Genomic DNA, 72,089 nt, shown 5'->3' with positions numbered 1-72,089 from the left:
CTTCATGTCCATGTGCCGGTTCATGCATGAAGTACTCAAACTATGTATTTTTTGGCCTCTACTTAGCTTTTGCTGACAAATGTTACAGATAACACGAGTTGGGTCATCTTTATCGATCTGAAAAAATGCCCAGGCTATGCAAGGCTTAGCACCCATGCGACCTGAAGAGCCACCACGACTTGTGGTGAGAGGCAGAGTTGTGTTTGAGGATGCAGTTGTTGACGTGCTTCCAGTACTACGTCTCTGTCCAGGAAGGCGCAACCTGACCTCGTCGTCACTAGCATCTTCCTCCACCTCCTCTGCTGACCTCATCTCTTGGCTGACTGTGGGTTGACAGTAAGTGGGATCTCCAACCTCATCATCATCACCCTGTGTGTTATCACACCCGTCGTCCTCAGAGCCAACCTGTTCCTGCCCTGACAAAAAACTAAAGTTGTCGCTCCAATCAGGTATTTGAGTCTTATCATCGTCTTCCTCATTGTCTCCACCAACAGGAGTTACAGTTTGGGAATGAGGGTCTACATTATGGTCAGAACCTTCTGCGTCTGGTCCTGGATCCGACTCATAAAGATTCTGGGCATCAGTGCAGATCATTTCCTCGTCTGGATTCACAGAAGCGCTGGAGTCGACCTCTGATTCCCAGGCTATAGTATGAGTAAACAGCTCTGCAGACTCAACCATCTGTTCTACCTCATACTCAGACGGGCAGCTGGAGATTTGGGAGCTGTGAGGAAGCAAGTGCGATTTGGGTGACACCTTTGAGGACTGGAGTATTTGTGATGTTGAAGTTGATGTGGAGGAGAGCCCACTTAAAGGAGCACTTGATATCCGTTGAAGCACCTGCTGTTTTTGTGCCTCATCTGGAATTTGTAGCGATTGGCGTGGCCGTAAGAAAGGGATCTTATCACATTGTCCGCTGAAATAAGTAGACATTTTAGTTTGGCTGGAAGATGGTCTTTCTTCTGCAGATGTTACTGTTGCTTTAACACCTACCCCACGGACACAACCTTTTTTCCCCTTCCCAACACGCCTATTCCCCTTTCCACCAGCAGCAGGCCTTTTTCCACTCATTTTGGTGGTTAACTAATTCACAACTCTGGAGTTGTTTGCACAAAAAAACAATGGATGGTAACCGAGCAGAGCTGAGTGGCCAAACTGTGGTATTAGGCCAAAACTATTGGCTGGGTTAGATGCAGAAAAAAATATATTCAGTTTGCAACCTGATGGAGGTCAGTATAGATGGACTAATAGAGAAAGTCCGACACACTGCTACAAGGCCAAATATTTTTTCAGAGGTAGATGCAGAAAAAAATTATATTCAGTTTGCAACCTGATGGAGGTCTGTATAGATGGATTAATAGAACAAGACCCACACACAGCTAGAAGCCCAATATTTTTTCAGAGGTAGATGCAGAAAAAAATATATTCAGTTTGCAACCTGATGGAGGTCAGTATAGATGGACTAATACAACAAGTCCCACACACAGCTAGAAGCCCAAATATTTTTTCAGAGGTACTGTAGATGCAGAAAAAAATTATTTTTAATTTGCAACCTGATGGAGGTTAGTATAGATGGACTAATACAACAAGTCCCACACACAGCTAGAAGCCCAAATATTTTTTCAGAGGTAGATGCAGAAAAAAATATATTCAGTTTACAACCTGATGGAGGTCAGTATAGATGGACTAATACAACAAGTCCCACACACAGCTAGAAGCCCAAATATTTTTTCAGAGGTACTGTAGATGCAGATACAAATTATTTTTAATTTGCAACCTGATGGAGGTCAGTATAGATGGACTAATACAACAAGTCCCACACACAGCTAGAAGCCCAAATATTTTTTCAGAGGTACTGTAGATGCAGATACAAATTATTTTTAATTTGCAACCTGATGGAGGTCAGTATAGATGGACTAATACAACAAGTCCCACGCACAGCTAGAAGCCCAAATATTTTTTCAGAGGTAGATGCAGAAAAAAATATATTCAGTTTGCAACCTGATGGAGGTCAGTATAGATGGACTAATACAACAAGTCCCACACACAGCTAGAAGCCCAAATATTTTTTCAGAGGTACTGTAGATGCAGATAGAAATTATTTTTAATTTGCAACCTGATGGAGGTCAGTATAGATGGACTAATACAACAAGTCCCACACACAGCTAGAAGCCCAAATATTTTTTCAGAGGTACTGTAGATGCAGATACAAATTATTTTTAATTTGCAACCTGATGGAGGTCAGTATAGATGGACTAATAGAGAAAGTCCGACACACTGCTAGAAGGCCAAATATTTTTTCAGAGCTAGATGCAGAAAAAAATTATATTCAGTTTGCAACCTGATGGAGGTCAGTATAGATGGATTAATAGAACAAGACCCACACACAGCTAGAAGCCCAAATATTTTTTCAGAGGTAGATGCAGAAAAAAATATATTCAGTTTGCAACCTGATGGAGGTCAGTATAGATGGACTAATACAACAAGTCCCACACACAGCTAGAAGCCCAAATATTTTTTCAGAGGTACTGTAGATGCAGATAAAAATTATTTTTTATTTGCAACCTGATGGAGGTCAGTATAGATGGACTAATACAACAAGTCCCACACACAGCTAGAAGCCCAAATATTTTTTCAGAGGTACTGTAGATGCAGATACAAATTATTTTTAATTTGCAACCTGATGGCGGTCAGTATAGATGGACTAATACAACAAGTCCCACACACAGCTAGAAGCCCAAATATTTTTTCAGAGGTAGATGCAGAAAAAAATATTTTCAGTTTGCAACTTGATGGAGGTCAGTATAGATGGACTAATACAACAAGTCCCACACACAGCTAGAAGCCAAAATATTTTTTCAGAGGTACTGTAGATGCAGATAAAAATTATTTTTAATTTGCAACCTGATGGAGGTCAGTATAGATGGACTAATACAACAAGTCCCACACACAGCTAGAAGCCCAATATTTTTTCAGAGGTAGATGCAGAAAAAAATATATTCAGTTTGAAACCTGATGGAGGTCAGTATAGATGGACTAATACAACCAGTCCCACACACAGCTAGAAGCCCAAATATTTTTTCAGAGGTACTGTAGATGCAGATAAAAATTATTTTTAATTTGCAACCTGATGGAGGTCAGTATAGATGGACTAATACAACAAGTCCCACACACAGCTAGAAGCCCAAATATTTTTTCAGAGGTACTGTAGATGCAGATACAAATTATTTTTAATTTGCAACCTGATGGAGGTCAGTATAGATGGACTAATACAACAAGTCCCACACACAGCTAGAAGCCCAAATATTTTTTCAGAGGTAGATGCAGAAAAAAATATATTCAGTTTGCAACCTGATGGAGGTCAGTATAGATGGACTAATACAACAAGTCCCACACACAGCTAGAAGCCCAAATATTTTTTCAGAGGTACTGTAGATGCAGATACAAATTATTTTTAATTTGCAACCTGATGGAGGTCAGTATAGATGGACTAATAGAGAAAGTCCGACACACTGCTAGAAGGCCAAATATTTTTTCAGAGCTAGATGCAGAAAAAAATTATATTCAGTTTGCAACCTGATGGAGGTCAGTATAGATGGATTAATAGAACAAGACCCACACACAGCTAGAAGCCCAAATATTTTTTCAGAGGTAGATGCAGAAAAAAATATATTCAGTTTGCAACCTGATGGAGGTCAGTATAGATGGACTAATACAACAAGTCCCACACACAGCTAGAAGCCCAAATATTTTTTCAGAGGTACTGTAGATGCAGATACAAATTATTTTTAATTTGCAACCTGATGGAGGTCAGTATAGATGGACTAATAGAGAAAGTCCGACACACTGCTAGAAGGCCAAATATTTTTTCAGAGCTAGATGCAGAAAAAAATTATATTCAATTTGCAACCTGATGGAGGTCAGTATAGATGGATTAATAGAACAAGACCCACACACAGCTAGAAGCCCAAATATTTTTTCAGAGGTAGATGCAGAAAAAAATATATTCAGTTTGCAACCTGATGGAGGTCAGTATAGATGGACTAATACAACAAGTCCCACACACAGCTAGAAGCCCAAATATTTTTTCAGAGGTACTGTAGATGCAGATAAAAATTATTTTTTATTTGCAACCTGATGGAGGTCAGTATAGATGGACTAATACAACAAGTCCCACACACAGCTAGAAGCCCAAATATTTTTTCAGAGGTACTGTAGATGCAGATACAAATTATTTTTAATTTGCAACCTGATGGAGGTCAGTATAGATGGACTAATACAACAAGTCCCACACACAGCTAGAAGCCCAAATATTTTTTCAGAGGTAGATGCAGAAAAAAATATTTTCAGTTTGCAACCTGATGGAGGTCAGTATAGATGGACTAATACAACAAGTCCCACACACAGCTAGAAGCCCAAATATTTTTTCAGAGGTACTGTAGATGCAGATAAAAATTATTTTTAATTTGCAACCTGATGGAAGTCAGTATAGATGGACTAATACAACAAGTCCCACACACAGCTAGAAGCCCAATATTTTTTCAGAGGTAGATGCAGAAAAAAATATATTCAGTTTGCAACCTGATGGAGGTCAGTATAGATGGACTAATACAACAAGTCCCACACACAGCTAGAAGCCCAAATATTCTTTCAGAGGTACTGTAGATGCAGATAAAAATTATTTTTAATTTGCAACCTGATGGAGGTCAGTATAGATGGACTAATACAACAAGTCCCACACACAGCTAGAAGCCCAAATATTTTTTCAGAGGTACTGTAGATGCAGATACAAATTATTTTTAATTTGCAACCTGATGGAGGTCAGTATAGATGGACTAATACAACAAGTCCCACACACAGCTAGAAGCCCAAATATTTTTTCAGAGGTAGATGCAGAAAAAAATATATTCAGTTTGCAACCTGATGGAGGTCAGTATAGATGGACTAATACAACAAGTCCCACACACAGCTAGAAGCCCAAATATTTTTTCAGAGGTACTGTAGATGCAGATACAAATTATTTTTAATTTGCAACCTGATGGAGGTCAGTATAGATGGACTAATACAACAAGTCCCACACACAGCTAGAAGCCCAAATATTTTTTCAGAGGTAGATGCAGAAAAAAATATATTCAGTTTGCAACCTGATGGAGGTCAGTATAGATGGACTAATACAACAAGTCCCACACACAGCTAGAAGCCCAAATATTTTTTCAGAGGTACTGTAGATGCAGATACAAATTATTTTTAATTTGCAACCTGATGGAGGTCAGTATAGATGGACTAATAGAGAAAGTCCGACACACTGCTAGAAGGCCAAATATTTTTTCAGAGCTAGATGCAGAAAAAAATTATATTCAGTTTGCATCCTGATGGAGGTCAGTATAGATGGATTAATAGAACAAGACCCACACACAGCTAGAAGCCCAAATATTTTTTCAGAGGTAGATGCAGAAAAAAATATATTCAGTTTGCAACCTGATGGAGGTCAGTATAGATGGACTAATACAACAAGTCCCACACACAGCTAGAAGCCCAAATATTTTTTCAGAGGTACTGTAGATGCAGATACAAATTATTTTTAATTTGCAACCTGATGGAGGTCAGTATAGATGGACTAATAGAGAAAGTCCGACACACTGCTAGAAGGCCAAATATTTTTTCAGAGCTAGATGCAGAAAAAAATTATATTCAGTTTGCAACCTGATGGAGGTCAGTATAGATGGATTAATAGAACAAGACCCACACACAGCTAGAAGCCCAAATATTTTTTCAGAGGTAGATGCAGAAAAAAATATATTCAGTTTGCAACCTGATGGAGGTCAGTATAGATGGACTAATACAACAAGTCCCACACACAGCTAGAAGCCCAAATATTTTTTCAGAGGTACTGTAGATGCAGATACAAATTATTTTTAATTTGCAACCTGATGGAGGTCAGTATAGATGGACTAATAGAGAAAGTCCGACACACTGCTAGAAGGCCAAATATTTTTTCAGAGCTAGATGCAGAAAAAAATTATATTCAATTTGCAACCTGATGGAGGTCAGTATAGATGGATTAATAGAACAAGACCCACACACAGCTAGAAGCCCAAATATTTTTTCAGAGGTAGATGCAGAAAAAAATATATTCAGTTTGCAACCTGATGGAGGTCAGTATAGATGGACTAATACAACAAGTCCCACACACAGCTAGAAGCCCAAATATTTTTTCAGAGGTACTGTAGATGCAGATAAAAATTATTTTTTATTTGCAACCTGATGGAGGTCAGTATAGATGGACTAATACAACAAGTCCCACACACAGCTAGAAGCCCAAATATTTTTTCAGAGGTACTGTAGATGCAGATACAAATTATTTTTAATTTGCAACCTGATGGAGGTCAGTATAGATGGACTAATACAACAAGTCCCACACACAGCTAGAAGCCCAAATATTTTTTCAGAGGTAGATGCAGAAAAAAATATTTTCAGTTTGCAACCTGATGGAGGTCAGTATAGATGGACTAATACAACAAGTCCCACACACAGCTAGAAGCCCAAATATTTTTTCAGAGGTACTGTAGATGCAGATAAAAATTATTTTTAATTTGCAACCTGATGGAAGTCAGTATAGATGGACTAATACAACAAGTCCCACACACAGCTAGAAGCCCAATATTTTTTCAGAGGTAGATGCAGAAAAAAATATATTCAGTTTGCAACCTGATGGAGGTCAGTATAGATGGACTAATACAACAAGTCCCACACACAGCTAGAAGCCCAAATATTCTTTCAGAGGTACTGTAGATGCAGATAAAAATTATTTTTAATTTGCAACCTGATGGAGGTCAGTATAGATGGACTAATACAACAAGTCCCACACACAGCTAGAAGCCCAAATATTTTTTCAGAGGTACTGTAGATGCAGATACAAATTATTTTTAATTTGCAACCTGATGGAGGTCAGTATAGATGGACTAATACAACAAGTCCCACACACAGCTAGAAGCCCAAATATTTTTTCAGAGGTAGATGCAGAAAAAAATATATTCAGTTTGCAACCTGATGGAGGTCAGTATAGATGGACTAATACAACAAGTCCCACACACAGCTAGAAGCCCAAATATTTTTTCAGAGGTACTGTAGATGCAGATACAAATTATTTTTAATTTGCAACCTGATGGAGGTCAGTATAGATGGACTAATACAACAAGTCCCACACACAGCTAGAAGCCCAAATATTTTTTCAGAGGTAGATGCAGAAAAAAATATATTCAGTTTGCAACCTGATGGAGGTCAGTATAGATGGACTAATACAACAAGTCCCACACACAGCTAGAAGCCCAAATATTTTTTCAGAGGTACTGTAGATGCAGATACAAATTATTTTTAATTTGCAACCTGATGGAGGTCAGTATAGATGGACTAATAGAGAAAGTCCGACACACTGCTAGAAGGCCAAATATTTTTTCAGAGCTAGATGCAGAAAAAAATTATATTCAGTTTGCATCCTGATGGAGGTCAGTATAGATGGATTAATAGAACAAGACCCACACACAGCTAGAAGCCCAAATATTTTTTCAGAGGTAGATGCAGAAAAAAATATATTCAGTTTGCAACCTGATGGAGGTCAGTATAGATGGACTAATACAACAAGTCCCACACACAGCTAGAAGCCCAAATATTTTTTCAGAGGTACTGTAGATGCAGATACAAATTATTTTTAATTTGCAACCTGATGGAGGTCAGTATAGATGGACTAATAGAGAAAGTCCGACACACTGCTAGAAGGCCAAATATTTTTTCAGAGCTAGATGCAGAAAAAAATTATATTCAGTTTGCAACCTGATGGAGGTCAGTATAGATGGATTAATAGAACAAGACCCACACACAGCTAGAAGCCCAAATATTTTTTCAGAGGTAGATGCAGAAAAAAATATATTCAGTTTGCAACCTGATGGAGGTCAGTATAGATGGACTAATACAACAAGTCCCACACACAGCTAGAAGCCCAAATATTTTTTCAGAGGTACTGTAGATGCAGAAAAAAATTATTTTTAATTTGCAACCTGATGGAGGTCAGTATAGATGGACTAATACAACAAGTCCCACACACAGCTAGAAGCCCAAATATTTTTTCAGAGGTACTGTAGATGCAGATACAAATTATTTTTAATTTGCAACCTGATGGAGGTCAGTATAGATGGACTAATGCAACAAGTCCCACACACAGCTAGAAGCCCAAATATTTTTTCAGAGGTAGATGCAGAAAAAAATATATTCAGTTTGCAACCTGATGGAGGTCAGTATAGATGGACTAATACAACAAGTCCCACACACAGCTAGAAGCCCAAATATTTTTTCAGAGGTTCTGTAGATGCAGATACAAATTATTTTTAATTTGCAACCTGATGGAGGTCAGTATAGATGGACTAATAGAGAAAGTCCGACACACTGCTAGAAGGCCAAATATTTTTTCAGAGCTAGATGCAGAAAAAATTATATTCAGTTTGCAACCTGATGGAGGTCAGTATAGATGGATTAATAGAACAAGACCCACACACAGCTAGAAGCCCAAATATTTTTTCAGAGGTAGATGCAGAAAAAAATATATTCAGTTTGCAACCTGATGGAGGTCAGTATAGATGGACTAATACAACAAGTCCCACACACAACTAGAAGCCCAAATATTTTTTCAGAGGTACTGTAGATGCAGATAAAAATTAGTTTTAATTTGCAACCTGATGGAGGTCAGTATAGATGGACTAATAGAATGATGCTATGCCCAAAAGATTTTACTTCACTAGGTGCAGTAAAAAAATTGGTATTCTATACACAGGTGGTATATCTTGCAGCACAGATAGGCTACTCCACTGACTAACACACTCTGCAATAGGCCAAAAAGGATTATCATAGAATCATAGAATGGTAGAGTTGGAAGGGACCTCCTGGGTCATCTGGTCCAACCCCCTGCTCAAAGCAGGATTCACTAGATCATCTCAGACAGATGTCTGTCCAGCCTCTGTTTGAAGACGTCCATTGAAGGGGAACTCACCACCTCTCGTGGCAGCCTGTTCCACTCATTAATCACCCTAACTGTCAAAAAGTTTTTTCTAATATCTAATCTGTGTCTTCTCCCATTTAGTTTCATCCCATTGCTTCTAGTCTTTCCTTGTGCAAATGAGAATAAAGATGATCCTTCTACAATGTGACAGCCCTTGACATATTTGTAGACAGCTATTAAGTCTCCTCTCAGTCTTCTTTTTTGCAAGCTAAACATTCCCAAATCCTGCAACCGTTCCTCATAGGACATGGTTTGCAGACCAGTCACCATTCTGGTCGCTCTTCTCTGAACTTGCTCCAGTTTGTCTATGTCTTTTTTAAAATGTGGTGCCCAAAACTGTACACAGTATTCCAGATGAGGTCTGACCAAAGAGGAGTAAAGACCGATAATGACTTCACGTGATCTAGACTGTATGCTTCTGTTAATACATCCCAGAATTGTATTTGTCTTTTTTGCTGCTGCATCACACTGTTGACTCATGTTCAGTCTATGATCTATTAGTATACCTAAGTCTTTTTCACATGTACTGTTGCTTAGCTCTATTCCTCCCATTCTGTATATGCTTTTTTCATTTTTATTGCCCAGATGTAGTACTTTGCATTTTTCCCTGTTAAAAACCATTCTGTTGGTTGCTGCCCACTGCTCCAGTTTATTTAGGTCTTTTTGAATCCTCTCTCTCTCTTCTCTAGTATTAGCTATCCCTCCTAGCTTTGTGTCATCAGCAAATTTAATCAGTTTACCCTCAATTCCTTCATCTAAATCATTGATAAAGATGTTGAACAATACAGGTCCCAGGACGGAGCCCTGTGGTACCCCACTTGAGACATTCATCCAGCTGGATGTGAAGCCATTTACAACCACCCTTTGAGTCCGATCACTAAGCCAGTTATGAATCCACCTAACAGTTGCCTGGTCCATTGCATACTTGGTCATTTTTTCAATAAGGATGGTGTGAGATACTTTGTCAAATGCTTTGCTGAAGTCAAGATATACTATATCTACAGCATTTCCCTGATCCACCCAGTCAGTGATTCTGTCATAGAAGGAAATTAAGTTAGTCTGACATGACTTGTTAGTTACAAACCCATGCTGACTCTGGTTAATCACTTCATTCTTATCCATGTACTTACATACATGTTGTTTAATAATTTGTTCAAAGATCTTTCCTGGTATAGAAGTCAGACTCACCGGCCTATAGTTCCCTGGGTCCACCTTCTTCCCCTTTTTGAAGATAGGAACAACATTTGCTCTTCTCCAGTCTTCTGGGACTTCTCCTGTTCTCCAAGAATTTTCAAAGATTATGGAGAGTGGTTCTAAAATTTCTTCTACGATCTCCTTCAGTACTCTGGGGTGTAATTCATCTGGACCTGGAGACTTGAACTCATTTATGTTAGCTAAATATTCCCTCACAATCTTTCTGTTTACAGATAACTTGGATTCCTCTATTCCTTTAAAAGGACAGTGAAGATCAGTTGATGTTACATTTTCTTTCTGAGAGAAAACAGATGCAAAATAGGAATTAAAAAGCTTTGCTAGATTCAGCCAAATGCTGTGAAAAAAACTTGCACAGCACTGGCACAGACCTGCCTGGCAAAAACTGATAGGAACTGATGTAACCTAGTCCTGAAAAGGACTCCAATTACAATTAGTCTTTACTCCCACAACCTATCTATTTAAGAGCACAGACCTCCCTGATAAAAGTCGTAGGAAATGCTGTAACCTAGTCCTTAAAAGGACTGCAATCACAACTATTCCCTACTCCCAAGCTATCTGTATATTTGTGCGAAAATTGGCTTGAAATTAACAAGGTATAGCGCACACAGCAACAGCGGTGCCGTCTAACACGCAGCTGCAGCAGTGAGAAAATGGTGGCGACGGGGAAAATGGCTTGGTCTTATAGGGCAAGGACATGTGACATACACTGCCAATGACACATGCCCTTGCTTGTGTGAAAAAAAGCACTTCGCTCCGTGTGTGCGCTGCTGATAGGCTGACAGATTGCACCTCCACACTGCAAATGCGGGAAAGAGAAAAAAAAATGGAGATCTTCATTGTTCCTGCAGAGATCCATCCCCTGCCCCTCCCCCCACCCCGCTGTACACTCAAACTGCGTATTAACATTAATTTTCATCATTACTGAGAAAAAATCCAGTTATGATTTTGGTGCACGAACAGTTATCGAACATAACCTCGAACAGCCGAATTTTTATCAATTTGTTCGTGTTCGCCGAACGGCTCGAACACCGCCCAAAACAGCTCGAATTTGAGATTGGCGAACAGTTCGAGTAGAACAACGCTCATCTCTACTCACGACATGACACAGTTGCAGTCCACACTTTCTTAACAGTAATTGTGGAGTATCTCAAGACTCTCATCTATGGGATTCGTCATATCCACTACTTCAGCGATTGATCTGCAGCCCAGTACAAAAATTTCAAAAATTTTCTTAACTTGTGCCATCACAATGCTGATTTCAATATCAGCGCTGAATGGAATTTTTTTGGTACCAGTCATGGAAAGTCGCCCTGTGATGGGATTGGAGGGACAGCAAAGAGGTTGGCAGCTTGTGCCAGTCTTCAACGCCCAACTGAAAACCAAATACTGACCCCGGTGGATTTATTCAACTTTTGCAACGAGCAACTGCATGGAATCAATTTTTTTTTGTTCCAAAAGAAAAAATTGACGAAATACGGGTAGTTCAAGAGGAAAGGTTCAAAGATAGACATACCATTGCTGGAACAAGAGAAAATCACCAGTTTGTGCCAATTGATGACAAAAAGATTCGCATTTCAAGGGTGTCAAATGACCCATCATCTTTCATTGCCCATGTAGATAGATCTGTCAGATCAGAAATGCCTTTTGTGCCAATTGCAAACCTCCAGCCAGGGCAATACATTGCCTGCATTTACGATAGGAACTGGTGGATTGGAAATATTTCTGAAATTTCAGTCGACGACCATGATGCATTAATAAATTTTATGCATCCTCATGGACCAGCTAGCTTCTTTCACTGGCCTGTGAGAAATGATACATGCTGGATTCCCCAGCAGTCAATCATTGCAATAATTCCAGCACCAGCTGCAACAGCAATGGGCCGACAATACAGCTTCTCTGAACCGATTATGTTGCAAATTCAGCAACAATTCCAGACCACTTAGACTGAACATTATGGCTTGGGAACCAAAAAAAGATACCCAATATTAGGCTTGGGATCCTAGGCAAAGACACCCACCCTCAGGCTTCGGAACCTGCGATAAAGAGACTGCCCGCGGCTGGCCTTGCACGGCTATCGGCCATGGATCCTAGGCGATGGGGCTGCCAATTCTCGAAAGACAGCATTATTATAATTCTTAATAGGATTATAATACCAATTCTTAGGGAATTGGTTGTGGTATAACCACCATGGACCAACGTAAGGGTTTGAATAGTGCAGTTACCATTCATTGCTTATTAATAAATAACACCATGTTCAGTGGCATTTTTCTTTTCTTAAACTGAGAGACTCCAAAAAAAAAAACAATGATCCTTGTAGAGAAAAATGTGCTCTTTCTAATGATATCAGAATTAATATATTTTAGGGGTACCCTTTTTGAGAAATTTGACCTAAAAATAGGTAAAATTTGTTTTTTTTAAGTTTTTCATCATATGTGGGTGTGAATATTTCCACAAATACATATGGTTTGACCGGGATATTGCAGCAATGAAAAGTCATGTAGATGTTTGGTGTACAGGGCAAAGCACCAGTTACTATTAGTTTTTGGTCTTGAGTTATATATGGGCAAAGTTTGGCATAAATTTTATGCGACGCGTTTTACAAGCCACTTTGACACAAAATTGCGGCCGAAATATTGTTATGTCATAGCCAGTAATAATTTTATCGTGTTTAGCAGCAAAAGTTGAGCTAGTATGCCAAATTTCAGCATCATAGCCAGTATAGAACTCTAATGGCTATGTGCCAAAGTTTGCAAAATCCTCTTAGCTGAAGCCGCAGGCTTGGTGGAACCTCCAGTGAAAGGTCAACAGTGCCCAATGTATTTGAGAACTGGCCCTAAAAATTTACAGAGCCTCTTTTCAAACATACATGTACATCCTTATAAATTTTCAGCAAAATCGGAGAAGGTCGAGTGGGGACCACTGGTCCACTTGACATGGAATGACTCTATAGATGGACTAATAGAACAAGTCCCACGCACTGCTACAAGCCCAAGCCCAAATATTTTTTCAGAGCTAGATGCAGATAAAAATTATTTTGAATTTGAAACCTGTGGAGGTTAGTATAGATGGACTAATAGAATGATGCTATGCCCAAAAGGTTTTACTTGGCTAAGTGCAGTAAAAAAATTTGTATTCTATACACAGGTGGTGTAGCTTGCAACACAGATAGGCTACTCCACTGACTAACACACACTGCAAGAGGCCAAAAAGGATTTGCTTAGCTAGATTTAGCCAAATGCTGTGAAAAAAACTTGCACAGCACTGACACAGACCTGTCTGGCAAAAAGTGATAGGAACTGATGTAACCTAGCCCTCAAAAGGACTGCAATTACAATTAGTCCCTACTCCCAACCTATCTATTTAAGAGCACAGACCTGCCTGATAAAAGTGATAGGAACTGATGTAACCTAGCCCTCAAAAGGACTGCAATAACAATTAGTCTTTACTCCCAACCTATCTATTTAAGAGCACAGACCTGCCTGATAAAAGTGATAGGAACTGAAGTAACCTAGCCCAAAAAAGGACTGCAATCACAACTATTTCCTACTCCCAAGCTATCTGTAGATTTGTGCAAAAATTGGCTTGAAATTAACACTCAAAGTATAGCGCCCACAGCAACAGCGGTGCCGTCTAACACGCAGCTGCAGCAGTGAGAAAATGGTGGCGACGGGGAAAATGGCTGGGTCTTATAGGGGAAGGACATGTGACATACAATGCCAATGACACATGCCCTTGCTTGTGTGAAAAAAAGCAGTTCGCTCCGTGTGTGCGCTGCTGATAGGCTGACAGATTGCACCTCCCCACTGTAAATGCGGGAAAGAGAAAAAAAATGGAGATCTTCATTACTTATGCAGAGATCCATCCCCTGCTCCTCCCCCCGACCCGCTGTACACTCAAACTGCGTATTAACATTAATTTTCAGCATTACTGAGAAAAAATCCAGTTGTGATTTTCGTGCACGAACAGTTATCGAACATAACCTCGAACAGCCGAATTTTTTTCAAATCGTTTGTGTTCGCCGAACGGCTCGAACACCGCCCAAAACAGCTCGAATTTGAGATTGGCGAACAGCTCGAGTCGAACACCACTCATCTCTACTAATTAGGCCTTTTTGTAAATTTTTATCTGTAGTGTTTTGCACATAAGGGTTTTTTGTTGTGGAATTTTAAAATAATTAACACTAATAAACTGTGTTTCTAAGGGTTATATGCACGTCACTAAAAAAAAGGTTGTGCTTTTTAGCGTGAGGCATTAGAGTAAGGCTGGCCATACACATGCAATAACTGTAGGCTGGATATTTAGTCGGCAACTATCCCTCCTGGCTGCTCCATACACATGAGAGCTTGGCTCATCCAAGTATTCATGTTTTCCATGGAGAGAGGAGAAATACATTGCCAGACACATCTGGCAGTGGCTTATCTACCCTGAAATCAAAGGGCTCGACCAATGAAATTCCAACACCCCACTACTCTCCTCTACTCTTGGGGAAGTCATAAGATACCCATACTTGTTAGATGGTTCGTCGGTCCCTTCAAAAATTTTAAACTTTGCCCATCTTACATGTAATGTTTTTGGGGGCCTTTAAACTTGAAATAAATATATTTTATTAATTGGTTATATTGCTGTTTTCAGCACATTTGGGAAAGTAATTCTAATGTCTCAATCTGAACCCTCTTCTATGGCCTCTGCCACTAGGCTGCACTACACTTGCACTGCTGACGGCGTCTGGGGATACACTAGTCTACCTGGAAATTGTGGTCTAACCCAGACAGGAATTCTGTTTTATAGTAGGCTGTGAGCCTTAGATGGGGTCACTCCCTATTTAAACCCTCATCAGTTAACTTCTAGCTAGTGCTACCAGTTATAATATCTTACTACCATGGTCTATTTCTTTGCCTAGCCCTTGTATCATGTATCTCCTCTTTAGTTCCTGACTTTAACTTGTTTTTCTGATTACTCGACTGTCTCATGATTCTGTCCAGGACTTTGATCTCCTATTAATGACTTTCCTTTCTGCCATTTTGCTCCATTGGCCAGCAGCCACTCCATGGATGTAACCCAGGTGGCCTTGTGAAATTTCAGATCCCTGTATATGGTTTAAATAATGAAGGTCAGGGTTCTCCTGGGACCTTCTAAAATAAATGGCTTGTACAAAGCCTGTGCATGGATGCTCTATTATTGGCTGCAGGCTACCATACAGAGCTATATTACAATAATTACAGTACAATGATTACAGAAATAATTAAATAATTGCTGATTTTTTTTTTCAGCAATTTTTTCTACATTAAATAGTTGAAATAAAAATATTCAAATATATATATACAGCTCTACATTAACTAGTGTTTAATTAGACCAGATTGGCTAACCTTTGCTCTCCACACTAGTCAGTGAGCATGTCTCTGTCACTGGTTTGTCAGTAATCCTTCTTTGTATCATTTTCGGCAAGTACTAGCAACTACATACCAGGAACAAACCCCAAAAGACCTGCTGTTTCGAAGGCACTCTGACCCTGTCATCTAGACATCACAATTTGGCCCAGATTTAAGTCTCCCAGATTTTTCTGCTTATTTATTCTCCTACTTTAAACACATCAATGCCAAGGTCTGACTGTTAACTTGCTATTTTTCTTTTTACAATTTTTCATTTACTTTTGTTTTTGTTTGTTTTAATTTTACCTTACATTGTAGTATAGAAGGTTTATTATAGCCTGTTTTTAATTGCATATACTGTATATTAGAGGTGTAAGCATACACTTGCAATTTTTTACATTTTCTGAAAAAAAGAATGTTACCATTTATGGATAGTCAAGTTCTGCTTAAGTGGTCAAGGGCTGTACAAATTGTCAGTATAGCCCTGTGATTTAATGGAGGAATCAAAACATATTACAGTATCATTAAACTAATAAATGCATACATGCAAACCATGATTTCTTTCCGCCTGGCACAACGTTCACAATGACCTAGTAGTAATTCTAGCAAAATAGGTTATATGTTTTGCAAATAATTTCCTCGCCGCTGCGTTAGGTAGCAGGGCCGACGTCTGTTAAACAGCAAAACAAATTGGCAAATTTTCAGTAAATGGCAGGAAAAATCATTTGTTCTTCAGAAAAGAAAGGTCTACACTGTCTTTGTGCAAGGCGCAATCCTTCTCTGTAAATGATTTCTTAAAACAACTACCATTCCTTTCATAGAAAGGCAATTATTTCACTGCAGCTCTTCTGCCGAGGACACAGGTGTAGACGGTAAAAGCCTTAAAAGTCATTTTCAGTGCCTGTTCATGCTTATTAAACATAGTTTGCAATACCAAAGAACTGAGCAGCCAGCAAAGAAATCCATTGTGCAATGAAGCCTTTGTCCGTTTTGGTAACTAAACTCTAGGTTCAGTGACATGATTGGGTATATGACATGAAAAAAATTAATATGAACATGATAATAAAAAAACAGTAAGCAATTACAGTATATTTTGTAATCAGAGATGGGAAAAGCCTCTTAAACTTGTTTGCCATTTTAAGAAGGCAAACTGTTATGTGCTTTGCAGAGGGACCCAGCAAAACTGGCACCAAATCAGCAAAGGCGCAGTCACAGACGCACTTGGCACAAGCTGCCCAGCTAGGTGAGCCTTTGAGGGCCAGGTATACTCTTCACCCAGCTCCCAGGGGGGACTTTGGCAGAGCCCTTCCCAGGCCCTCTGTCGCTGGACAGCTGGCGTCTAGTGACGCGGTTGGTGCCTAGAACCAGGTGAGTACCTCTGCAAGAACCCCAGGAAGTGAAACCAGAAGAAAATATGAGAAAACCCCTGAAAAGATAGCAACACTCACCACCAAGCACATAGGAACTGCAATAAACAGCAAAGCACTGAGCAGGGAGCAGGATGAAACAGTCTGCCTAATGATCAGGTGTTGAATACCTACCAATCATCCCCAGACAGCCACTCCCTGCTGGCTTGCTCAGCAAAATGAATATAATTCCACCACTGCTTAGTGCCAGACAAAGCAATGTCCTGCATTGCCTGGCAACCGGGGAAATTAATGACGGACATGGCGTCCAGCTTCCTCACTCATCCTACTACACCAGAATACGATGCTCTAAATCATTGAGACAGTCTCCGTGCATGCAAGGTAGCTCCGCTTTAGGGGTCAGGACAATGATGTCGCCTACAACCAGAGTAGCGTATCACCGGACCTGCTCCATTCCCAGGTGAGAGCACAGAACCACAATTCCTACCACAAACCTGTGCAGATGTCAGAGTCCATTGGGCTTAGGGGGCCTATGATAACTTGGTTACCATATTTTATACTTGTTAAGCAGAAGGTTGGGTACACAAGAAGACCACTATAACCTGTTGACTGATGGCCAACATATACCTGATGACGGCCCTCTCTTTAGGTTTCCTGCATTTGGAAAATCCCAATAGCTCTGCCTGCCATATGCTTGCTGCTTTAAACTAACTTGTCTCTGCTGCCATTTGACTTACTGAAGAGGAGATGGGTATATCTCTGGCACAAACACACTCATAAAATAAATGCACTTGTTAAATCATACTTGATAGCTATTCTGTAATGTTCTCAAAGTAAAGGGAGGCCACCCGCAATCTCCAGAGAATTGGCAAAGCTCATGTCAAAATAGCCCTCCCAGAAAGCTGGGCTTACAGAAGTTTTTTTGTGCATAACCCTAGGTTGCTCCAACTTTAGGCGGAAACATGGTGTCCAGCATACAATTCAGTTGGTGGGAAACAGGACATGAAGAAGCCTTGAAGGGGACGTTGAGGTGTCCTGCCATGTAAGGAGGGATATGGTTGAGGAAAAGAATTACTCTTGGCTTGACCACCCAGTGGGCAAACTCTAAAGACTGGCAAAGGCGTATGATTTCATATAAATATTTCTTCAGCCTCGCAGTCTTACAAAAACATCTTTTTGCCCTATTATAGGGTTTGTAAGTCATTAAGGTTTTTCCATTCAATGAGCCAAATCGAATAACAAAGAGGATCTCTCTTTCTGATGAAGCCAGACCTTACATTTATTACATAGCTGGTTGTTCATAAGAAATGCTACTTTTCCAACTTCCATTGGTGATATACTGGATATGAAGTGGAGGTTTTTTAAGGATATTTGATCAAGGTTTCCTAGAAACTGAATCTACATCGATTCACTTATTACTGAGCTGGCTTCATTTGAAGAGACATACTTTAAAAGGGAATTGTACTTTTGTACAACACTACAGTATAATTAATTTGACAATCATTTTAGCCCTGTTATTCAACCCTTGCCAAAAAAATGCGTAGTAAATGCTAGGTAGGTAGGTAAAATACAGAAAGCAAAATATGGCAGCATGGAGCAGTATATGTGTGGCATGTATGGTTGTCAAATTGGCCTAGTAAAATAGATGTGCGAAAGCAGAAATGCACAGTTACTGTAAATGTCTACATTTTTTCTACTTTTTTTTCAATAAAATCCAACTCTCTTACCAAAAAATACAAAATTAGAAATGATAGGTAGGCACATGACTCAAAGTCAGCCCCTGCAACAGGGCGCGCTGTATTGGTGTGGCTTGTAGAGATGTTACTGTATATGTAATCAGTAAAACAGATGTGCAAAAAAAAATGTTCTCAAAATCATCCCCACATTGTGAGGTAGTCCGTCGCAATTAAATATCTGGATTTTAGGACATTTTAATTTGTATTTTTGAAAAACGTCCAAAAAAATTGTTTTTGACATGTTCTCATTGTGAGGTAGACTGTTGTAATTAAATGTCTTGGTTTTCGGAAATTTTCTTTTGTATATTTGAAAAACAATTATTCCCCTCTTTATAAAAAGAATTGAACAAGAAATTTTAAAAAATTTGACTAGCAAACACACCGTCTCTTACTGACACTGATTTCATTTTTTTTCTGTAAAAGCTATTGTGCTGCCTTCATCCTGCTTTCTAGTGCATTAAGAATGAGGGAAAAAATTGTAAATCATATGCAGCAGGACAGATGCCAGCTATACAATATCATTGATCAATCACACTGAGTCTGGCACTGCTACTATTACCTCTCCTTTCTCTTCTTCCCCTATCAATTGACTATTGGTATTATTCCCAGATTATTACGCTCATCTTCATCATTGCTGTGGTTATGCAACACAATACTGTCTGGAGTGTTTGTTCAATATTTTAGGGCTCCCTCTTCCTTTCTTTATCGCTGAGCTGTGAGCTCTATCATACTTTCAGTATCCTAAAATCACCCTAAAATAGCCACTGATTTCCTTTCCTAGGCTTTTATACAGGATATGACAGTCCCTCTTGATTGGCTGCACTATACCATGTGACGTGATAGTGACGCGCCCCCTGGGCCAGTGTTGTTGGGGATACCCGGAGCCGGATCAGATGGGGGTTGTAGTCTCCGAGTGGCTGTGACCCGGTCCGTGCCCAGGGTGTCAAGCTCAGTGTGTGGCAGTCCTTATAGATGTTACTAGATGTTCTTTTATGTCGACTACGCCACCCGTTGATTTGCGGTCAATACGGCCGCCGCTGCAGCAGGGTCCACTGAGGCTGGTGATGTGTGTGCAGCTTAGGTAGTATAACCCCCAACGGGAGGGGTATAGCCTCAGGGGGTCAGCCGTGGAGGATGGTGGTTGTGAAGGTGCAGCAAGGAGACTCAGAGGCATAAAATGCAGTTCCAGGGTTTTACTTACTGGTGTTGCTCGGGTCACTGTGTACAGCAGTGACCACCCAAGCCGTGCTGCGTCCACCAGGTCCTGGACTCGGTCAACTCCCAGGCAACTCCGGAGTGTGTTCCTGAGCTCCTTTCTGTCTCTCCCTTCTTCTGGCCGTTCCCACCAGGGATCCACCTAAGTCCGGCTCCCTCGGGCCTCTTGTTGGTCAAGCCTCCTCTGGGCTCCCTGACCCTATTCTTGGTCTGCCTTCCGGGTGGATTTAGTGGGTGATCGTGGCAGATCCTGCCCACGACCTCCGGTTCCTGGCTAAGGTGTGCTGTAGCCTCTGCCAGCTTGGGATCCGGTACCCTGTTGCCGACCCTTCACCCTATTAGCTCTCTTATGGGCTCTTGGGGTCCCCTCTGCGCCTCTGGGTCTCTCTCTCTTCTCCTCTGCTCTGCTTCTCAGGTTACACTCTGACAGACTGACGTCTCACAGACTGACAACTGACTGACTGACTGACCCTGATCTAAGATGGTGCCCACCTTAAATACTCCCTCTATGTGTGAGCTCAGGTGACCAGCACCCAATGAGCTCCTAGCTTTACCCAGGCTGCTCCCCCTATCTGCCCCTACACTACTGGGATGTTCCACCCCCCTCCCACTCCATCCAGGAACAGACACTGTCGTACCTGCACATTTCTCTAGTGGGAGTACCATCGGTCTGTTCCCCGGAAATGGGATGTGTGTAGTGCATGCAGCCTACTAGCTCAGTTCCACACTCCATCCTTACCCGGGAGTGGAATATCACACCTCTGGGTTGAGGTGCAATACCCCTGTAGCAGCCGAATCCTCAGGGTGCTACAATAGCTACAAGTCATTATGGGAAACCTGCGCTGTTGCATTTGAGGTCATGTCAGCCTTTTGTGAATAAAAGGTGACAGGCATGTTTTGGTGACTTGTGCTAATTGAATCACAAATTTTTCAAATTTTCCGGGACGAGTATTTTATTTGCATCAATTTGATCATCTTTAATAGTTACCCTTTAATGTCATTAATATTACCTGCTTTTTATTTTTTATAATATCACACAGTGGTCACATATAGAACAGTGGTAGCATTTGCACTGTTGAAGTAGTCACACGTGCATGTATATCTGTTATCTTCGGATTATAACAAGGGTTTTTCCAGAATTTCACTAATAATTAAGGATGTTTTCTATAAAATTGATTTTACTTCCTCCACTATTATGAGGTTATGAAACATGATACTAATCCATACCGATGCAAACCGTAATTGGATTTATATTCTATCAATTACTAGACAGAGGTTACATTTACGGCTTCTGAACAACAGCCCGGGACGAGTAATTGAAGTTTTTAATGTTAAAAAATAAATGTTTGACTAATTGTAGTTACCACCAACTTAACCAAGTGTTATAAATGATGCTGAACTAGACTGTAAATCAATACTGTACACGTCGTCCGTATCTGTCAGCCCATAAAACAAGACACTGTTTCAAGCCATTTCCAATCACTTCCTTCAAGATGGATGTAAATGTCACACGTTAATCAATACCCATCAACAATATACATTGAATTGCACTAAATATAGCCGAGCACAAGATGCCACAGATAAGCTAACCGGACAGCATTGCATAGAAGTTAAGTCATGTGAAAGATAAAATATTTCAGATCAGCACGTAAACATGCTTTTTGGGGCATGCATATTCTTACGAAACATTTTCGCTAGGGAAAGGCAGTTAAGCATTATTATTGCATGGGAACCCATAAGAGGAAACCTTAGCAAATGTGGACTCTTCACCTAAAGAGATAGGTGCAATCAGAGCTGGAATATTAGTGACATAATGTAGCATGTACAGACTTGGACTGGCCCATCGGAGAAAAGAAAAATCTTCCGGTAGGCCACTGTGCATAAGTGGGGCCCCCACCTTCTTTTAAGAGCAGGATTTGGCACAATACACTGGTTTACTATGTACAGAGAAATACAGAATCTCATCATTTATTTAATAAACTTCACAGTTTCTTATTAAACAAATTTATGAATGATGGTAATGTAAAATATGCATTGTGCCCCAAGAGACTGGTGATACTGGTGGGCCCAACTCTGAGAATGTATCACGCGCTATAGGCCGGGTGAGGACCAAGGGTAGGTGAAGATAGTCTCCCACGTAGGGCGCAACCTTTTACCAACCTGGGAAGGGGCACAAGAAAAATTGTCATTCCCCGACTTCAGCAGCAGTGACCAGGACCTTACTTCCTAATGGCTGAACTAGTGCTAAGTTACAGATCTTTCTGCACCACACATTCGGCATTGCAGCATAGTGACCAAACATAGGAAGATTAGTGAGCATTAAAAGCGTTGTGACCACAACAGTGCTGCAAATGCCATCACAGCAGTTCGTAACGGTGGCTGGTCAATTAATGACCTGGGTGACTATGAGCTTAGGTCAATCAGCGGTGAGCATGTCTTCAACTTTTCTAATCTTCCCTCCATCTGATGTGCATGTGTTTTGGTGCAGACCGCATCATCCTCCTAAAACTATGGGCAGGAATAAAAGAGCGAAGGCGTTATGGTGAGAGGTGCACTTTTTTGTCTGCTTATTGTCTTTCACACACAGACACATTCCTCACCACACTCCCACTTCCTAAGCGGACTGACTCATATACACCAGCAGTGAGGGGACTGGTCCCAGGGTTGGACAGCTGGTGGCAGGTGGTGGCCCTGAACCATCTATTATGAATAAAGACTGCAGAGCGGCTCGTGAAGCCATCAAATTCCATCATCCTCTCACAATTCTCCCCTGTCTTGGAGAACTTGGACGGACTGTCTCTTTACATAATGAGTCCTTTAATCTATAAATACAGGACTTGAAGTACAGTGATCACTGACACCTAAAGTGCACAGTAAGAGGGGGGACAAAATCTAGATTACATTCAGAGCCTGTAGGAAACTGGGTAGTAACTGGTATGGGCATTGTAGTAATCAATGTATCTTATCTATCTCAGATACAGGCTTAGACACAGCATTCTGCAGACAGCATCACATATGGGATGCTTAGTCTAGGTTCACACTTGCAAACAATATCAAAAAGAGAGGGAGAATTGTAGTGTTCATATGTCCACCATATTAAATCAACTCCTAGAAATAAGACATAAGGACTATGGTATCATAAAATATAACATTTATTAGTAGAATCAGATAAAATCACATAAAATGTCTTTAAAGGGAAAGAAACACAAGAAAAGAAAGGTCACGCTAGGGGTGTATGCAGATGAACATAATTATAATTTGCAAGTATGCCACATAAATGCTGTCACATGGTATGTACTCTGCATTGAATTTTACAGTACAATAAATAAATAAATAAATTCATAAATAAATAGATAATGAGGTATGTAGAAAGAGAATGTAAAGTGCCTAGTGCAAGATAACCTACTCCACACTATCCTAGATGTGACCAATAATATGAAATGTGGTAATATGGACATCAACAGTGATGTCACTAACAATCAAAAAGAATTATATGCCAAGAGTAATCAGAATGGGTGATATACATGGTAAATACTGTTTAGCATACATGACAACAGATAAGAAGGTAGCATGTAATATAAGATAATGTAGGTGTTACTGACCCCCTGAGTACTGACCGGATCTAATGCGCGTTTCGCCACTGACTTTGACGAGGATATAATGTTGGACTATAAAGGTAGAGTATTTGAAAAGGATTTGGCCAATCCGGAGCTTCCATATTGGGCACGCAATTAGGAACATCTGTGAGTATATGTAATTGTTGCATGGCGCCATGCTATGGTGAGCCGATCGTGACCTCCTCGGGAGAGCTGCATCTCAACAGAGCGCAGCATCTCCGTAGGAGGCGGCGGCGGCGTGCGTGTCAGCGTGAACCGCATAGAGCAGAAGTGATGTCATAGGTATATACGGAAAGAGGAGTATTAATGTGCATTCCAAGGTGGAATGCAGAAGAAAGAAGGAGGCGTGTCTAGAAAAAGTGAGTATGCGTTTCTCCGCGGAGCGCATAGGAAAGATCATTAACAAGATTGAAAGTGCTATCTCATATAGGGCCACCCTGAGAATCAGCAACAGGGTACCAAAAAATTAATAATAGTAACGTGGGAATACAATATGTATAACATCTAGAAAAGTTCAATGACCATAATATATGAAGCATAATATACCACCTAACATATGATCTAAAACTGTTTGTCTCATTAAGACCATGAGGGGTCAAGGTGTTCATCACAGTGATCCACCTAGCCTCTTTGTGAGCAAGAATGTTTTTCCAGTTTCCTCCTCTGGTACCTGGGTAGACCTTATCAAAACCACTCACCTGGAGACCAGAAGGGTCACTGTTGTGGAACTTGTTAAAGTAATGTCTTGAGCTCATCCATATTGTCAATCTCTTTTGCTGCCTTGATATCCAGGACGTGGGATATTGTAGGGCAAAATGTTCTAAACGGAAGGAACTCCTTTATCACCATCGGAAAATAATGAACACCTTTATTGAAACTAAATGAACCCCCATTAATGTGGTCTGTCTAACATTGTTTGTGTCCATGGTGGGACATACCCATTTGCCTTCGGGAGATCTTTTTTTTGTTTGTTTCTTTACGAAACAGAAAAACAGAACTCTGAACGCCAGTATGATCCCAGCCTTAGATGCACGGCAGATAGTATCACACATAATAAAATTCAATACAGCAGCTATGCAGACACATGTCCAAGCTGCCAATCACTAGAAGGCCTTCTGACAAAGGTTTCTTATTTTGCACGTACACGTCTATTACTGCATGTCCTATCCAAAAAACCTCACATATAAAGCTCAGCCCCTTCCATCTGCGAAGGTGATCAAGTGACATAACTCATCCCCACACTGCAGATTTCAGCATTTGCTCCAGATGTGTTCACAGAAATACCCAACAAAAATTAACACCCCCTTAGGTTTCACTTTGTTTCCTTCTTTTTTTATTCAGATAAAATGTGATTAAAAAAATAAATAAAAAAGGGTATATGATAAAATGACAAAATGATATTCATCTAGTACCTCCCTCATAGAGCTAGTTCTCCCTTGGTCCAATTGGTCTTTATCAGCTTTCCTCCATTCATGATATTCTAACTACACATAAGTGACCACTGCAGCCCATCACTGACTGTGGACAGTGATTGGATACATTGGTCACAAGTGGGTAGTCGAAACATCATCAGTGGAAGACAGGTAATAAACTTTTTGGGTTCTTTTATAACCTTCCATTTTTATTTTCCTGACATTTAATATTGTAGCTGTCAATCATTCTGACACTTCTCTCTCTCTTCATCACCTACAGTGTCAAAGTATAAGAGGGTAATACACCCTTTAGTTTTTCTTTCTCTGTTATCGAGGTGGTCTATCTGAACATTTTCCATTTGGGGATTATCGAGATGACAGATTGTATGATATAACAGCTATGTAGGATGAGACATGATGTGCCCTATGCCTTAAGAATGTAAATAATGTCTAGGGATAAATTAGCATCAGGTCATTGTCTGTGTAGCGTTGGGAAGCTGGGTGGTGTATTGGAGCATTTATGGTGCCGTCCTTCCACCCGTATTAGAGACGCATCAACACTTCAATGTGTGCTTACTCTTTGCTAGGTTCGTTAAAATAAATCACTCCTTACATTTTCTTTATTCCCCCGTGGATCCTCCTCTGGCCCTCAAAATGTATTAAGTAGAGTGACAATGACGAGGAACGTCACCAGCTGTGTCCGCTCCATTCACTTACACTATGCTGACATCAAATTACAGGTGTCAGCACATTGTAGGGAGCCTCTCAGAATATTGTTTTTGCCATATTGTCCCTGTGGGGAAGCAATAATCTAAAAATTACATATATATTAGTTTCCATGACTAGCCTTGGATTTGGCATTTAAAAGATAGGATGCCAGGGATGAATAGCAATATTTATCCCTCATGTCATGTAAAGGGACTGTAAACTGTGCAAATAAGCAATTCCTAAATCTAAGTTCTAAACAGTGCCCCATGATAGATCGCAGTCCCAAAGCAAACCCTTGTTGTACTTTGACCAATGTTTTTAGGTGAAAACGTTGGGCACCCTATGTCAGGCATGTTGGGGGTGGAATAGCAGACAATGTTGTCAATGTTACCTTTTCTATGTCTGTGACTCATCCATAGGGTGGGAGGATTGGTGCTTATCCCTCTGACCCATTTCCAAAGTTATAATAGAGGGGTAGACTCATTTGCCTAGGGCATCCATATTCATTGCCCTGGCCCTGGCTCACAGCAAGAGCAACTAGAAGTGGCAGTGGAGCCCAAATCTTTGTGTCTATGGAAACCCAAAGTCCTTCCTGCCACATAATATACACCAGTGTTATAAAGTACAAATAGCATATGGGGGAGACCATGTTACTGATTTTTTATTGAGTTATGAAACTATATTTCATAGCTCCACACTTATTGTCGACACCCCTGGGAGTGTGCAATAATCATAAAAGTTTTCTTTTTTCCTGACAGTAGAAGTCATACATGTGCAAAGAGAGCTGACAGAATGAAGGAGGAAGAATCTGTAGAGTACAGCAGAAAGGCCTGTGTCCTAGCTAGCTAAAAGTGGGGGTGAGTAGTACTCATTTTTAGAGTGTGCAGCCCTTAGCCTTTAGAAAGGACTAAAAAGGAACATGTAGAGAGTTTAACCAAAACTGCCTGTCTATGTAGATTGGCCCAAGTGAAGGAGACTGTCATTACTGAGATGGGGTGAAGTTTGGCATAACAGAGGCTTATTCCTGTATGTGAAGCGTTTAGAATGAAGTGTGAGTATTGCCAATATAAAGTAGTCTGAATATTGATTTCTGAGTATTTGAGAGAGGATTGCTACTGCAGATAAGGCTGCAATCTAGTGCCTGCGTGTGAAGCATTGGTACATGTTGTTATGCACACGCCCGGGCTAAGCGGCGTGTGCGTGTGATTGGTAGTGATTCCACTGGACCGTGCCGGAGAGTGAATGCCTGGAGGGGCGTGACTAGGTATTCACCCGATCCGACCAGGGTCGCACGACGGCATACGACGCCAGTGCACCAAGGAGGAACCGAGCAGAGGGACCAGGTGCTACTCCAGGACAGACCCCGGACACGGCTGTTGACCCACACAGGGGAATACAGGAACAGGCTGGTAGGCTGGCACACAGACTGGTGGGTATAGGCAGGCACGACTGGTATGCAGGCAGGCGGGTATGCAGGCAGGGGGGTAAAGGCAAGCACAGCTAGAGTGCAGACAGGGAGGCACTAGCAGGTAGGAACACAGGCGGGATAGGACCCAGTACACACCGGGACTAAGGAACAATACAGGCAGAGGGTTACAGGCAAGCACAGCTAGAGTGCAGACAAGGCTGAGCAGGGAGGACAGGGCTCTGTTCACACGGAACAGACAGGAAGGGAAAGACAGAGCCAGATACTCACACAGTACTTGCAGAGACAACAAGCAGGAGTTAGGTACGAGTTCAGACTCTGCAGAAAAAGGAAGGGAACGGACATAGAGGCAAAACAGGTAAAGGACAGGAGAGAGTTCAGACTGGAACTGAGTGTACGGAGGAGACCGACACTGCAGAGGGATACAGGAGCGGGTCTGGGAATACGGCCCCCAGAGAGGCGGAACGAACAGGCAAGGAGCGTGTTCAGACAGGACAGACCAGACACAGGAGCGGGTCTAGGAAATCGGCCACTAGAAGGCGGAGCGAACAGGCAAGGAGCGTGTTCAGACAGGACAGACCAGACACAGGAGCGGGTCTAGGAAATCGGCCACTAGAAGGCGAGAGGAACAGGCTAGGAGCGTGTTCAGACAGGTCAGACAAGATACAGGAACGGGTCTAGGTAATCGGCCCCTAGAAGGCAGGAGGAACAGGCTAGGAGCGTGTTCAGACAGGACAGACAAGAGAACACAGAAAGGACTCAGTTCAGACACGGGAACTAATACCGAAAAGCAGGAGACATACAGGACTCAGTTCAGACACGGGAGCTGATACCGCAAAGCAGAAGACATACAGGACTCAGTTCAGACAGGCCTGGAAATACAGCCTCCAGGAAAGGCAGACAAGGAAACAAAGAACGGGACCTGGCACCCTCAGAGTGCAAGCACACACTGAAGGAAACACTATGCTCAGGCAGGGATAGAAGGGAGCTGCTGAGCTATATACCAAGTGACAGACAGCAATAGGCTGAGGACGCACAAGGGGTGTGACCCACAGCAGGTACAAAAGGCAGGAAGTGATCGGGCGCCGCCCTTAAGCAGCAGAAACAGACACAAACAGACAGCATGGAGGGAAGCCAGAGAGACATTCTGGACAGGAGATCAAGTGCGCCCTCTTGCACAGTGGGAGATGGACCACCATGCAAGGACGCCGCCAGGTATGTTACAGTACCTCCCCCCTTACGCCCCCTCTTCTTCAGGCCTGCCAGAATCTTCCGCAGGGAATTCGAGGACCAGTCGTTCACTGGGTTGGAGGGGGACAGAGACTTGAGGGTAATCTCTGCTTCGAGGTACATCTTGTCAAGCTCACGGGAAAAAATAGACGGGTTATCAGGTACATAATGAGGAAAAGTCACTGTCTCTTTGTTATCTGGTGGTATCCCGGAGGATTCAGGAAACAACTGGAGGTCCTCCGCCGGGTCAGAAGAGTGCAGAGGCTCAGAGAAAACAACTGCTTCAGAGTACACTAGGTCGGACTCACTGGAGGAAGCAGGCGAGGTATCGGGTACCGAGTATAGGAAAGTCTCTGTCCATTCACCACCAGGTGGCACCCCGAAGGGTTCTGAACACAACTGGAGGTCCTCCGCCTGGTCGGAGGGGTGTAGAGACTCGGGAGTAACCTCTGCTTCGGAGTACACTAGGTCGGACTCACTGGACGAAGCGAGCGAGGTATCAGGTACAGGATATAGGAAAGTCTCTGTCCATTCACCACCAGGTGGCACCCCGAAGGATTCTGAACACAACTGGAGGTCCTCCGCCTGGTCGGAGGGGTGTAGAGACTCAGGAGTAACCTCTGCTTCGGAGTACACTAGGTTGGACTCACTGGACGAAGCGAGCGAGGTATCAGGTACAGAGTATAGGAAAGTCTCTGTCCATTCACCACCAGGTGGCACCCCGAAGGATTCTGAACACAACTGGAGGTCCTCCGCCTGGTCGGAGGGGTGTAGAGACTCAGGAGTAACCTCTGCTTCGGAGTACACTAGGTTGGACTCACTGGACGAAGCGAGCGAGGTATCAGGTACAGAGTATAGGAGAGTCTCTGTCCTTTCGCTACCAGGTAGCACCCCGAAGGGTTCAGGAGACAACTGGAGATCCTCCGCCTGGTCGGAGGGGTGTAGAGACTCGGAGGTAACTACCACTTTGGGGTACCCATTGTCAGGCTCACAGGACGAAGCGGACAAAGTATTGTGTACCGGGTGTAGAGAAGTCTCTCTCCATTTGTCATCGAGTGGTATCCCGGAGGGTTCAGGAGGCAACAGGGGATCCTCCGCCAGGTAGTAGAGGTGCACAGACTCTGAGGTAACCACAGCTTTGGAGCATCCTTGGACATGCACACCGGTTAAAGAGAGAGAAGCATCTGATGCCGGGTGCAGGAAGTTCTCCTGTGTGGAGTCTGGATGGGCAGAAGTCTCTTCAGCCAGGAGAACTGGTGCACTACCCACGCAAATTACCCATTGGGGTTTCTCCGGGATACAGGGAGATGAAGCTTCAGTAGGGACTTCAAGGTTGGGGTCAGGAGGTCTCAGGGAGGACAGACCCTGGCGTGACGGCTTGCCTCTAAGTCTAGCACGTCTGGACTGCCTCTTGAGGTTGAGAGAAGTATTCCGGAAAGCGTAGTCACCCTGTGAGGATTCTGGGTGGGCAGTAGTCTCATTGGGCTGGAGGACTATTGCGCTACCCACACACATTACCCGTCGGGGCTGCTCCGGGATATTGGGAAGTGAAGCTTCAGCAGGGGCTTCAGAGTTAGGGTCCTCAAAGACCATACGAAAGGCCACCAGGAAGGCCTGCAGGTCAAGGATGACAGGATCCCATGCTTCCCATAGGGGGGTGACCCATTTCAAGGCATCACCCGCTAGGTAGTCAATCATAAAGGCCACTTTAGCCCAATCGGAAGGAAAATAGAGAGGGTAGGCCTTAAAGTGTAGCATGCATTGCTCCACAAATGCACGACACTGTCTTGGATCCCCATAGTAACGTGGCGGATCCGCAGGAACGAGAGCTGATAGATCCATCTGGACGGGTGCGTAATTCGCCTGGAACTCAGCTAAAGGGGGAAAAAATTTATTTATTTATTTTAATGCATGTATTCGCTGGAAAACTTCTCAGAGAGCGAAGGCCGTGGGGCTCAATGGGAACCATGGCCTGAGCATGCTGTTATGCACACGCCCGGGCTAAGCGGCGTGTGCGTGTGATTGGTAGTGATTCCACTGGACCGTGCCGGAGAGTGAATGCCTGGAGGGGCGTGACTAGGTATTCACCCGATCCGACCAGGGTCGCACGACGGCATACGACGCCAGTGCACCAAGGAGGAACCAAGCAGAGGGACCAGGTGCTACTCCAGGACAGACCCCGGACACGGCTGTTGACCCACACAGGGGAATACAGGAACAGGCTGGTAGGCTGGCACACAGACTGGTGGGTATAGGCAGGCACGACTGGTATGCAGGCAGGCGGGTATGCAGGCAGGGGGGTAAAGGCAAGCACAGCTAGAGTGCAGACAGGGAGGCACTAGCAGGTAGGAACACAGGCGGGATAGGACCCAGTACACACCGGGACTAAGGAACAATACAGGCAGAGGGTTACAGGCAAGCACAGCTAGAGTGCAGACAAGGCTGAGCAGGGAGGACAGGGCTCTGTTCACACGGAACAGACAGGAAGGGAAAGACAGAGCCAGATACTCACACAGTACTTGCAGAGACAACAAGCAGGAGTTAGGTACGAGTTCAGACTCTGCAGAAAAAGGAAGGGAACGGACATAGAGGCAAAACAGGTAAAGGACAGGAGAGAGTTCAGACTGGAACTGAGTGTACGGAGGAGACCGACACTGCAGAGGGATACAGGAGCGGGTCTGGGAATACGGCCCCCAGAGAGGCGGAACGAACAGGCAAGGAGCGTGTTCAGACAGGACAGACCAGACACAGGAGCGGGTCTAGGAAATCGGCCACTAGAAGGCGGAGCGAACAGGCAAGGAGCGTGTTCAGACAGGACAGACCAGACACAGGAGCGGGTCTAGGAAATCGGCCACTAGAAGGCGAGAGGAACAGGCTAGGAGCGTGTTCAGACAGGTCAGACAAGATACAGGAACGGGTCTAGGTAATCGGCCCCTAGAAGGCAGGAGGAACAGGCTAGGAGCGTGTTCAGACAGGACAGACAAGAGAACACAGAAAGGACTCAGTTCAGACACGGGAACTAATACCGAAAAGCAGGAGACATACAGGACTCAGTTCAGACACGGGAGCTGATACCGCAAAGCAGAAGACATACAGGACTCAGTTCAGACAGGCCTGGAAATACAGCCTCCAGGAAAGGCAGACAAGGAAACAAAGAACGGGACCTGGCACCCTCAGAGTGCAAGCACACACTGAAGGAAACACTATGCTCAGGCAGGGATAGAAGGGAGCTGCTGAGCTATATACCAAGTGACAGACAGCAATAGGCTGAGGACGCACAAGGGGTGTGACCCACAGCAGGTACAAAAGGCAGGAAGTGATCGGGCGCCGCCCTTAAGCAGCAGAAACAGACACAAACAGACAGCATGGAGGGAAGCCAGAGAGACATTCTGGACAGGAGATCAAGTGCGCCCTCTTGCACAGTGGGAGATGGACCACCATGCAAGGACGCCGCCAGGTATGTTACACATGTTAACTGAAACAGGCTACAAGAGTGGGAAAATTGCCAGACAAAGCTAATGTAGGACAATGCTGAATAAAAAGATGACATTGAAAAGGCCTGTAACAAACACTATTTGTGTCCTCATTGGATTGCAAGGGACACACACAGACTGCTGCAGAGGAGCTTGACAAAAGCTCAAGTAAAGTGTTAACCACAACTAAAGTGTGACAAGTGTCAGCCCATTGTTGTTGCACCAACTGCCCAACTTTGTTCAATCCTTTTGCACATGTGAGCTTCTGTAACGACCAAGCACATTGCCTCATGGAAGAATTTGCAGCCATCGAGCTTGTTTACTCTCTGTGAGAAAAGTTATTGAACTGTCATATGTGTGCACCAGCATTTCTTCATCCATCCATTACTCTGTTATCAAAGGCATCTTAAAAGGACACATCATATTTTATTAAAGGATTGTCCTGCCTTTCATTACATGAAAGAATCCCTTTTACAGGTTGCAAAATTATACACTATGGTTAACTAGAAAGTGTAGCACATTGTCATGCCAGCAACTAGCATGCCTTCTCAGCGCCATCCTACTCACTGCAGTCACCGGTCTGCTTCTCCTTGTGTCAGGCCATCTTGCTGAGTTGCCTTTTGCAGTACTTCCAGCACTACTGCACCTTCCTGCTGTCTTCACCTGACAATAGGGAGGAGGTGCTGGACTCAGCAAGAATTTAACCTTGCTGTGTCCTAATGAGTTCTGCTTCCCTGGTCTATCCCCTGCCAACAGAGGATATATCAGGCAGCTCCTCCTTCCACTCCTTTCCTGAGCTTTGGTTCCAGTTTGCAACTAGTTCCCAGTCAGGTGTTTCGTTGTTTGTTTCTCCTGTTACCGACCGGCTTGTCTGCTCATTTTGTCTGACCTCTATACTCCTGACCACACCTACATATTTTGAACCTGTGCTATCTGCCCTGACCTCAAGCTGTCTGACCACGTTTCTGTCTTTGCCCTCTGTACCTCGTGTTCTGCCTCTGACCCTTCAGTCAGCTGCTGGAGGTCCTGGGACTGCCGTGGAGTGGCACCTGGTAGGCTACCCTAACGACCAAGCCTATCCTCACTATCAGAGTCTCTAGTGAAAACCAGGTAGCCACTTAGTTACGCCCCTCCAGGGTAAGTCCGGACTGTGGTTCCACTCCCACCACAGTCAAAAGGTTAAATTTCTGGAGTCTTTTAAGATACCCCACAATTCCAATATCCATATGAATCTTCTGATTATGGGATTTGAGGAATGCAAGCATAAAAACAGCAGATGGAAATGTGTCTCTGCTCCATCAAGCAGACTTGATCATATTTCACATTAAATTATTTCATAATGTTTCACTTGTAATACCATGCCTAACCACAAGGTGCACTGCTAAAAGAAACACTATCTCTAAGATAGATGTAGCTGAAGTATGGAAAGCACCATCTATTTTTGTACATTGGGTGATTTGTACAGCAAATATTTCCATTTTTACATGAACGACACACTTAGTGTCACATTGCAGACAATAAACATCACTCCATTTCATTGTCATGGAGTATATGTAAGAAAATTGCAGGCAAATTTCAACTGCAAATAGAATAAACAGAAATAGTGTTTCAGGCTCTCAATGCAATTTTATTCCAGATGATTTCTAATTACAGTGAATAACTCCCATATCCTTCCAATAACACAAAAGGGAATTTTAATCTGATATCTGTAATTGTGTCCTCAGTCATGTTACGTTTGGTACAACACCTCCAATTTGTCAGAATTATCTGTCCATATGCTGCCTAGCTTTGCATATTCATAATGCATTTCCAAATCAATGTCTCCTTTTCCCTGTGCATTGAAATATCTTCTAGATATACTCACATGAATAGAGGAACAATGACTGGGAAATGGCAGATAAAGTAAATGGCTTAATGTAATAATACATTCTGAATATTCATTGAAAGCCGCTGTATCACGGCTAGTTAAACAGACAGGTGCACTTTACATATCAAGTACACATTTACCAGCTCATGCATATCAAGTTGTTCTTAAACAAAAAAAAAAGTTAACTAAAAGTTTTACTTTTTTTTTATAAAGATTTAGGTCCTCCATGCCCCCCGAACCACCAGCAGTTGGGTCTGCATATGTAATTACCCTGCCTATCAGTCCCTTTATTACATTACACACATAAACAGAGCTATAGAAAAAGTATTTCTAAAGTCCGTTTATGATATGTAAATGAGGCCTTTGACTAGTTGATGGGGTGTTATTGTCCCCAGACTAGACAGCCCACTTAGCATGTTATCACACTGTGGCGCCCTGCTGCGCACAGGTGCCACAGAACCCAGTAGGGTGCATGGATGGACTTCTCCACAAGAGGCCCTCACACATTCACATACCTCCACCCTACCACCTCACACCACCAGAGGGAGCCCGTTAGGGATATATATAGGGAGGGTGGAGCCAGGCAGCTCAGTTAGTTTAGTAAGAGGAGAGTGTGCTGGCACTTAGACCAGTGAAGAGGCAGCACGCTGGCTGCTGTGTTGAGGCGAGCCAAGGCCTACAGCACGTGTTGTGTTCTGAGGGCCCCGAGTGTGGACGACGGCAAGGAGAAGAAGAGTTGAGGGGGCAGAGTAGCGTACCAGGCTCACCCCGAACTATACACCGGACACCGGGTCCGCGCCTACAGGGTCCCTTTATACCCAGTAGGGACCACCAGATACCTGGAGGACTACAGGTCCTAGGTCGACCAATGCTGACTACCGTACCAGGGCTAGGAGTCACGGAGGCCCCAGTGATCAGGGAGAGTGATCTCCAAGAGAAGGCCCTATCACCAGGTCAGCAGGTGCAAGAAAGAGAGAGAGACAGTAATTAAGCCAGGCCTAGCTCCAGGCAGGTCAGAAGCTTAGTAAGTGAAAGCAACGGATCAGGAGGCCCTATACCCGCTCACTGGGGAGAGTCCGGAAGTGCACCCTTCGTACCCTGGTGTTATGATCTGCTACAAGCACTAAGGAAAGACAGGAGATCTGTCCCTAAAATCGAACTAAACTGGATCCCTACGATGTAACGGGGAACCTGATCCTGCGATCAGACCCGCTAAAGTCCTCGGCTAGTCTGTACGAAGACCTATAGATGCAAGGGAGGAATCCCTACAAGAACTAGGGACTGGGATAAAGTTGGACACCTCCTAGCAGAAATTGTAGCAGTCAAAGACAAACACACAACAAAGAACATAGAGGTCCGAAGACCTAGCAAAACTAACAGAGAATGGTAACAGAGCACCAAGCTAGCTCAAGAGAAGAAAATACAATGAAGTCCAGCAAGGCCAGGAGGGCGGAGCCGGATTAAATAGGCAAAAATGGTCATGTGACCAGCAAACTAGAAAAAACCTAACAGGAGAGTTCTAACAGTACCCCCTCTTCTAAGGGGATCCTCCGGATCCCCTAGGACCGGGCTTATCAGGAAACCTCCTGTGAAATGCTCTGACAAGTCTGGAAGCAGAAACATCATCTGCCCTCACCCATGAGTTATCCTCGGGTCCGAAACCCTTCCAAGCGACGAGATACTGCAAACTCCCTCTATACCGTCTAGAATTTAGGATTAGAGATGAGCGGTGTTCGACTAGAACTGTTCGCCAATCTCAAATTCGAGCTGTTTTGGGTGGTGTTCGAGTTGTTCGACGAACCCGAACGATTTGCAAAAAATTCGGCTGTTCGAGGTTATGTTCGATAACTGTTCGTGCACCAAAAGCGTGTCCTGCATGTCTGGCGCTATTTAGAGCACCAATCATGCAGGGATTGTCTGCCACTCACTGTAATGCCACAGCCATGGTGGTTGTGGCATTACAGTGATTGCCCAAATCGATGGGAACAGTGCCAACAGTGAAACATGAAAAGCCGGCAATTCATCAGCGGCATACACCGGTACCCGACAATTTAGAACCGAAAGAATAGAGCTTCACACATAGATTAGATAGATAGAAACATGTCAGTCACACATATAAGAAGCACAGTGACAGTGTTGCTTACTGTACTTGTCATTTAGTGTAAAAGATTTATCAAAAAAAATAAGTGTTTTCATACACCGTCTCTTTAAAAAAGCCGGCCGGCAATTCAGCAGCGGTACCTGACAATTTATAACAGACAGAATAGAGCTTCACACATAGATTAGATAGATAGAAACATGTCAGTCACATATATATGAAGTACAGTGACAGTGTTGATTACTGTACTTGTTATTTAGTGTAAAGGATTTATTAAAAAAAATAATAGTGTTTTCATGCATCGTCTCTTTAAAAAAGCCAGCCGGCAATTCAGCATCTGTACACAACAATTTAGAATAGAAGGAATAGAGAATCACACATAGATTAGGTAGATAGAAACATGTCAGTCACATATATATGAAGTACAGTGACAGTGTTGCTTACTGTACTTGTCATTTAGTATAAAGGATTTATTAAAAAAAATAATAGTGTTTTCATGCACTGTCTCTTTAAAAAAGCCGGCCGGCAATTCAGCATCTGTACCCGACAATTTAGAATAGAAGGAATAGAGAATCACACATAGATTAGATAGATAGAAACATGTCAGTCACATATATATGAAGTACAGTGACAGTGTTGCTTACTGTACTTGTCATTTAGTGTAAAGGATTTATTAAAAAAAAATAATAGTGTTTTCATGCACCGTCTCTTTAAAAAAGCCGGCTGGCAATTCAGCATCTGTACCCGACAATTTAGAATAGAAGGAATAGAGAATCACAAATAGATTAGGTAGATAGAAACATGTCAGTCACATATATATGAAGTACAGTGACAGTGTTGCTTACTGTACTTGTCATTTAGTATAAAGGATTTATTAAAAAAAATAATAGTGTTTTCATGCACTGTCTCTTTAAAAAAGCCGGCCTGCAATTCAGCATCTGTACTCGACAATTTAGAATAGAAGGAATAGAGAATCATACATAGATTAGATAGATAGAAACATGTCAGTCACATATATATGAAGTACAGTGACAGTGTTGATTACTGTACTTGTCATTTAGTGTTAAAATAAAGGATTTATTTGAAAAAAAATTGGCGTGGGGTTCCCCGTAATTTTAGGCTCTAGCGGAGGTTAAGCAGACAGCTGGGGCAGATGTTTGAAGCCTGGGAAGGGGGTAATACCCATGGAGCTTCCCAGGCTACTAATATCAGCCCCCAGCAGAATACCTAGCCTTTACTAGCTATTAAAATGGGGGACCCCCCCAAAAATGACGTGGGGTCCCCCCTATTTTAATAGCTAGCAAAGGCTAGGCAGACAGCTGGGGGCTGATATTAATAGCACAGGAAGGGAGCCATGAATATTGGCCCCCTCCCAGGCTAGAAACACCAGCCGTCAGCCGCCCCAGAAATGGCGCATCCTTAGGATGCGCCAATTCTGGCACTTAGCCTCGCTCTTCCCACTGCCCTGTAGCGGTGGCAGTGGGGTAATAGGGTTGGGGTTGATGTCAGCTTATAATGCCAGCTGACATCAAGCCCAGGTTAGTAATGGAGAGGCGTCTATAAGACACTCCCATTACTAACCCCATAGTCAAAGTTAAAAGAAAACACAAACACCCAGAATAAAGTCCTTTAATTGAAATAAAGACACATTCCTTTATTGTTCTAAATTAAACCATACTTACCATCACGCCCATTCCAGCTGAAGCCAACGATCTCCTGCAATAAAAGAAAAATAATAAAGCAACCTCATCCTTACCTTTCCATGGTTCCCACGACAGCTTCAGCTCTGCTACATCGAGATAACAGGCTGGACCGCAGCAGAACGCTGCCATCCAGCCTGTCATCCCGCAGACACTGAGAAGCGCAGGCATGCTTGCGCTCTGCAGTGTCTGGCTGTGACGGCATAAAGATGAGACGAGTTCATGTCCAATGAACTCGGCGCACCTCATGCACGTCACTGACAGCGTGGGAGAATTCTCCTGCACTCAGCACTTCAGCGTGAGAATTCTCCCACGCTGTCAGTGACGTACATGAGGTCAGCTGAGTTCATTGGACATGAATGAGCTCACCTCATGCACGTCACTGACAGCGTGGGAGAATTCTCACGCTGTAGCGCTGAGTGCAGGAGAATTTTCCCACGCTGTCAGTGACGTGCATGAGGTGAGCTGAGATCATTGGACATGAATGAGCTCACCTCATGCACGTCACTGACAGTGTGGGAAAATTCTCCTGCACTCAGCGCTTCAGCGTGAGAATTTTCCCACGCTGTCAGTGACGTGCATGAGGTGAGCTCATTCATGTCCAATGAACTCAGCTGACCTCATGTACGTCACTGACAGCATGGGAGAATTTTCACGCTGAAGTGCTGAGTGCAGGAGAATTCTCCCACACTGTCAGTGACGTGCATGAGGTGCGCCGAGTTCATTGGACATGAACTTGTCTCATCTTTATGCCGTCACAGCGAGACACTGAGGAGCGCAAGCATGCCTGCGCTTCTCAGTGTCTGCGGGATGACAGGCTGGATGGCAGCGTTCTGCTGCGGTCCAGCCTGTCATCTCGATGTAGCAGAGCTGAAACTGTCGTGGGATCCATGGGAAGGTAAGGATGAGGTTGCTTTATTATTTTTCTTTTATTGCAGGAGATCGTTGGCTTCAGCTGGAATGGGCGTGATGGTAAGTATGGTTTAATTTAGAACAATAAAGAATTGTGTGTTTATTTCAATTAAAGGACTTTATTCTGGGTGTTGTGTTTTTTTAAATACTTTACTAGAAATTCATGGTGGTCATGTCTAATATTGGCGTGACCCCATGAATTTCGGGCTTAGGGCCAGCTGATAATGCCAAGCTGGCCTTAACCCCTTTATTACCCAGTGAGCCACCGCACCAGGGCCCTGGATGAGTTGGGTACAGCGCCAGAAGATGGCGCTTCAATGAACGCGCCATTTTCTGGGGCGGCTGCGGACTGCAATTTGCAGCGGGTGGGGCCCAGAAAGCTTGGGCCTCCCTGCGCTGCGGATTCCAGCTCCCAGCTGCCTAGTTGTACCTGGCTGGGCACAAAAATAGGGCGAAGCCCCACGCATTTTTTTTTTTAATTATTTCATGAAATTCATGGAATAATTAAGAAAAAAAGGGCTTCCCTATATTGTTGTGTCCAACCAGGTACAAATAGGCAGCTGGTGGTTGGGGGCAGCCCGTCCCTGCCTGCTGTACCTGGCTGGACACAAATATAGTGCGAAGCCCCACGTCAATTTTTTTTTAATTATTTCATGAAATAATTTTTTTAAAAAAGGGCTTCCCTATATTGTTGTGTCTGGCCAGGTACAAATAGGCAGCTGGTGGTGGGGGGCAGCCCGTTCCTGCCTGCTGTACCTGACTGGACACAAATATAGGGCGAAGCCCCACGTCAATTTTTTTAAAATTATTTCAGGAAATTCATGAAATAATGAAAAAAAAATTGATGTGGGGCTTCGCCCTATATTTGTGTCCAGTCAGGTACAGCAGGCAGAAACGGGCTGCTCCCAACCACCAGCTGCCTATTTGTACCTAGCCGGACACAACAATATAGGGAAGCCCTTTTTTTCTTAATTATTTCATGAATTTCATGAATTTAAAAAAAAAATACGTGGAGCTTCGCCCTATTTTTGTGTCCAGCCAGGTACAACTAGGCAGCTGGGGGCTGGAATCTGCAGCGCAGGGAGGCCCAAGCTTTCTGGGCCCCACCCGCTGCAAATTGCAGTCCGCAGCCGCCCCGGAAAATGGCGCGTTCATAGAAGCGCCATCTTCTGGCGCTGTACCCAACTCATCCAGGGCCCTGGTGCGGTGGCTCACTGGGTAATAAAGGGGTTAAGGCCAGCTTGGCATTATCAGCTGGCCCTAAGCCCGAAATTCATGGGGTCACACCAATATTAGACATGACCACCATGAATTTCTAGTAAAGTATTTAAAAAAAACACAAACACCCAGAAAAAAGTCCTTTAATTGAAATAAACACACAATTCTTTATTGTTCTAAATTAAACCATACTTACCGCCACGCCCATTCCAGCTGAAGCCAATGATCTCCTGCAATAAAAGTAAAATAATAAAGCAACATCATCCTTACCTTTCCATGGCTCCCACGACAGCTTCAGCTCTGCTACATCGAGATGACAGGCTGGACCGCAGCAGAGCGCTGCCATCCAGCCTGACATCCCGCAGACACTGAGAAGCGCAGGCTTGCTTGCGCTACACAGTGTCTGGCTGTGACGGCATCCAGATGAGCCGAGGTCATGTCCAATGAACTCGGCTCACCTCATGCACGTCACTGACAGCGTGGGAAAATTCTCACGCTGAAGCGCTGAGTGCAGGAGAATTTTCCCACGCTGTCAGTGACGTACATGAGGTGAGCCGAGTTCATTGTCGGCTCATCTGGATGCCGTCACAGTCAGACACTGAGGAGCGCAAGCATGCCTGCGCTTCTCAGTGTGTGCGGGATGACAGGCTGGATGGCAGCGTTCTGCTGCGGTCCAGCCTGTCATCTCGATGTAGCAGAGCTGAAGCTGTCCTGGGAACCATGGAAAGGTAAGGATGAGGTTGCTTTATTATTTTTCTTTTATTGCAGGAGATCGTTGGCTTCAGCTGGAATGGGCGTGATGGTAAGTATGGTTTAATTTAGAACAATAAAGAATTGTGTCTTTATTTCAATTAAAGGACTTTATTCTGGGTGTTTGTGGGTTTTTTTTAACTTTGACTATGGGGTTAGTAATGGGGGTGTCTTATAGACGCCTCTCCATTACTAACCTGGGCTTGATGTCAGCTGGCATTATAAGCTGACATCAACCCCAACCCTATTACCCCCTGCCACCGCACCAGGGCAGCGTGGAAGAGCGAGGCTAAGTGCCAGAATTGGCTCATCCTATGGATGCGCCATTTCTGGGGCGGCTGACGGCTGGTGTTTCTAGCCTGGGAGGGGGCCAATATTCATGGCTCCCTTCCTGGGCTATTAATATCAGCCCCCAGCTGTCTGCCTAGCCTTTGCTAGCTATTAAATTAGGGGGGGACCCCACGTCATTTTTTTGGGGGGGGTCCTCCATTTTAATAGCTAGTAAAGGCTAGGTATTCAGCTGGTGGCTGATATTAGTAGCCTGGGAAGCTCCGTGGGTATTACCCCCTTCCCAGGCTTCAAACATCTGCCCCAGCTGTCTGCTTAACCTCCGCTAGAGACTAAAATTACGGGGAACCCCACGCCAATTTTTTTTAATAATAAATCCTTTATTTTAATACTAAATGACAAGTACAGTAATCAACACTGTCACTGTACTTATTATATATGTGACTGACATGTTTCTATCTATCTAATCTATGTGTGATGCTCTATTCCTTCTATTCTAAATTGTCGGGTACAGATGCTGAATTGCCGGCCGGCTTTTTTAAAGAGACGGTGCATGAAAACACTATTATTTTTTTTGATAAATCCTTTACACTAAATGACAATTACAGTAAGCAACACTGTCACTGTACTTCGTATATATGTGGCTGACATGTTTCTATCTATCTAATCTATGTGTGATTCTCTATTCCTTCTATTCTAAATTGTCGGGTACAGATGCTGAATTGCCAGCCGGCTTTTTTAAAGAGACGGTGCATGAAAACACTATTATTTTTTTAAATAAATCCTTTGCAGTAAATGACAAGTACAGTAAGCAACACTGTCACAGTACTTCATATATATGTGACTGACATGTTTCTATCTATCTAATCTATGTGTGAAGCTCTATTCTGTCTGTTATAAATTGTCGGGTACCGCTGCTGAATTGCCGGCCGGCTTTTTTAAAGAGACGGTGCACGAAAACACTATTATATTTTTTAATAAATCCTTTACACTAAATGACAAGTACAGTAAGCAACACTGTCACTGTACTTCATATATATGTGACTGACATGTTTCTATCTATCTAATCTATGTGTGATGCTCTATTCCTTCATGTCTAAATTGTCGGGTACCGGTGTATGCCGCTGCTGAATTGCCGGCCGGCTTTTTTAAAGAAAGCGTCTTCTGAGCAGTTTGTGAGCTTTTGGACACCTTTGAAGGTGTTTTCTATGTGTTCCTATGTGTTTTTGCTTGCCTGCCATTGGTTTTAATGGTGTTCGTCGGTGTTCTAAGGTGTTCGACGAACAGTTCAACGAACAGTTCCTCGAACATCCCGGTGTTCGACGAACCGAACCGAACCCGAACACTACGGGGGTGGCTCAACACTATTTAGGATGCGGGAAATTTCATAATCCCCGTCCTCCACCACCGGAGGAACAGTGGCAGAGGCGTCACCAACCGACACATCAGCTTTTTTCAACAGAGAAACATGAAACACCGGATTAATCTTCCAGGAGGTAGGAACCTCCAACCTAACAGCAGATTGGTTAACTATCTGAAGCACATTAAAGGGCCCTAAAAACTTGGGACCCAATTTTTTCGAAGGAATCCTCAATCGCAGATTCTTAGAGGACAACCAAACCATGTCACCAATAGCAAACGAAACCTCTTGCCGTTTCCTATCAAAGTACCTCTTAGATTTTTTGTTAGCCTCCTGAAGATTATCACGCACATCCGTCCAAACTCTCCCCAAATCACCGGAAAAACTCTCCTCCTCCGGCACAGCCGATACCAATTTGGAGAATGACCCAAAAGACGGATGTCTCCCAGTACAACAAAAAAAAGGCGAACACCCAGCAGAAGAGGATGTATGGTTGTTAAGAGCAAATTCAGCAAGTGGCAGAAACTCAGACCACCCCTCTTGATTGTCTGCCACAAAGCAATGCAAGAACTGCTCAACATCCTGGTTCTTTCTTTCTGTCTGGCCATTAGACTCAGGATGATATCCGGATGAAAACGACAAATGAACTCCCAACCTCTCACAAAAGGCACGCCAAAAACGAGCCACGAACTGAGGTCCCCTATCAGAAACAATGTCAGTAGGAACGCCTTGTAGTCTGACAATTTCCTTGACAAAGGCCTTAGCGAGTGTCTTAGCGCAAGGCAGTTTGATGAAGGGAACCAAGTGACACATCTTGCTAAAACGGTCCACGACCACCCAGATGACCGTGAAACCTTCAGAGGGGGGAAGGTCAGTAATAAAGTCCATAGCCAGATGTGTCCAAGGTGCACTAGGAACCTCCAGAGGGCAAAGCAACCCCGCAGCAGGAGCATGCAAAGACTTAGATCTAGCACACACAGTACATTGACGCACCCACTTAATGACTTCCTTCTGCCATCCAGGCCACCAAAAACTGCGACCCACAAGTCTCTTGGTCTCAGAAATTACTGGATGACCTGCCAACCGAGACTCATGACACTCAACAAACAAATCTCTCCTAAAGGTCCTAGGCACAAACAACCTCCCATGGGGAGTGTTAGATGGGGCATTCTCCTGAGCTTTAAAAATCTCATCCTCCAAAACGGAGTCCAAAGCAGCAATCACACCTTCTTGTAAAATGCTCTCCTCCTCCTCCTCAGCACTGACCATAGGAGAAAAGCTGCGAGACAAAGCATCCGCTTTAACATTCTTGGTACCCGGGATGTAAGTAACGGAAAAATTAAACCGCGAGAAAAAAAGTGCCCACCTAGCCTGACGGGCATTCAAGCGCTTGGCAGCATCAAGATAGATCAGATTTTTATGATCAGTGGAAACCTGAATGGGAAATTCAGCACCTTCCAAGAGATGACGCCAGTGTTCAAATGCGAGTTTAATAGCCAGCAATTCCCGATTACCAATATCGTAATTAAGTTCAGTCTCAGAAAATTTTTTTGAAAAAAAGGCACAGGGATGTACTCCATCCTTGCTTTCCTGAGACAACACCGCACCGACCACCACAGAAGAAGCATCAACCTCAACCAAAAACGGCTTAGTCACATCAGGCTGCATAAGGATGGGAGCAGAGGTGAACCTCTCCTTTAGAAACACAAAAGCTTCAATGGCCTCAGAAGTCCACTGAACCGCATTAGCACCTTTCCTGGTGAGATCGGTCAGTGGTTTGACAATAATAGAAAAAATTTTTATGAATTTTCTGTAATAATTGGCGAAACACAAAAACCTCTGTATCGATTTCAAACCAATAGGCCTAGGCCATTCCTGCACAGCTTGAACTTTAACCGGGTCCATCTCAAAACCTTCACTGGAGATAATGTAACCCAAAAAAATAATTCTCTGTACAGAGAACTCACATTTCTCTAGCTTAGCAAAAAGCGAATTGTCCATTAATAACTGTAAAACCTCACGTACGCTCCGCCAATGAGACTCCAGATCAGGCGAATAAATCAGAATGTCATCCAAATACACAACCACATTTTTGCCGATCAAAGGTCTAAGGATGTCATTAATAAGATTCTGAAAAAATGCTGGAGCATTGGTAAGACCAAAAGGCATAACCAGATTCTCAAAATGACCCACAGGAGTGTTAAAAGCAGTCTTCCATTCATCACCCTCTTTCATGCGCAACAAATTGTATGCCCCCCGGAGATCAATTTTAGAGAACCATATGGCCCCCACTAACTGGTTAAACAAATCAGGAATCAATGGCAGTGGGTAAGGATTGCATACAGTAATTTTATTAATCTCATGAAAGTCCAGACAAGGACGTAAACCGCCATCTTTTTTTTTTAACAAAAAAAAATCCAACAGCCACAGGAGACTTGGAAGGCCTAATGTGACCGGCGGCCAAGCTTGTCTGTATGTATTCCTCCAATGCCTTTCTCTCAGGAATAGTAAGATTAAATAAACGACTTTTAGGAAGAGTCGCTCCAGGGACAAATTCAATGGTACAATCATAGTCTCTATGGGGAGGCAAAATTTGTGACTCCTCCTCAGAAAAAACTCTCCAAAAATCCTGAATAGGTACAGGTAATTCCCCTTTTTCCACCATAGCAATACGTCCGTTACAACACTTGTCATAACATTTAGGGCTCCAGGACTTAATTTCATTGGTAGACCAATCCAGTACAGGATTATGCAATTTTAACCAGGGCAACCCCAATATTACTGGAGAAGGCAAATTATTCAATACTACCAAATCCAAATTCTCTTGATGAATACCATTAATAGTGAGGGGAAATTCACAGACCTTGTGAGTAACACTCTTCAAGGGAGAGCCATCGACAGAAACCACAGCAATAGGGGATGACAAAGGTTTAGGTTTTAATGTAAGTTTTTCCAAGAATCCCCCATCAATCACATTCAGAGTAGAACCACAATCCACAAATACCCGAAATTCAATTAATTCTTCCTGAGCAGTGGTAGTAGCAGATAGGAATACTCCCTTTGTATTTAAACAGGCAATACGGGCATAACTGACCATTTTTTTTTCTTTGTTCATACGAAGCACACAGTTCTTAATAAAATGACCAGAATTTCCGCAACAGAAGCACAAACCTTCAGAAAGCCTGCGGTCTTTTTCCTGAGAGCGGGGTGTCATCGCCCCAATCTCCATCGGCTCTCCTTTGTCAGCACAGACCCTCTCAAGACTCGGAGCTGACATAGCAGAGGATTTGCTCTCATTAACCCTTGCACACAGTCTCCTGTCCACCCGTATAGCTAATTGCATAGCCTCCTGCAAGTTTCCGGGTGTGGGATAAGCAATCAGCAAATCTTTAACCCTTTCACCTAACCCCGCCAGAAACAAACTTTTCAAAGCTGAATCGTTCCACCCCACCTAGACAGACCACCGACGGAAGTGAGAACAATACTTTTCCACATTACCTGATCCCTGCCTCAAACGTCTCAATTCAGACTCAGCAGATGAGACACGATCAGGATCATCGTACAACAAACCCAAAGCAGAAAAAAACTATCCACTGATCTAAAGCACGGATCACTAGGTTGGAGAGAAAAAGCCCATTCCTGAGGATCCTTGCGCAAAAGTGACATTATGAACCCTATGCGCTGTGATTTATCACCAGAGGATCCGGGTCTTAAACGAAAATACAATAAACAAGCATTTTTAAAAGAAAAAAAATCTTGTTGTTCACCAAAAAATAAATCAGGCAGACGTACCTTTGGCTCTACCAAATGTGCTCCAGAACAGCTACTCACGTGTTGTTGGAGCTCGGCCACCTCCAGAGAGAGTCCCTGCAAGCGTTGAGCCAAATCTTGAACCGAGACCATGATGGAAACTGGAGGTCTTTCCTTAGAGAAATTTTTTTTTGGGCTGGACTTACTGTTATGATCTGCTACAAGCACTAAGGAAAGACAGGAGATCTGTCCCTACAATCGAACTAAACTGGATCCCTACGATGTAACGGGGAACCTGATCCTGCGATCAGACCCGCTAAAGTCCTCGGCTAGTCTGTACGAAGACCTATAGATGCAAGGGAGGAATCCCTACAAGAACTAGGGACTGGGATAAAGTTGGACACCTCCTAGCAGAAATTGTAGCAGTCAAAGACAAACACACAACAAAGAACATAGAGGTCCGAAGACCTAGCAAAACTAACAGAGAACGGTAACAGAGCACCAAGCTAGCTCAAGAGAAGAAAATACAATGAAGTCCAGCAAGGCCAGGAGGGCGGAGCCGGATTAAATAGGCAAAAATGGTCATGTGACCAGAAAACTAGAAAAAACCTAACAGGAGAGTTCTAACACCTGGACCATACCTGCATCTACACCAGTAAAGGTACCGAAGCGAACCCCCGTGTGTCTGTCATTTCTTCCTGAACCGTCCTGGCTGTCTCTCACCTGTACCACCATCCATTTCCCCACACTGCCCTGAGGCCCGCTCCACCTGTGGGGAGCCGTTCCATCATAAGCTGCCCTAACATCTGCCTCAGAGGACTGTCGCAGCGCTGGTAGACCTTACCAGGCACCACAGGTGGCGTCACGAACTATTCCAAAGCCCCATATAAACCCAAAACCCCTTTCTTTTTGTTGACCACACTGGGCCATGGACCGGGCCAGCCACCGTGATATCCCCCACCAGCATCCATAGGCCCCCTGCCGAGTACCCCATTGCCGCGGTGGAGCGTCAACTTCTGGCGTCACGAACAGGATTGCGTGCCCACTGCCGCCGGGTACTGTGCGCCTTAAAAGACCATAACACTTACTGTGGTGAAGATTTCCCGCCATTTCCGAGGTTTCCCGCCATTGTCCGCCATTTTCCTGTCGCCGTGCGGGAAGAAGAGGGGCCTAACCGCGGGAACCCGAGAGGCGTGACTGTGAAAGTGCGCGAAGCACAGGACACGCCCCACCCTTGACGTTGAGCCAGGAAGCGTCAGGTCTTGGAAGGAGTCCAGTGGACGCTCTGACGTCAAACGCGAGAGACGCAAGGTCCTGGAAGAAGACCGTCACCCGTGGAGCTGCGGCCTACCTGATAAAAAGTGAAGAAGGTAGGCTACGGTTTACTAGGGGGTGCAACCATGGCCGACGACGAGCAAGCCGGTTAACGCTCCTGATGCCCAACTTGCGCCCGGCGCTGCACAGGCCGGAGCGGCCGCCCCACCAGCAGGGGTCGTGAGTCCGTTGATACCCATGGCCCTGCCGTATATCCCGGGAGCGAAATGGCTTCCCCAGTATGATGGCAAACCAGACACCCTGTCTGGATTCAAAAGGAAAATATGCGGTGTACTGGACATGTATTTTATGACTGGTAAGCAGAGAGCCGCTGTTGTCCTGGGACAATTGACTGGTGCCGCAGAGCGGGAAGTTGAAACCTGGCCAGCAGAAGACCAGGAATCAGTATCCACTATCTTTAAGAGACTGCAAACTGTGTTTGAAAACCGCACTGAGACAGATCTCCGGATGAGGTTCTACCACTGTGTCCAGAAACCTGAGGACAGTATCCGGGACTACGCCTGGCGCTTACAGGAAGCCTTGAAACTAGAGATGAGCGTTGTTCTACTCGAACTGTTCGCCAATCTCAAATTCGAGCTGTTTTGGGCGGTGTTCGAGCCGGTCGGCGAACACGAACAATTTGAGAAAAATTCGGCTGTTCGAGGTTATGTTCGATAACTGTTCGTGCACCAAAATCATAACTGGATTTTTTCTCAGTAATGATGAAAATTAATGTTAATACGCAGTTTGAGTGTACAGCGGGGCGGGGGGAGGGGCAGGGGATGGATCTCTGCAGGAACAATGAAGATCTCCATTTTTTTTTCTCTTTCCCGCATTTGCAGTGGGGAGGTGCAATCTGTCAGCCTATCAGCAGCGCACACACGGAGCGAAGTGCTTTTTTTCACACAAGCAAGGGCATGTGTGATTGGCAGTGTATGTCACATGTCCTTGCCCTATAAGACCAAGCCATTTTCCCCGTCGCCACCATTTTCTCACTGCTGCAGCTGCGTGTTAGACGGCACCGCTGTTGCTGTGTGCGCTATACCTTGTTAATTTCAAGCCAATTTTCGCACAAATATACAGATAGCTTGGGAGTAGGGAATAGTTGTGATTGCAGTCCTTTTAAGGACTAGGTTACAGCATTTCCTACGACTTTTATCAAGCAGGTCTGTGCTCTTAAATAGATAGATTGTGGGAGTAAAGACTAATTGTAATTTGAGTCCTTTTCAGGACTAGGTTACATCAGTTCCTATCAGTTTTTGCCAGGCAGGTCTGTGCCAGTGCTGTGCAAGTTTTTTTCACAGCATTTGGCTGAATCTAGCAAAGCTAATCCTTTTTGGTCTATTGCAGAGTGTGTTAGTCAGTGGAGTAGCCTATCTGTGTTGCAAGATATACCACCTGTGTATAGAATACCAATTTTTTTACTGCACCTAGTGAAGTAAAATCTTTTGGGCATAGCATCATTCTATTAGTCCATCTATACTGACCTCCATCAGGTTGCAAACTGAATATAATTTTTTTCTGCATCTAGCTCTGAAAAAATATTTGGGCTTCTAGCAGTGTGTGGGACTTGGTCTATTAGTCCATCTATACTGACCTCCATCAGGTTGCAAATTAAAAATAATTTTTTTCTTCATTTAGCTCTGAAAAAATATTTGGGCTTCTAGCAGTGTGTGGGACTTGATCTATTAGTCCTTCTATACTGACCTCCAGCAGGTTGCAAATTGAATATAATTTTTTTCTGCATCTAGCTCTGAAAAAATATTTGGGCTTCTAGCGGTGTGTGGGACTTGGTCTATTAGTCCATCTATACTGACCTCCATCAGGTTGCAAATTAAAAATAATTTTTTTCTGCATCTAGCTCTGAAAAAATATTTGGGCTTCTAGCAGTGTGTGGGACTTGGTCTATTAGTCCATCTATACTGACCTCCATCAGGTTGCAAATTGAATAAAAAAAAATTCTGCATCTAGCTCTGAAAAAATATTTGGGCTTCTAGCGGTGTGTGGGACTTGGTCTATTAGTCCATCTATACTGACCTCCATCAGGTTGCAAATTGAATATAATTTTTTTCTGCATCTAACCCAGCCAATAGTTTTGGCCTAATACCACAGTTTGGCCACTCAGCTCTGCTCGGTTACCATCCATTGTTTTTTTGTGCAAACAACTCCAGAGTTGTGAATTAGTTAACCACCAAAATGAGTGGAAAAAGGCCTGCTGCTGGTGGAAAGGGGAATAGGCGTGTTGGGAAGGGGAAAAAAGGTTGTGTCCGTGGGGTAGGTGCAGAAGAAAGACCATCTTCCAGCCAAACTAAAATGTCTACTTCTTTTAGCGGACAATGTGATAAGATCCCTTTCTTACGGCCACGCCAATCGCTACAAATTCCAGATGAGGCACAAAAACAGCAGGTGCTTCAACGGATATCAAGTGCTCCTTTAAGTGGGCTCTCCTCCACATCAACTTCAACATCACAAATACTCCAGTCCTCAAAGGTGTCACCCAAATCGCACTTGCTTCCTCACAGCTCCCAAATCTCCAGCTGCCCGTCTGAGTATGAGGTAGAACAGATGGTTGAGTCTGCAGAGCTGTTTACTCATACTATAGCCTGGGAATCAGAGGTCGACTCCAGCGCTTCTGTGAATCCAGACGAGGAAATGATCTGCACTGATGCCCAGAATCTTTATGAGTCGGATCCAGGACCAGACGCAGAAGGTTCTGACCATAATGTAGACCCTCATTCCCAAACTGTAACTCCTGTTGGTGGAGACAATGAGGAAGACGATGATAAGACTCAAATACCTGATTGGAGCGACAACTTTAGTTTTTTGTCAGGGCAGGAACAGGTTGGCTCTGAGGACGACGGGTGTGATAACGCACAGGGTGATGATGATGAGGTCGGAGATCCCACTTACTGTCAACCCACAGTCAGCCAAGAGATGAGGTCAGCAGAGGAGGTGGAGGAAGATGCTAGTGACGACGAGGTCAGGTTGCGCCTTCCTGGACAGAGACGTAGTACTGGAAGCACGTCAACAACTGCATCCTCAAACACAACTCTGCCTCTCACCACAAGTCGTGGTGGCTCTTCAGGTCGCATGGGTGCTAAGCCTTGCATAGCCTGGGCATTTTTTCAGATCGATAAAGATGACCCAACTCGTGTTATCTGTAACATTTGTCAGCAAAAGCTAAGTAGAGGCCAAAAAATACATAGTTTGAGTACTTCATGCATGAACCGGCACATGGACATGAAGCATAAGTTGCAGTGGGAAGCTCAGTGTGCTACAATGCGGCCTAGCCGGCCGGGCCAACCACCGTCTGCCATATCTTGTGCATCCGCGGCCTCTTCATCCTCTGTGACTGGGGGGACAGCAGTCACACCTGTTTTGGGGCGCAGACCTGCCACCTCTTTACCCGCAACAGCCAGCGTGATTGGCAGGTCATCATTTTCTTTGGAGGTGGTAACACCAGCTGGTCTTGAGCGCTGTCCGACATCGATAGCACCACCTTTGGATCAAGGCAACCTAACATGTCCGCCTGCATCTTCCTCACAGACCGGCAGTTTGCCGGGGACACCCTTATCAACCCCGTCTAAGCACAATAGCCAGCCCTCGGTCCCTCAGATGTGGACAAGTAAAAGACCATTTCCTCCTAGCCATGAGAAAGCTAAGAGGTTGAATTTCACCATCTGCAAGCTCTTGGCTACAGAAATGCTGCCTTTCCGCCTGGTGGACACAGAGGATTTTCGAGACCTTATGTCCGTCGCAGTGCCCCAGTACCAGATGCCCAGTCGGCACTACTTCTCAAAGAAAGGTGTGCCTGCGCTCCACCAGCATGTCGCACACAACATCACCGCTTCTTTGAGAAACTCTGTGTGTGACAGGGTGCATTTCACCACAGACACTTGGACGAGTAGGCATGGACAGGGGCGTTACATGTCGCTGACTGGGCACTGGGTAACTATGGTGACAGCAGGACAAGGGGCTGCTGTCCAAGTCTTGCCGTCCCCACGAGTTGTGCGTCAATCCTCTTTATGTCAAAGTTCCTCCACTGCTTCTGCCTCCTCAACCTCCTCTCGGTCTTCCACCTGCACCCAAAGCCTGTCTGGTCATGCCACAAGCTTTCTAACTGCGCAGAAGGGATCCTGCACACCTCCTTACTATGCTGGCAGTAGGGCTCAACGTCATCAGGCGGTTTTTACATTGAAATGTCTGGGAAATGTGAGTCACACAGCTGAGGAGTTGTGGTCAGCTCTGGAGAACCAATTTCATGAATGGTTGTCTCCACTGGACCTGAAACCAGGGAAGGCCGTGTGCGACAATGCTGCAAACCTGGGTGCGGCCCTTCGCCGGGGCAATGTCACACACGTGCCTTGTATGGCTCACGTGTTGAACCTGGTTGTCCAGCAATTTTTAGCCCACTATCCCAGACTAGATGGCCTTCTGCAGAGGGCACGGTCGCTGTGTGCTCACTTCCGCCGTTCGCATCCCGCAGCTCAGCGACTTACATCTCTACAGAAGTCGTTGGGCCTGCCACTTCACCGGCTAAAATGCGATGTGCCTACCCGGTGGAATTCAACTCTGCACATGTTGCAGCGACTGTGGCAGCACCGACAAGCCCTGGTGCAATACGTTCTGACGTATAGCCTGGGCCAACGAGATTCAGAGGTGGGGCAAATCACGCTGGAGGAGTGGTCTCAGATCAGGGACCTATGCACCCTTCTGCACAGTTTTGAAATGGCGACGAAGATGTTTAGTGCTGACGATGCCATTATCAGCATGACTATTCCGGTGATTTACATGCTGGAGCACATGTTAAACAGAATTCGGAGTCAGGTGGTGGCACAAGAGGAGGTGGAGGAAGTAGAGGAGGAGGAGTTGTATGCGGAAGGGCTAACATCTGCAAGGTCCAGACGGTCGGCAGCACCAAGGCGGCAGGCATGTGAGGGTGGGGGAGATGATTTTACCAGGGCGCATGGTAGCAGCCAAACTAGTGAGGAAGGTGCAGGAGCCCAGGAAGAAGTGGAGGACGAACTGATGGAAGACTCATCAGATGAGGGAGACCTTGATCACATTTCTGTTGTGCGAGGTTGGGGGGAGAGGACAGAGGAAGGAAGCATGATTGTTACCTCGCCACCAACACAACAGGGACTTGGTGCTCCTGGATGCGCAACACACATGAGTGCCTTCTTGCTGCACTACCTGCAACATGACCCTCGAATTGTGAGAATTAGAAATAATCCTGACTACTGGGTTGCCACACTGTTAGATCCCCGGTACAAAAGTAAATTTGCAGAAATTATTCCTGCCATAGAAAGGGATGCACGCATGCAGGAGTATCAGCAGAGACTGTTGCAGAATCTTACATGTGCTTTTCCACAAAATACTTGTCATGCCCCGCAGCCAGCGTTCTGTCTGAACGTGTGTTCAGCGCTGCTGGTGGTGTGCTGACACATAAGCGCACGCGGCTCTCCACTGATAATGTAGACAGACTCACGTTCATAAAGATGAACAAATCATGGATCCGAAACAACTTTTCTACCCCTGTGTCATCCTGGGGAGAGTAAAAGCTTGATGATTGGTTAAAATCACCCTACCAACCGTTTTAAGCTTTCAAATTACTAATCATGTTTATCTGTATCTTGACTGGAAAATAATTTGGGCTTTGTAGCAGTGTGCAGCACTGATCCTATTAGGCCATCTATAATAAGCTTCACCAGATTTAAAATTAAAAATAATTTTTAGCTGCATCTAGCCCGGAAAATAATTTTGGGGCTCCGAGATGCGCAAGACACATAAGTGCCTTCTTGCTGCACTACCTGCAGCATGACCCTCATATTGTCAGAATTCGAAGTAATCATGACTACTGGGTTGCCACACTCTTAGATCCCCCAAACTTTTCGATCAACCTTTTCATTTTAATAAAGACCAAAAAAATGGTCATTTTTGAAATTATAAGCATTAGCAGGTTGTTAGAAACTGAAATCAAACAGTTTTCAACTCAAAACTTTATTCTAGGTGATGTTACATTTTCACATAGGACCCCTTGTTCGAAAGGAGCTTCTGAACTCTCTCGTCCATTGAATTTGTCAGGTTTTGGATGGTTTCTGCTTCAATTGTTTTGCATGAGGACAGAATACCCTCCCAGAGCTGTTGCTTAGATGTGAACTGCCTCCCGCCATCATAGACACTCCTTTTAATGATGCTCCAAAGGTTCTGAATGGGGTAGAGGTCAGGGGAGCATGGGGGTCACACCATAAGTTTGTCCCCTTTTATGCCCATATCAGCCAGAGATGCAGATGTTTTATGTGCAGCATGAGATGGTGCATTATCATGCAGAAAAATGATCTTGCTGTGAAATACACGGTTCTTCTTCTTGAACCATGGCAGGAAGTGCTGTTTGAGAAAATCCACATACATTATGGAGTTCATCTTTAGCGCCTTCAGGGATCCTAAAGGGGCCGACAATCTCTCTCCCCATGATTCCAGCCCAAAACATTACTCCACCTCCTCCTTGTTGGCGCTGTAGCCGTGTTTGCGTGGGGTGTCCATCAACCAGCCATCCTCCACTCCATTCATCTGGACCATCGAGCGCTGCACGGCACTCATCCGTGAACAAAACAGTTTTGAAATCAGTCTTCATGTAATGTTTGGCCCACTGGAGCCGTTTCTGCTTGTGTGAAGTGGATAGAGGAGGTCGACAGGATGGCGTATGCACAGCTGCAAACCTCTGAAGGACCCTGCATCTTGTTGTTCGGGGGACGTTGGAGGCACAAGCAGCTTGAAAAACTTGTCTGCTGCTATGACAAGGCTTTTTTGCCTCTGCTCTTTCAACCTGACGTAATTGCCTGTAGGAAAGAGTCCTCAATTTGCCCTTATCAGCACGCACACGTGTGTACTGTGAATCAGCTACATACTTCTTGATTGCCAAGACACTTCATCCTGATCATCGCACAATGTTGATTGTAGTCATGCCTTGACCTAAACACTCCACAATTTGTTGCTTCTCAGCAGCCAACACATCCTTTTTCTTTCCCATTTTGGCAGAAAATGTAGGCTGCTTAATAATGTGAGAGAGCCTTCTTAAGTAGTCTTGCCTTTCATTGGACACACCTGCCAAACTAATTAGCACAGGTGTCTGCAATTGCTTACAGTGATATAAAGAGCCCTGACACACATCACCATCAATGAGTTTAACTGACAAACAAACAAATTCTTCCCTTATCACTCCTAAACACTTTTTGCATAATAATTTGGAACGCGGTGTACATGTGCTTTTCCACAAAACACCAGTGGTTCACTTACAGTTCTAACTTGCCAACCGTGGTCTGTATGGAATTGTTCAATAAAGGGCCCAAAATTAAGATAACATAGATGGGAGAGGTCTCTATGAATAGGAATTCCTAAGTATTTGATACCCTGTGAGGGCCAGGCAAAGGGAAAGTTGGACTGGATGGAATCCTATATGGATTTAGGGAGGGATACATCGAGGGCCTCAGACTTCGCTGCATTGATTTTAAAATTTTACCATGTAACAAAGTGATCTATTTCAGCCATAACAGCAGGGATGGATATATGTGATTGAGTGATATATACTAGGACATCATCAGCAAATAGAGAGCACTTGTACTCGGTGCCTCCCACCTCAATCCAGCTAATATTGGGGTTATGGCGAATTGATGAGAGCAGGTGCTCCGTCACTAGGATGTATAAGAGAGGGGACAGAGGACATCCCTGCCTTGTCCCATTGGTGATTGTGAAAGGTGATGAAAATGTTCTGACGCACCCCCTGGGCCTTGGGACACCCGGAGCCGGACCCTTTTTGGTGGATGCTGGTGGTTGTAGTCTTCGTGGCGGCGATCCGGTTCCGTGGCTCAGGGCGGTCAAACCAGTGGCGGAACTATTTATGTGGTTTTGATATTTAAATGTCCGACTACGCCACCCGTGGATTGCGGTCAGAGTGAACCGCCGCTACAGGGCAGACCGCTAAGGCTGGTGTTGTGGGTGCAGCAGAGCGTAGCATAACTCCCCACGGGAGGAGTATAGCCTCAGGGCAGTGTATGCGGAGGATGGGGGTGATGGTGCAGGGCAGCAGCAGTAACGACACGGAGTCAGTGATGCAGTTCAGGGCCTTTACTCACAGTTCTTATTATCCAGACCACGTCTGCAGGTAACGGCTGCCCACGTCGTACTGTGCTCACCAGGTGAGGGGCTCAGACAACTCCCAGATAACTTTGGAGCGCTTCACAGGACCCCCTTTGTGTGTCCTTTGTCTGGCCTTTCTTACCAACACTTCTGTCCGGCTGCCTCGGGCCTCCTCTTGGTAAACTTGGCGCCAGTTTCCCTGACCCTATGTGGTGCCTTCCTAGCGAGTGGAGCAAGGGGCTGCGCCACATAAAATGTCAGAGCCTCCGGTTTCTAACTGAGGGTCGTATCCTGCCTCCACTAGTTCGGGGACCGGTCTCCCCCTTTGGCCTGACCCCTCCACGCAGGTGGATTCGGGCGTGCGGTGGCGACTCGCCCGTCCGCACCCCTGGGATCCCTTCATTCCTCGTTCCTGGAGCCTTCTCCGCTCCTCTTCCTTCCTTCTCCCTCTTGCAGGCCTGGGCCTCTGTTACTAGGCCCGCCTCCGGAGCAGAGCTCATGCAGAGCCCATGCTCCCTGCCACTTCTGCTCAGACTTCTCTGCACTGAACTAAGATGGTGCCCACCTTTTATACTCCCTTCTCAATGCACCCAGGAACTGCTTCCTCCCTGCTCCTGCACTGCAGGGTTCCCCTTCCTCAGTGTTCCCTCCCCCCACTCCAGCCAGGGACAGGGACTGTCGTGCCCATCTCAGGGGCATATTGGTCGCCCTGCCCCACGGCAATGTGGTGTAATGCATGCAGGTGTCGGGTCCTGATCCACACTCCATCCTTATCTGAGAGTGAGATATCACACCTCTGGGTGAGGTGCAATACGTCTGTAGCAACCGAGCCCTCGGTGCTACAGTTCCATTTATCTTCAGCCTAGGTGACGTATTGTGATACAGGGCCGTGATTTTGGCTATAAAAGGGTCCCCTAGACCCCTACCCCAAGCTTTTTAAGAGAATCATATATGGCGTGCCAGGAGACTCTATGGAATGCTTTCTCAGCATCCAACGAGAGTATCTACTTACAAATTTTTAACTGCATCTAGCCCAGGAAATACTTTGTGCCTAGTAGCAGTGTCTGCTAGTCAGCGGATTATCCCGGCTGTTAAGCAAGCTACACCACCTGTAGTTTGGACACTTAATTTTTTCAAAGGAAATGCTTCGGGACCACGGGATACTCAGTGAAGAGCATCAGGAGGCACCCCAAGGCATAGGGGCTGGGACTGGCACTAGGATGCCTTGCGGTGGACAGCCGAGCTCGATCCTTATAAAAGCTTTTTAACTGCAGCAGCTTTAGTGGACGCTACTGGAGCTGGAATTACGCGGCTGCTGGCATGAGACTTGCCCTCCAATAGATCCTTGTAAATGGATTTAAAGTGTATTCATTCAAATTAGAGGGACAATTTAAATTAAAAAGCTTAGAGCTGCCTCCACCACAGGGGGGCTCTCTCGACCCACCAGCGGACAGGCACCAGTATTGGGAGAGGGGGGCTGGCCGTCAGGGTTCACCGCGGCTCTGGCACAAACCCGGCGACACGGAGGTGGCACGGGCAGGAGCGGACTGGCCGTCTCGGCTTCTCACTTTTTGGATTTTAGAAGGGCATGACATGCCTATATCTGTGTCTCCCCCTCCTTTTACTCCTCCACCTCTTTTCTTTTCGCATGACTATATGTACTTGTCACTTTTCCATGTGTTAGTTGTGTCTTCTGAGCAGTTTGTCAGCTTTTGGACACCTTTGAAGGTGTTTTCTATGTGTTTCTATGTGTTTTTGTTTGCCTGCCATTGGTTTTAACGGTGTTCGAAGGTGTTCGACGAACAGTTCGACGAACAGTTCGGCGAACACACGGGTGTTCGACGAACCGAACCGAACTCGAACACTACGGGGGTGGCTCAACACTACTTGAAACAGGTTAGTCCAGCCAGCATACAAGATGAGAATAAAATGCTGACGGAACAGTTCATCCAGTGGTTGAGGTCCCAGGAGAAGAGCAGAACTGTGCGGTGGTGGGCTTTAGATCATCCAGACGCCACCTTTGACACCCTGAAGGACATGGCTATCAAGGGTCTACAGCCCCTGGAAGCAACAGGGACTGCTATCCAGCGTTACCAGGGTGGGGCCACCCCAGTGGCCGCAGCACCCACTGCTCCTTCATTGACGGCTGAAACAAAGACGCAAACAGTGCCCCCTAGCGAGCTGGACAGCCTGCGCTCTGAAGTGCGCCAGCTAAGAAAAACCCTGGCCACTGTCCTGAGCACCCTGCAGCTACAGACGGAGCCCGAGCTGGAAGGAAGGATGCTACTCGCTGATAGCCCTGAGGATGTCCCCTGGATGAGGAGAAGAAGGAGGACAACGCCACCCCGGAAGAGGACAACGCCACCCCGTGGAAGAACCAACGACCAACGTCGTCCTCCAGGAGACTTCATCTGCTACCGCTGCCACAAGGCAGGCCACACAGCGCGGAACTGTCCTTTAAACGGGCAAGCCCTGGGGCCGAGGGCCAACACCCAGGAGTAAATCAACCAGGCCCATCAAGCTGGTACCATCAGTTTGTAAGAGGAAGGCCTTTCCTCTCCATCGTACTGGACGATATAGCCACACCTGCATTACTGGACACCGGCTCATAGGTAACCATCATACCTGATGTCCTCTACAAAAGGTACTGGTCCGTAGATGAGCTCCAGCCGCCAGCCCCGAACCTCTCTGTGTATGCCTCTAACGGCCTTCCTCTTAATCTAGTAGGGGTTAAGGACGTGACAGTGAAGGTGCGGAGAGCGGAACTAAAGGACCAAGGACTGATTGTCGTGGAATCTAACCCTGGTGATACAGACTTGTATATGATAATTGGTACAAATATTGTTTGTAACTGTTTGGGAGAAGTGTTGTTTTTGCTCCAACAGATTGCTGACACTGCCAAACCATGGAAGAGAAAGGTGCTCCAGAGAGAGATTCGAGCCCTCCTGTACCAGCAACAGGTAAAGCTAACAGGTGGTGAGATTGGTAATGTACGGGTGACAGACCCGATACCCATTGTGATTCCCCCAATGAGTGAGATGCTGATATGGTGTAGGGCAGCAATAGGTCTCAAGGGACAGAACTACCAGGCGGTAGTGGAGCCCTTTAGCTCAGAGCACAGACCTACACTCTTAACTGCTAGAGGGGTAGTTGACGTACGCAATGGGAGGGTACCCATACGTCTCCTAAATTGTGAGGAGGAGGAAGTTAAATTACCAAGATACGCCACTGTTGCAAGATTGTATACTGTGAATGATGATGCCATACACACAGTAGAGTCTTTAACCTCATCAGACACAGTGGAGGGTAATGACTCAGAAACCCAGGTGGGGGATTGGTGTCAACAGCTCCATGCTGGGACTGACGCCACTCCTGTCCATCAAAAACAAGGGGTACACAGGGTGGTCCAGGAATACGAACAGGTATTCAGCAAACACCCACTTGATTTTGGGAGGATTAAAGGGGTACAACACCATATACCCACAGGTGACCATCCACCCATCAAAGAACGTTACAGGCCCATACCACCAGCACACTACCAGAAAGTGAAGGAAATGTTGCATGACATGAAGAAAGCAGGGGTAATAAGAGATAGCTGTAGCCCCTGGGCAGCTCCCCTGGTCCTGGTCAGGAAAAAGGATGGAAGCATGAGGATGTGTGTAGATTACAGACAGGTAAATCACATAACACATAAAGATGCATACCCTTTGCCCCGTATAGAAGAATGCCTGGCTGCACTAAAGTCGGCAAATTACTTCTCTACCCTTGACCTCACTAGTGGGTACTGGCAAGTAGCAGTTGCTGAGGAGGACCGGGAGAACACGGCCTTCACTACCCCGATGGGACTCTGCGAGTTCAACAGTATGCCGTTCGGACTCTGCAACGCCCTTGGAACTTTCCAGAGGTTGATGGAGTGCTGTTTGGGACACCGTAACTTCAAGACCGTGCTGCTATACCTGGATGACGTGATAGTGTACTCCAAGACGTATGAGGACCATTTGAAGCACCTGGCGGAGGTATTTGAAGCATTGTCCCGGTACGGGATGAAATTGAAGCCTTCCAAGTGCCACCTGCTCAAACAGAAGGTTCAGTACCTGGGGAACATCGTTAGTCCGGAAGGAGCAGCACCAGACCTGGAGAAGGTCACTGCCATCCAGAAATGTCCGGAACCGAAGAATCTCAAGGAGGTACGTCAGTTCCTGGGACTGGTCGGGTATTACCGGAGATTTGTAAAGGACTACACCAAGAAGGCAGCGCCTTTGCAAAATCTCCTGATAGGACAGTCCAACAGAGGCAAGAACCCCCCCTTCCAGTGGGGTAAAGAGCAGGCTGAGTCCTTTGCAGTGATGAAAGAGATCTTGACAGGCGAAGAAATCCTGGCCTTCCCTGACTACAGTCAACCTTTCCTGCTGTACACTAATGCCAGCAACGAGGGACTAGGAGCTGTGTTAAGTCAGAAGCAGTATGGCAAAGAGAAGGTGATTGCATATGCCAGCAGGAAGCTTTGTCCTACCGAGAGGAATTCAGAAAACTATAGCTCCTTCAAGTTGGAGTTCCTGGCCTTGGTCTGGGCCATCACTGAACGATTCAAGCACTACCTAGCCTCCACTAAGTTCATGGCCTATACTGACAACAACCCCTTGACACATCTAGAGACAGCCAAGTTGGGAGCCATGGAACAGCGTTGGATGGCCCGTCTCTCAAACTATCAGTACACCATCAAGTACCGGGCAGGCCACAAGAACGCCAGCGCCGATGCCCTATCCAGAATGCCTCACCAGTCGGACACTGAAGAAGAAGTGGATGACCTGGAGGAGGTTGAGCTACCATACTTCCACAGAAATGGGATGGTCCACGAGCAGCGCACCTCCAGGAGGTATCGTGGTAAGACACTAAACCCTTTACCTCATCACAGTTGGAAGGAGACCCAGGACAGCGACCCGGTTGTCAGCCGTATCAAAGAACTGATAACTCAGGAAGGTTCCTCCCTGGAGAAGGACGCTCCTTCACAAGCCAAGCATCTGTGGAGTGAGAGAAGCCGGCTGTTTATCTATAGAGAGAAGCTGTGCCGAAGGTATGTCAACCCTAGGACGCATGAGATGGTATGGCAGATCGTAGTGCCCAGGACAGACATCCAGATGGTGTTGGAGGCCTACCACGATCAAGCAGGGCACTTTGTCTGGAAGAAGCTGGAAACCCTCCTGAAGAGTCGGTTTTATTGGGTTGGAATGCAGAGTTCCATAGAGAGGTGGTGCCGGGATTGTGGACCTTGTACTCTCAGAAAAAAAGACTACAGCAGCCAGAAAGCACCCTTGCAGACCATCAAGACAACCCAGCCCCTGGAGATCGTCGCTCTGGATCACGTCAAGCTGTCACCCAGCAGGTCAGGCTACTCCTATGCCCTGACCATGGTGGATCACTACTCCCGGTTCCTGGTGGTAACCCCCGTCAAGGATCTGACGGCAGAAACTGCAGCAAGGACATTTCAAGCATACTTCTGCAGGCTCCATGGATACCCAGATAAGGTGCTGACGGATCAAGGCCCTGCCTTTGAAGCCGAGCTGTTCAAAGAGTTTTGCCATCTGTATGGGTGTAAGAAGATTCGGACTACGCCGTACCACCCTCAAACCAATGGTCTATGTGAAAAGATGAACAATATCATCATAGACCTGCTGAAGACCTTACCTCTAGAAGAAAGGAATCAGTGGCCAGACAAACTACCTGACCTGGTAGTTCTGTACAACCACATACCTGTGAGTTCCACCAATGGTACTCCAGCGTACCTCATGAGAGCAAGACCCGGAAAGTTGCCCATGGAGCTGGAGCTTGGAGTGGTAGAGCCAGAAGCAGATATGTCCACTGAAGACTGGGATACGACTGACAGGAGCAGTACAAGAGAGTGCAGGCCTGTGTCGAAGACAGTCTAAATAGGGTGAGAGATAAGCAGGAAGCACAGTACAACAAGAGTGCACCCGCAGAACCCTTAACACCTGGAGAAGTTGTGCTGAAGCGAAAGATAAGAAACCACAAGCTGGACGACCAGTGGGAAAGAGAGCCTTACACTGTGTTGGATTCCAGGTTCGACAATAGAAAATCCTGTCTAATCGGTAAAGATGGAGGAAAAACAACTGCAACAGTCTCAAGAGATCACTTGAAGTTGTGCCCAGGTCTATTGAAGCCACGGGAAGAAGTACCTCTTATAGTGACTGAAGAAGCCAAAGAACATGTACTCCATACTGTCTTAGGAGATTTCCCGACAGATTGGCCTCAACTGGATGGAGCCGTAATAATACCTGTGATGCACTTCTACCAACAGCCAGAAGACCCTCCACTGCAAGTCAGACCTGTAAGCGCCCCAGAAGAGCCTGCTCAGGAAGAATCCCCGGAAGAAGGATCACCGGTACAAGCAGAGCCAGAAGGCCCAGTAAACAGTGTACTTGCCTGTCCCATCGAGAGGTTAAGACAGTTCTACAATCTGCTAACATGTAGATCTGACAGGGTAGCAGACAGTGCAAACACAGACATCAACAACACCCCAGTACTACATAGGTCAACACGCAGTACAAAAGTCCAGATCCCTACCAGGTTTAGGGAATAAGCACAAAGTGCCTACACTATAAATAGTCACCCAGTGGGTATTGCTACTGTTATTATTTATTATGTATAAACTGAAAATAATATGTGTATTTAGTTGCCCGTCAGGGTACAAAGACTTGTAGGCTGAGGACTGTGAGCAGCCAAAAACTGTCCTGTAAATAGTTGCACTCATCAAAAGTGCCCCTTTAGTTGACCAAAGAACAAAAACCCGTTTGGCGTGGCCAAAGACGTGGTCCAACACCTGGATCACTTATGCACTATAGCCACGCCCAGGGCCTACTTTGAGGGTTTTCAGGCAGGTCCCTCATGTTCTTTCATCGGTGAAATGGACACCAGGTTACGGGACTTACTGTAACTTTATTAATGTTATCATACTTGTTGTTGTTATTATAATTCTTGTTATTATTGTTGTAAACTGTTACAAAATGCTTCAGTCCAGGAGTACTAAATTGTACTAGGGGGGAATGTGGTGCCCTGCTGTGCACAGGTGCCACAGAACCCAGTAGGGTGCATGGATGGACTTCTCCACAAGAGGTCCTCACACATTCACACACCTCCACCCTACCACCTCACGCCACCAGAGGGAGCCCGTTAGGGATATATATAGAGAGGGTGGAGCCAGGCAGCTCAGTTAGTTTAGTAAGAGGAGAGTGTGCTGGCACTTAGACCATTGAAGAGGCAGCACGCTGGCTGCTGTGCTTAGGCGTGTTATGTTCTGAGGGCCCCGAATGTGGCCTATGGCAAGAAGGAGAGGAGAGAGAAGTTGAGGGGGCAGAGGAGCGTACCAGGCTCACCCCGAACTATACACCGGACACCGGGTCTGCGCCTACAGGGTCCCTTTATACCCAGTAGGGACCACGGGATACCGGGAGGACTACAAGTCCCAGGTTGACCAGTTCTGACTACCGTACCAGGGCTAGGAGTCACGGAGGCCCCAGCGACCAGGGAGAGTGATCTCCAAGAGAAGGCCCTATCACCAGATCAGCAGGTGCAAGAGAGAGAGAGACAGTAATTAAGCCAGGCCTAGCTCCAGGCAGGTCAGAAGCTTAGCAAGTGAAAGCAACGGATCAGGAGGCCCTATACCCACTCACTGGGTCGAGTCCGGAAGTGCACCCTTCATACCGAGTACCCTGGACCATACCTGCATCTACACCAGTAAAGGTACCGAAGCGAACCCCCGTGTGAGTGTCTGTCATTTCTTCCTGAACCATCCTTGCTGTCTCTCACCTGTACCACCATCCATTTCCCCACGCTGCCCTGAGGCCCGCTCCACCTGTGGGGAGCCGTTCCATCATAAGCTGCCCTAACATCTGCCTCAGAGGACTGTCGCAGCGCTGGTAGACCTTACTAGGCACCACAGGTGGCGTCACAAACTATTCCAAGACCCCATATAAACCCAAAATCCCTTTCTTTTTGTTGACCACCCAGGGCCACGGACCGGGCCAGCCACCGTGATATCCCCCACCAGCATCCATAGGCCCGGCTGCCGAGTACCCCATTGCCCCGGGGGCACGTCAACACCCCTGTGGGCGTGATAACATAGCTTACAAGAGAACTCACAGAAAATACACATAAAAATAATGTGAAGTAGTTTTTAAGTTAAAAAATTACAGAAGAAAATCCCTCCAAAAATATCCATAAACAGTGTGCACCTCAAAATGGGGTAATAAAGAAGAGTGGAGGAAGAGGGGACACTGATCCTACGTTGACCCCTATTCTGATCCCTGCCTATTTGCGGAGGTGGGCACCCTCTTGAAACGCCTGTGGCACCCTCGCTCCTCAGCTGCTCTCCCCAATTCTCCCTATTGACCCTTAGTAAAATCAAAGGCAATAGGGGATATGAGATACCAAGTAGCCAACCCACAATTCCTGGACACAACCAACAAATATACTACCCTCACTATGCCACTGCAACTCAGTGTAAGCAAATAGCAAGAATATAGTAGTTGCGCATATAACAAAATATCCTAAAAAGAGTGAAATAATTATGATTCAATTGAATTTATCATACGGATTAAGATCAATACAACCGTACATATGTAAGCAACCAGATATTAGTAAGATCACATCATATTGTTGCTGAGAGGATCATTTTAGAAAGCTAACATAGTTTATAACTGGATATAATGATAAAAAATGGTCCAGAACACAATCAAAATATGACATGCATCAGAGCCTTATTAAGTATATAGACCATGAACACAGATTATCGTCATAAGGAATAAAGATATAGAAAATTCCAATATAACACATGTGCCTACTAGGCTAGGGAACTGAAACCCAACAATAGGGTAAAGGTATTAGCCAGACTGCACACTGTCTGGTAATTAGTAAGTATATGAAAAAGTACACTTGTGTGTCGCTCTATGTAGTAATTAATAAACTCAAAAGGTACATGTATGTATCACTCGTCGCGTTTCTCCCATGAATTGGCTCATCACATATCGTATTTCCGATACTAACCATATGATCTCTCACGCATGTAGGCACTTTATTCAACAACACAATCGCGACACTTCCTCCCTGCAGGGATTCGAAAGGGTGCTGGCAAGTCCGCGAGGCGGAGACATCAGGAAGCGTCTGCTCGATCGTGAAGCATATTGGATATACAATCTGAATACTTGGCATCCAAATGGACTGAATATGTGGCGAGAGCTAAAGTTTCACTATTAACACGTGTTAAACCATGGGGTGTCTGTTCCTATGTAATGTCTAGGGTACACTTTTGTCTTTTTGCGCATTTCTTTTTGGGTTTTTTTGTTCAATTATTGTTTTTATTGCTTATCATGTGATTGCTCTCTGCATCTTCATTGGCGTTCTGCCATTTAAATGCATCTGCAGTCATTTCATGTTCAGCTCTGATAAAGAATGTAGGGTGTGCATTCAAAACGCGTTGCTGTTTCTACAAACACCATGGATCAATTTTTATATCTTAATAATTTTTTGGAACAAATTTGGAATTTTATAAAGCTAGAGCTTTGTTTTTTTTGTTACCTCCTTAACGCATACATACCCTCTGGTCCTGACACAGAAACCGGCGAATGCACACAGGGCGTGTGCTGGGGGGATTCATAAGTCTGCAGTCACACAGAGTGACTACAGACTTATCAATTTGGACCAGACAAGCCCTTTAGAAATTCTTTATTGTATGGCATATCGGATGCTAGAACTCTTCTACTTAGCTATGGCTAACCTCTAGGTGAGATGGATGCATACTTGTTGTCAAGTATGTGTAACAGCGTAATATAAAGATAATCTTCTTCTTAAAATACAGATTTAAACTGGTCAACTGCTCACCAGATCAAAAATGTTCTCCTATAAAAGTCAACTTATATTGTCCATTGTCACAACTGTCAGAGGCCACTGGTTCAAAAAAGCTACCTTCTGAAAGACTTGGCACAAGCGATTCCATCTGACAAATTCCGGAAGAACCCCAACCTTCACCTTTTAACGACTGTACAGGCATCTGGTCTTACAACAGGGTCCCCTGGATTCCTTCCATGGAAAGGATGCTGTCCATAGGAGTAAACTAGAGGCAGGAGGGGTTGCCAAGCAGGGTTCAAAGCCAAGAGGTCACGTCAGAGACAGATTCGTAAAACAAGAGGATAGTCAAAACACACCCTGAGATCAAAGAACGGGAATAATCAGAACAAAAAAAAAAGGAGCACAGCACTGCAGTATAAACCAGGACTGCATCGCTATTGACTGGCAGTGGGAGTCAGAACTTCAGGAGTTTAAATAGTTGGCTGCCAAGGCTCTCAGGAAGGAGTGATAAAATCAAGACTAAAATTAATACCACAGCTCCCATTAAAAAGCAGCACAAAAAGTCCCAGGGAAATAATAGGACTGGCCCCGTCAAGCATTGCAAGCAATAAAGGCAACCCGCTGTCCAGCGGCCAAAGCTGAAACAGAGGGGTCACAAATCAGCACAGATGTTACATTTATGACTAACAGTAATGTCTAAAGGCCTTTTGGCTAACTGAAAGTAAACATGGCCACAACAAGAATGTCATCAATTGATGGTTGGAAAATATTATAAAACTCCTTCAGATTGACAATCCGACACGGAATGTAAAAAAAAGAACTTGGTTGTTCTTAGTTAGCTATGTGTAACATATAAGCCAGAAAATGATGGCTATAAAGGGAAAAGGAAGACGTCAAAGAGACGGAATAGAAACCCAAAGCAATATGGACTGAAAATAGAGAAAAGCGCATTAAAATAGAGGAAACACAAGTGAATGGAAACAGGGTTCAATGTTTGTGAGGGAACTGTAAGAAATAAGCTAAGCACAAGTAAAAAAGGTTTACTGTGAGCTAAAGAAAAGAGATCAAGGATTGTAAAAGACTGGATGGAAACGATACTAAAGAGGACCTATCACCAGATCAAAAGTGGCCAGTTTTTGCTCTTATTTTATTCCCGATCCTCCTCTAAGGATTCCACTTTTTTATTTCTTAAAATCCTCAAATCATAAATGATACAGGATTGCATTTCAGGTAAAGGACCAGGGAAGATGGCATTAATTACCTCCACAGTCATTTTAGAACTATACACACAGAAATTTAAGACACTTTTCTCATCCATTGATAGAAAATTGGTTTGTCATTTTTCAGGATGCTAATGCACCTTGCTACAAAGCAAAGTGTGTTCAAGTTTTTACAGGAGAGGAGTGTCAACTCAATGAATCTCAAAGAGATTAAAAATGTATGGTGCAAATTATAAAGATAAAACTTGAGAGCTCTCAATAGTTGACACCCATTAATGGCTAACTGAAAAGGTCATGACAAAAGCTTTTCAAACTGCTTATGTCTTCATTAGGCATGGTTTGGCACAAGAATATGAAGAATTGCAAATTTATATACAAAGTGATGTACAGTGGAACAATCGATATAAGTAGAAAAATGAAAAGTTGTTGGGTGAGATTTAAAAAATTGGTCCATGACAAGTCTGCAAGCCTGTTCTACTAACCTGCTCTTTGATAAATTGGAACCACATTGGTGTATGAAATTGTATATTATTACTGAGATCCAGTGTCCAAGGGTTCAGAATGTCAAAAAAGCCCCAAGAGGTGCAACAAAGTTATAACTTAGTTCTTTTTTTGCTCATATTGGAAGAAGAGGAGGTTTGTGTTATGAACTGCTACAAGCACTAAGGAAAGAAAGGAAAACTGTCCCTACAATAGGACTAAGCTGATTCCCTACGATGCAGCGGGGGACCTGTTCCTTGTGAACAGACCCGCCTAAGTCCTTCGCTAGTCTGAACGCAGACCTATAGATATAAGGGAGGAGTCCCTACAAGAACTAAGGACTGGGATATAGATGGACACCTCCTAGCAGAAATTGAAGCAGAGCAAAGACAAACAAACAAAAAGTACTAGTGGTCCAAAGACCAAGCAAACTACAGAATTAGGTACAAGGCACCTGGCTAGCTTAAGAGTAAAAGAAACACTGAAGTCCAGCAAGGCCAGAAGGGCGGAGCTGGATTATATAGGCAGAAAGTCACGTGACCAACAAAATAGTAAAAGAACTAACAGGAGGGTTCTAACAGTACCCCCTCTTCTATGAGGATCCTCCGGATCCCCCAGGCCCAGGTCTATCAGGAAACCACCTGTGAAACGCTCCGACAAGTCTAGGAGCAGAGAAATCATCCGCCTTTACCCAGGAGTTATCCTCGGGACCGAAACCTTTCCAAGCGATAAGATACTGCAATCTCCCTCTATGCCAGCTAGAATTAAGAATGCGAGAAATTTCATATTCACCGTCTTCCACCACCGGAGGAACAGAGACAGTGGCGTCCCTATCCGAAACATCAGCTTTTTTCAATAAGGAAACATGAAACACCGGATTAATCTTCCAGGAGGTGGGAACCTCCAACCTAACAGCAGATTGGTTAACTGCCTGAAGTACCTTAAACGGCCCTACAAATTTCGGGCCCAATTTATTAGAAGGAATCCTCAACCGCAGATTCTTAGAGGACAACCAAACCATGTCACCAACCGTAAACAAAACCTCTTGACGTTTCCTGTCAAAGTACCTCTTAGATTTTTTGTTAGCCTCTTGAAGGTTACAACGTACATCAGTCCAAACTCTCTCCAAATCACCGGATAAATTCTCCTCCTCCGGCACAGCCGATTCCAATTTGGAGAATGACCCAAACGACGGATGTCTCCCAGTACAACGAAAAAAAGGAGAAAACCCAGCAGAAGAGGATATATGGTTGTTAAGAGCAAATTCAGCAAGTGGCAGAAACTCAGACCACCCCTCTTGATTGTCAGCCACAAAACAACGCAAAAACTGTTCAACATCCTGGTTCTTTCTTTCTGTCTGTCCATTAGACTCAGGATGGTATCCAGATGAAAATGACAACCTGTCACAAAAGGCACGCCAAAAACGAGCCACGAACTGAGGTCCCCTATCGGAAACAATGTCGGTAGGAACGCCATGGAGTCTGACAATTTCCTTAACAAAAGCCTTAGCGAGTGTCTTAGCGCAGGGCAGTTTGATGAAAGGAACCAAGTGACACATCTTGCTAAAACGGTCCACGACCACCCAGATGACAGTGAAACCCTCAGAGGCAGGAAGGTCAGTAATAAAATCCATAGCAAGATGCGTCCAAGGTGCACTAGGAACCTCCAGAGGGCAAAGCAACCCCGCAGCAGGAGCATGTGAAGACTTAGAACTAGCACACACAGTACATTGACGCACCCACTTAATGACTTCCTTCTGCCACCCAGGCCACCAAAAACTGCGACCTACAAGTCTCTTAGTCTCAGAAATTCCTGGATGACCTGCCAACCGAGACTCATGACACTCCACAAACAAATCTCTTCTAAAGTTCCTAGGCACAAATAACCTCCCATGGGAAGTGTTAGACGGGGCATCCTCCTGGGCTTTCAGAATCCCTTCTTCCAAAATGGAGTCCAATGCTGCTATAACAACACCTTCCTGTAAAATGCTCTCCTCTTCCTCTGTACCAACCATGGGAGAAAAGCTGCGAGATAAAGCATCAGCTTTTACATTCTTGGTACCCGGAATGTAAGTAACAGAAAAATTAAACCGCGAAAAAAAAAGTGCCCACCTAGCCTGACGGGCATTCAAGCGCTTGACAGCATCAAGATAGATCAGATTCTTATGATCAGTGAAAACCTGAATGGGAAATTTAGCGCCTTCCAAGAGATGACGCCAATGTTCAAATGCGAGTTTAATAGCCAGAAATTCCCGATTACCAACATTGTAATTAAGTTCGGTCTCAGAAAATTTTTGGGAAAAAAAAGCACAGGCATGTACTCCATCCTTGTTTTCCTGAGACAAAACAGCCCCGACCCCCACCGAAGAAGCATCAACCTCGACCAAAAAAGGCTTGGTCTCATCAGGCTGCATAAGGATGGGGGCAGAACTGAACCTCTCCTTGAGATACACAAAAGCTTCAATGGCCTCCGTAGTCCACTGAACCGTATTCGCACCTTTCCTGGTGAGATCGGTCAGCGGCTTAACAATTATAGAAAACTTCTTAATGAATTTTCTGTAATAATTGGCAAAACCCAAAAATCTCTGTATCGATTTCAAACCAATAGGCCTAGGCCATTCCTGCACCGCCTGAACCTTCACCGGGTCCATCTCAAAGCCCTCGCTGGAGAAAATGTAGCCCAAAAAACTAATTCTCTGCACAGCGAACTCACATTTCTCCAGCTTAGCAAAAAGCGAATTGTCACTTAACAACTGCAATACCTCACGTATGCTCTGCCAATGAGACTCCAGATCCAGCGAATAAATCAAAATGTCATCCAAATACACCACCACATTCTTACCGATCAACGGTCTTAGGATGTCATTAATAAGGTTCTGAAAAAACGCTGGTGCATTGGTAAGACCAAAAGGCATAACCAGATTCTCAAAATGACCCACCGGAGTGTTAAAAGCAGTTTTCCATTCATCACCTTCGTTCATTCGTAACAAATTGTATGCCCCCCGGAGATCAATTTTAGAGAACCACTTGGCCCCCACTAACTGGTTGAACAAGTCAGGAATTAACGGCGGTGGGTAGGAATTGCGTACTGTAATTTTATTAATTTCGCGAAAGTCCAGACATGGACGTAAACCGCCGTCCTTTTATTTTACAAAAAATAATCCAACAGCCACAGGAGACTTAGAGGTCTAATGTGACCGGCGACCAAGCTTGTCTGTATGTATTCCTCCAAGACCTTTCTCTCAGGGATAGTCAGATTAAATAAGCGACTCTTGGGAAGAGTAGCTCCAGGGACAAACTCAATGTTGCAATCATAGTCCCTATGAGGAGGCAAAACTTGCGACTCCTCCTCAGAAAAAATCTTCCAAAAATCCTGAATAGGTACAGGTAATTCCCCTCTTTCCACAGCCGCAATGCGACCGTTACAACATTTATCATGACACTTAGGACTCCAAGACTTAATTTCATGGGTAGACCAGTCCAGTACAGGATTGTGCAATTTTAACCAAGGTAACCCCAAAACCACTGGAGAAGGCAAGTTATTTAATACCGCCAAATCCAAATTCTCTTGGTGAATACCATTAATGGTGAGGGTAAATTCAAAAACCTTGTGAGTAATACATTTCAAAGGAGAGCCATCAACAGCAACCACAGAAATAGGAGATGACAAAAGTTTGGATTCTAATTTAAATTTTTCCAAAAATCCCTTATCAATCACATTGAGTGTAGAACCACAATCCACAAATACCCGAAATTCAATCAACTCCTCCTGAAATGAGGTGCTCCCAGAAAGAAATACACCTTTTGAGTTTAAACAAGCTATACGGGCGTAACTGACCTTTTTTTTTTCTTTGTTCAAACGAAGCACACAGTTCTTAATAAAGTGGTTATATTTACCGCAAAAAAAACATAATCCCTTAGCAAACCTGCGGTCTTTTTTCCTGAGAATGGGGTGACATCGCCCCAATCTCCATCGGTTCTCCACCTTCCGAGCAGACCCTCTGAAAACTTGGAGCTGCCATAGCAGTAGATTTCTCTTCATTAATCCTAGCACGCAGTCTCCTATCCACACGAATAGCTAATTGCATTGCCTCCTGCAAGGTTCCAGATGTTGGGAAGGCAATCAGCAGATCCTTAAACCTTTCACCTAGACCAGCAAGAAACAGACATTTTAATGCCGAGTCATTCCATTTCACTTCGGCCGACCATCTTCTGAAGTATGTATAATAATTTTCCACATCACCTGATCCCTGCTTCAAACGTCTTAATTCAGTTTCAGCAGATGAGACTCGATCAGGATCGTCATACAACAACCCCATAGCAGAAAAAAAATCTTCCACTGATCTAAAACACGGATCATTAGGTTGGAGAAAAAAGGCCCATCCCTGTGGTTCTTTGCGCAAAAGTGACATTATAAACCCAATGCACTGTGATTCATTCCCAGAGGATCTGGGTCTTAAACAAAAATATAATAAACAAGCGTTTTTAAAGGAAAAAAAATCTTGCTGTTTACCATAAAAAAATCTGGCAGTCCTACCTTCGGTTCCACAAAATGCGCTCCAGGACAGCTACTCATGTGTTGCTGGACCTCGGCCACCTCCAAAGACAGTCCCTGTAGGCGATGAGCCAACTCCTGAACCGACACCATGCTGATAACTGGATTTCTTTCCTTAGTGTGTTTTATTTTTGTTTTGGGCTGGACTTACTGTTATGAACTGCTACAAGCACTAAGGAAAGAAAGGAAAACTGTCCCTACAATAGGACTAAGCTGATTCCCTACGATGCAGCGGGGGACCTGTTCCTTGTGAACAGACCCGCCTAAGTCCTCGCCTAGTCTGAACGCAGACCTATAGATATAAGGGAGGGGTCCCTACAAGAACTAAGGACTGGGATATAGATGGACACCTCCTAGCAGAAATTGTAGCAGAGCAAAGACAAACAAACAAAAAGTTCTAGTGGTCCAAAGACCAAGCAAACTACAGAGTTAGGTACAAGGCACCTGGCTAGCTTAAGAGTAAAAGAAACACTGAAGTCCAGCAAGGCCAGAAGGGCGGAGCTGGATTATATAGGCAGAAAGTCATGTGACCAACAAAATAGAAAAAGAACTAACAGGAGGGTTCTAACAGTTTGAAGTCGTACATGGTATTTATTTAATTATTGTTGAGTCAAAATAGACAACATGTTTTGAAGTTCAGTGAATCCCTTCTTCAGATCAAATAGATTTAGATTTAAGTACGTGATCTGAAGAAGGGACCCATTGATGCCCCAAACACATTCTCCGTTTTGAGACAATAATAATAAAATAAAAACCATCTAAAG

Source organism: Phyllobates terribilis, unplaced genomic scaffold, assembly GCF_046119375.1.
Source record: "Phyllobates terribilis strain yellow unplaced genomic scaffold, ASM4611937v1 Scaffold_12__6_contigs__length_324123572, whole genome shotgun sequence".
In the NCBI taxonomy this organism is placed as follows: Eukaryota; Metazoa; Chordata; class Amphibia; order Anura; family Dendrobatidae; genus Phyllobates; species Phyllobates terribilis.
Note: the sequence above shows the minus strand (reverse complement) of the source record.